This window comes from Podarcis vaucheri (assembly GCF_965113315.1).
Source record: "Podarcis vaucheri genome assembly, chromosome: 3".
Taxonomy (NCBI): Eukaryota; Metazoa; Chordata; class Lepidosauria; order Squamata; family Lacertidae; genus Podarcis; species Podarcis vaucheri.
The window spans coordinates 71,190,838-71,262,926 of record NC_138761.1 but is presented as its reverse complement, the minus strand read 5'-3'; the positions used below and the strand labels follow the sequence as shown (position 1 = coordinate 71,262,926).

Below are 72,089 nucleotides of genomic sequence, written 5' to 3'. Positions count from 1 at the left end.
GCTGGCCAACATGGGGGACACCACCCCAAGTGGGATGAGGGAGGTTGGTGGAGAGGGCCACCAGTGATCAAGAGAGTCAAGGTTCAAGTAGATTGTCAGAGAAGTACCCCCCCCCCCGGAATAAAAACTTCTAGTCAGGCACCTTCTAAACAGCCTTCACTGCAAGTGCCTCCTGTCACTCCTGCCAGGAAGATTCTTCTGGGGGAGGTGCCTTAGAGGAAGTCAGATGCTGTGCCGGCAGCTCCTGCCCCAAGAACCTGCAGAAGCCAGCATTGACAGGGACAAATCTCACAGGCTCAACCTATTTGAGGAAGCGCCCATTGGTTTGACTGGAGCAGAAATGCTTGTTGTTTGCCGCACGAAGGCTTGTGGCTGCCCCAGTTTTCAAAAGGAAGAGGTGGGGAACATAGCACCTGTTGGATCGATGTCTCAGCTCATGCTTAGCCATGCAGTTCCCCTGCATTGCCTTTAACCCTTGCCTTAAGAGCCTGCTGGATCCGACCAATAGCATCCTGTTTTCATAGGGGCCAACCAGGTGCAAGCAGCAGGCAGGATTTGAGCACAAGAGCACTCTCCTGTGGTTACCAGCATTGCTGCCTTGCCTATGTACCACTCAGATTTGTGCATTAAGGAGTTTGGCAAAAACAGAAACCCAGTTTTTTGTCTGGCAGCGAGGGCCAGGATACTCCCCCCCCATGCCATGTTGTGAGCCCCTGGGTTACAGATTTGCCAGATTACCTATGGACCTGAGCTCCTTCTTTCTCTGGAAAAACATACAGTTCTATATGAAGTCCTTGAGCACAGTGACGTCTGGTTAAAACTTTATTTCTCAGCCCAGCCCAGTAGATCGTTAAACTCATTGCTGTTACATACAGATATTTCCCAAGGGAGTTGAAAGCAAATCTAAAACAGATGATGAGCTTAGACGGTCCGCTTTGCCAAGGTCAGTGCATGGCTACAGGTTTAGTTTTCATTCTACAGCATGCCCAGCTGTGGCTTGACTAAACACTCTGTTGCTGTTAGGAGCCTGAAATCGCTCTCTTGGCTGGGCTGGAGCTCTTGTGCTCACAATATGATCCCATTTACAAGACTTCCTCAGAATGCAGAAGGTGATTAGTGCAGCAAAACCCTAGCCAGCTTCTGGAGCTCTTTTAATCCTTGACTGAATCAAACATTTAAATAGAGGAAATACACCATAATCGATATTTCCTGACTGGTCAGAGCTAGATATTTTATCTGCAGCTACAAAAGACTAACTTAGAAGTATCTCTTCTTATCTGCAGAAGAGAAAATGAGGTCCATGAATGTGAGAAGAGAAGCATGCCTTCCCAGCTTTTAAAATATCATCCAATTGCTTTGTTACTCATACAGGATGGTAGATCCTGTACTGATTAAACAAAATCAACAGAACTGAAAAGATGACTGACAAAGTTGCTTCTTATGATATGATATTTCCTGCACCAGAGTGCAGCTCCAACTGCCAAGCTGAAACTTGGAGAGATCTTACAATGGTGTAAAACCAGTGTCCATAGTGTGGGTTGGTCTTGAGAGCTACGAAATATAAAATTATGTCAACTAATGCCTTTACCACTAGCGAAGCTTCCAGTAGGTCATGATATCTTTGGTACAGATTATGGGCTGCATTCAATAATAATGGCTTTGTGCTAGAGCAGCTGTAGGGAACCTTTTCCCAATCCAAGGGCCATTTTCCCTTGTGGGAAACCCTTCTGGGGGCCACATCCCAATGGTAAGAGGAGCCAAGGGGGAAAGTGGGCAGAGCAATTGGTTGTGTTGCTTTGTGTAGCACGTTACGTCTCAACCACACAGCTCCATCCAGGCAAGCAAGAGGCATTTTCAAAGTCCAAGGACACAGACATATTAAGCCAAAGCACTCAGGAAGTATGGTTAGTGAGGGTTTGGTTTACAGAGAGACTCAAGGACTGGATAGATAATTCTGAAATGCTGAGGTTCTCTACCCTTGTGCTAAGGAACAGTAATTCTACTCTTGCAAGATGGGACAGTTTATTTTCACTAATTCCTTCCAGCCCCAGCCCCTATGTTCCTTAATAAGCTGCTCCTGGTGGCTGGGGAACTTTTGAACAGTATGAGTTCTGGTGCAGAGAAGTGCAGTAGATAGCAGGGTGTCAGCAAGAATTGAGTGTCACACCTTATGCGACTGAAGTGCCCTCCACCAGCATGGAACCATTTATGGGATACAACCCATAAATCCATCACTGGATACAATATTTCTGCTATTATATAATCTGTTCTTTGCTTGTCAGCAGCCAACAAGTAACACTCTGTTGATGCCACCACTGAAATACTTCTGCTTGTGTCACCAATTTGCAGAAATGGCTTTGGTATGGAAGAACTACATCCATCTGTTCTTCTTTATGGCCAGAGATAATTATATAACCCCAAGGCATTGCTTGATGGCACATGATGCAGCTATTTTGCAGAAGCTAAGCAAATCTTAGTGAGAGCTGGACCATAAAGAAGGCTGATCACCAAAGAATTGATGCTTTTGAATTATGGTGCTGGAGGAGACTCTTGAGAGTCCCATGGACTGCAAGAAGATCAAACCTATCCATTCTTAAGGAAATCAGCCCTGAGTGCTCACTGGAAGGACAGATCGTGAAGCTGAGGCTCCAATACTTTGGCCACCTCGTAAGAAGAGAAGACTCCCTGGAAAAGACCCTGATGTTGGCAAAGATTGAGGGCACAAGGAGAAGGGGACAACAGAGGATGAGATGGTTGGACAGTGTTCTCGAAGCTACCAGCATGAGTTTGACCAAACTGCGAGAGGTAGTGGAAGACAGGAGTGCCTGGCGTGCTCTGGTCCATGCGGACACAACTAAACAACAACAACAAGCAAATCTAAATTTGATCAGTTTCTGGGTGGAAGACTGCCTTGAACTCCCTTGGACACTGCCTTGTACTCCATGGAAGAAGGGAGGAGTATGAATTAAACAAATAAGTAGAATAAATTACATCTGAAAGAAGATAAATATGAACCAGGTCCTTCAGGATCTAGGGATAGTTATCACCTTTATGACCTAATATGAACAATCAACCAGTTGCTCTGTGTTTTGACATATATAAATTATTGTGGGTGGGGGAATTTAAAGAATAAAGAGAAAACCTGAAATGGGTAAATGGGTAGAATTCCTTTCTCCACGTGCATGGCTGAAAAATTCACTTTGCCTGTGTGCATCTTCCTTACAAACATCTGACTCAATTCAGTGGAAACCATAGCAATGGGTACCTGCGCCTCATTCATTAATTTGATATTTTGAGATCATCTGAGGGCAATTCTTGAAAATATGGGAAGGGTTATTATGATATTTCTAAGTCATTGACTTATATTTGTTTAAAAATCTCTCTCACTGAGTGGTTATACACACATATCATTGGAATTAACATTCTCACTCAAATTTGATAGTCCCCTTTTATATGGAATTTTCATTTGTATTCACAGAAATACTTAAATAAGTGCTCATGATGGCCACTCTATATCCTGGTAACTGGCAGCATTCATGGTCACTTGATTGTAGAAAATAATGTCTTGCTTCCACTGCCTTTTATCTTGCTTTTGCCTGGCCTTCCATTGAAATTGCTTGGAAACTGCCTAGAGCGCAGTCGGCTGGTTGTCCTGATTGATATCTTGCCTTTGTGTCTTCTTCCATGCTTGCTTTCATTTTACTCCTTTGCAGAAGCTTTGTAAGTGGAAAGAAGATAAAAAGCATTAAAAAGAATGGGGGGGAGCGTGAACCAGCCTTTGACCATCACCATGTTTGACAAAAGTATAAAAGAGATTCTTCTAATAAAGGACTGAGTAGATATTTGGCACATACGTTTTTATTTACTGGACCATGGGCTCCCCCTCCTCCTTAGGTAGCTTAATGCAAGTGATGTAAACACTGTTTTTTCATTCTAATCCACTGGCACTACTGTATAAGCAGGAGGCAGCTGCTTTTGGTTTGTGGGTCACGAAGGCAGTAGGGCAACCCGGGCTTAGCCCTACCAAGTGTAACAGCCAGCAATTATTTTCAAATTCTATCCAAAATCTCAAAGCCATACTCTTTTCTGTTCCATACATCCTTCCACAATCCATTTCCATGTAAAGAGCGTCCTGGATGCTTTCTGTCAGTCTTCCATTTTCTTGCCAATCAGTTCTCTGTACCACTCAGCTGAACTCAATCCAAAATTATTGCTCTGGACAGGATGTCCCATCTCTGTGTCTCTTGGCAGAAAACCCAATATTTACCATACTAAGGCAAGTGGCCATTTGCTCTGGCTGTGCAGTTTCCCCCTCCCTCTCATTATCACTATTTCAACCCAGACAAGATATCTGACGTTAAGTGGTCTGTTTGTTTGCTAGACTCTGGAGCTCTTCTGATCAAGCTCAGAGCAGTTTCCTTGGTCATATCCACACATCATTAACTAAGGCCCAGGAGTGTCAGCTGTTTGCTTATTTTCATTTTCATATTTGCTGAATGTTTATTTAACTGAACTGCCTATTTGTGTGAATGAGCATGCCTGGACCCTGGTCTTTGTACCGTAAGTCCGCAATTTATGTGCATTCAACTTTACACACTTGGCAAAATAATTAAAAACATTAACAAGAGGGCAGAAAAGGAGTGGGCATTCAGGGAAAAAAGACTTTAGCCATCCCACCCACCATTGCACCGATGTGTTTTGACATTATGCGGTTTTGGAATTATACACGATCCCCGGAACGTAACCTGGGCATAAATTGTGGACTTCTTGTACAATATTTTGTTTTTACTTGTACCATTTTTGTTTATTGGATGGAACTGTACCATTTTAGTCAACATAAGGGGTAGGGTCTTGTGTTGAGATGCTACTTAATTCACCAACCAAATCCCAGGAAGGCTAAGCAAGGCCCAGCCACCAGTGGCACTCATTGGCAAAGGTGCCTTTTAGAAGCTCCCATCCTCTGAAAAAGAAAGCATGGAAGTCAATGTTTAAAGTCAGTCTCTGTATTCGTAGATAATTGCCGCTGACACCATCTCTGCACCTGCGAGTATTGTCAAGATCATTTCCAGGTCAGATGCTGCTTCATTGTTTCCTGAAGTAAATGGAAGCTTGAATGGCTGAACAATCTGTGCATCACCCATGCTCTTTTATTTGCCTTGCATGTTGTCCTTTGAATTTCAAATTTAGATATCCCTTCTAATGAATGGCTATTTCGAACTATTTTCAAAAGCCACTGGATTTTGATTAACTAGCAAATGAGGATGGACTCGGTCTCCTGCTCTGGGCACATAGTTTTCAGTCTCCTTAGCAGTTAATTGAATGGGGAAATAATAGCATGCACACACTAACAGGCACCTCAGAGAGGAAGATGTCTGGCTGGCCACCGAGAGAATCTCACTGACATTAAATGTGCAAATGCAATCCAGAAAGGACTGAAATAGCATTGCTGTTCTCTGCCTCCTCCAGATCTGCCATTTCCTGTGCAGCTGCTGCTGCAATAGCTACATACGCCTCCGCTTTCTTTGTGCTGCCTCCTTCACCTTGCTCCTCCCAATGCACCATCTTAATTAAGGAGGGGAAAAGACAATGGGGGAAAGACAGGGCAGCTCATTGTTTTCTCCTGGAAACAAGTAGGCTCACTTATTTATTTATTTTGTCGCTCACTGCATTCAAAGCAACACTCTCCTGAAGCCAGCGGGTTGCATGAAATATAATGAAGGGCAAAGATGAGCAAAAGTAGACATCAGCATGGATTTTAATAGAGGGATACCTTTTATTCCTTTCTTTGATTTACCACCAATACATTTGTTTCCTGAGAAACACAAACATCAGGAGACAGAAGAATGAATTAGCATTGTGTGGAAATGCACTGCGCACAAATCTGGATCCAACCCATTATGTTGGCGTTGTAGAAACAGAAAAACGAAGCATACAACTATGTTTATTTGAGCATCGTTGAGTGAATGGCAAGATTTGTATTTTCTGTATTCCAATTGAGAAATTTGGAATGACAAGAAGAATTTAGATTTAGAAGTTATCACATGCATCCTTTAATGTCTCAAGAATATGTTAATAGTCAGAGTTTGGTGGCATTCACGAAACATTTCTTTATTTAATGAGGAGGGGGAGTTCCTTGTATGCCACCTTGAGCTCCTTGAGTGGAAAAGTGGGAAACAAACAAACAAACAAATTCTAAAGTGAACAAGAATTAAATGTTACTTAAATAATTTAGTAATTCAGAGCAACAACTATATCACTGCAGATTAGCATTCATAACACATGGAACAGGAGGAGGTGGAGGAAACAAGGATTAGACAAAAATATTCCGCAATTATTCGTGGGAAAACAGTTTCCATGCACTACCTTATATTTTCAGCATGTCTGCTTGAACCACTACCATTTCATTGAAGGAGTATTTAACACTACACCTTTCAATTAAAATGAACTACCAGAATAATGATCCAGCCACTCTCTAAAATTGTGTGGTTCTCTTTGGTTATTCATCTGCTGTTTACTATAATGGTGGCCTCAGTAAGCAGCAAAAAAGGCAGCCATTTTGAATTTTCCAAAATTCAGAAACAGTGGGTGTTGAGTGCTGTATAACATAACTGGTAGATTAATAAAATAAAAAAACTTTAATTGACTGATTGATGGTGGACAGTTTTAACCAGTTTGGCACATATGAATTAATGAAACTGAAAATTTAGGATATAAATGGAAGAGGGTGTGCTAGTTCTGACTTATTACTGTAAACACACACATTAAAGAGGACATTTACATTAAATAAAAGGTTGTCACATGCTTCCTTCAATGTCTCAAAACCACCCCAATACTGAGGTTTTAAAGATATGCACGTTTGTTTAAATACAATCAATCAATCAATTGGTAAAATGTCGTAAGAGTAAGCACCTAAAATTAAAAAATCCTAGCGATGTGGAAGAAGGATCTCTTTTACCTTAATTGGGGATTGGGCCTTTAAGGGTCACATATATTTTTCATGTAGCATAGAAAATGCTAGAAGAAACAATGTACCAGAAGTATAGGTAGCAGCTTTAACATTTATGCATTGTGAACTTAACATCTCTTAGTTTGGAATGTGCTGGGTCAGTATAAACAAGCCTTTCCACAGAATTCATTGAGAAGAGCAAAACTTACTTCAAAAGACATGGAGTTTATGTTCACCTTGCTTAAAGCAACTCCAGAAATCTCAAAAGGTTTTTTTAAAAAAAATAAATGCTTTGTGTCAACACTAGCTCGAGGCAAAGTGTTGACACGAAAGCCATTGAATATGGTGGCTTAACTACTTTTAGAAAGTTAGCATGCAGGATATGGAGTTATTCAGTTAGTTAAAAATAGAATCTTTTCATTCTCTGAGAAATGTATATCCATTGTTGATTTGGGATAATGTTCCCATTCTTAATCTAGGCACATCTGTACTTCACAAAAGGTGATTTGACATGTGCCCCATTCACAACTTAGATGGATATAGTTGTGTTATTTTCGTCATCACCAGCCAGTTGCATTCAGACCAATATGTATGCACTTTGCAGTGCAGCAGTGACACTTTACTGCCAACATTTAAGAGCAAGCCCTCAAGTTGCTGAGTCACTCAAGATCTAAAAAGAATAACCAAAAAGGATTGAATTCAGATGTCAAGAGCCCCCTTACCACAGAGTGCATGTAACCATTTGGTATGCTGATTGTCTGCATAACTTTGCCAAGTGGTAAGGAGAATTTTACCACAACCCTGATCAGAATGTTGATGAATGTGGATTGGAAGTGTAGAAGGATGACCCAGGCAATCAAATTATCGAATGCTTGCAGATACATGCAGCAAGCTACTACTTATTATTACTAGAAGCCTTGCTCAGGAATTCTAAGAAACCAAAAAAAAAGTCAGTGCAGTTTTGAAAGGTTCAGTCTGCCATCTTGATTCAAAATGGCATCCAATTGTATTCAAATACAGACAAAAACACTGTCCTTGATCTCAGGAACAGTCATGCAAAATTTGGTTATGATATCTTAAGAAGTATCCAAATGCATAATGAATAAGCAACTTTTGAAAATTCATAGCAGATTATTCTCATTCTCAACATCATCATGATTATTCTTTGGTTCATGTTAATGTATGGATTCATTGGTGTGCATTTAATTTTGGTTTCTGTTGAGCAATTAACTTTATTGTTTTATTATTTGACCCATTTTAACATCTGTATTTACTGAAGAAGCAAATTCAAAATATTTTCACCCAAAAAAAGTCTCTAAAAGTTTATTCCTTTCCAAAGGAAATGCAACTTATTTAAACCTCTAGCGCAAGACTAGGATTTGAATGCTTCAGTTCCATCCATAATAGCAAGCACACTGGAAGCAGGAAATTAAAAGTAACTGGCAGTGTGTTCAGGAACTTACAATTATAGCCAAAGCTGTTGGGAATCATTGAGAAGTCCTTCACTGACTCCTCAGATCAGGGACAGGGAACCTGTGGTCCTCCATAGGTTATTAGACTACAAATCACATCATCCCTGATGACTGGTTGTGCTGGCTAGGACTGACAGGAATTGGAATGCAGCAACCTCTGGAAGGTAATATGTATCACAGTCCTACCTTAGATCCAAAATAAGACTTGACTATGAATATTTGTATGCTAGAAACCAAATTACTCTGTACATTACAAAACCATATTGTGCTATATTGCAACTTTTTGGTTAAACATGCAACACAGAGCAGTTGGTCACTTTACAGAGACTTGGAATTTCTTCTGAGATGCCCACTGAACAGAAACCTCTTTCTAGACATGTCCTTCCATCAACACGGTCCTTTTATTCTTGCATTATACTGAGTAAGATAGTTGTGGAGGCCATTAGTGCCGTGTGAAAGATAACGCCTCGTTTTCCCTGAGGCAATGTCAGCTTGACCTTTAACTGAAGAGCACATCACTTCAGTCTACTCAAGGCCAGTACTAATCCTTGTTTAGCTGATGTCGTGCTGGAAAACCATTGCTTGGACCAGAGCTAGTGTTTGGGGAGTTCCCTTTCCTCGTGGATTGTAAACAAAGGCTACAAACAGGACTTAACCAACAGAAAGTTAGTGAGCAGTAGATAATTTTCCTTAAGCCTTCCCTTTAAACATTTGCTCATAGCTGTAGTGTTACAGAACTCTTAAGGAAATATATTTTTAAAGAAGAAAAGCTTTCTGGTATATATAGTATACCGTCAAAGAAGATGTGCTTGTACTTCGTCTTCAGTGATCTGTAATTACTCTTACAGTTCTTTAAGTAATCATTACCTTTTTACATTTTTGCTTTTCCACTAGCTTTTGTTTGTTTTATTTCATTCAAAATATTTTTGTGACACTCTTCAGTTAAAAACATCCAGGTCGCCTTACATTAGGTCATAAAACAGTAAAACATAAAAACTGAGTACAGTATGCATTAAAGCAATCACAGTTGAAATAAAAATACTGTAAGCCCCCCAGATTGGCTGGGGAAACCCAGACAAATGGGCAGGTATTCATCATCATCATGTCACATTAGAGATTAAATGGAAATATTAGCAATCCAGGGCAATCCGGAGCCCCAATCTGAGCTGCTGGAGGGAATGTGGTAGATATCCCCATCCACAGATCTCTGCCAGCCACTGCTGCTGGGAGAAGCACTACCACTGCAGAAGCCTCCACTGTGACCGCAGAAAGCATGGTGGAGTGAATGCTATCACCACTACCATTTCCACTGGTGGTAACTAGGGTGGATCCTGAAATGACATGTTACAGAGAGAAGCAGAGCTGACCAAGGATCCTCTGGAAGGCGGTTATTCGGTTTTGTTTTTCTTTTCATTGTGCATTTTCATTTTGTATTTTAAATTTGTGAGCTGCCCTGCAATCTTCAGATGAAGAGCAATATGCAAATTCAACAAAATAAATAAATGAATGAATCCTGTGCTGTTCCATTCCCCTGAGAGAAACCCAAAGCAACCAAATTATCAAGAATAGCTGTGTTATCTATCTATCTATCTATCTATCTATCTATCTATCATCATCTATCTAATTTATTTCCCACACTCCCAAAGTAGTCCAGGCTGGCAAAACATTTAAAACAATTCCAATACAAATGTGGAGATCAGCAATACTGTGTTACTGTACCATGTGCCGTAAAGAGAAGACCATCTCCATCAGAAATAAGGTTGGTCCAAGACATTGCCTCTACCCCACTGTACAATGTAAAGCTTTATACACCAACAGCTGAATTTCACTTCAGTGTTCATGATGGGGCAGCATTCTCTGCAGTGCTTGGGGGCAGTAGGCTTGCTTTGAGAGTGCACAGCTCTGTCCTCCCAACACCTTGTTGGCCACCACTCCCTGCTCCATCTTGCACCTGCTTGTTGTGCACTCAGACAAATAATGTAAGGCAACAACAGCATCATGCATTGCATGAGCAGAGCAATGAAGGCACACATGCAATGGCTGCGGAAGTCCATGGCTTGGGCCGACTCTCTCTCTTCTTGCTTGGTTAGTCAGGGGCCTTTCCGAAAAGCACTGGGGAAAGGTAATTTTTCAAGAAAGCAAGACACCTAACGCCAGTATCAAGAAGCACCACAGGAGGATAGGATAGAAATGGCTGATGGGACTGCTCCATGCTCTCCACCTGAGGCAGCCACCTCACTCTCTCTAATAGCAGAACCAGTCTAGATAGGCTTCGAAGGCATGAATGGTGGGCACATTTGCTTGCTACCATGAAGAGACCAAGGCAAATATGCAAGCATTGTTTTTCCTGTGGTACAATCAACAAGGGGAAATGGCATCAGAAAGGCCCCCTTCTTGGAAAAGTATCACATTTGGGACATAACAGTGGTTGTAATGATACCACCCTGAAACAGATGCACACACAAAAACACCACAGAGGTTTCCCTTCAAAAATTATCTTGTTAAAAAGAAGCTCATTTGTGAGGGATTGTCATTACTCTTACACCAGGTCTCCAATATATCTTCACATAATAATCGCAAATCACCAAAGACTAATGCAGCTTATTGTTTAGGCTGATATCACTTTAGCATCTTCTCTCTAACCTTAAATGTAACTATTAGTGCTATAGCTACATGCTTCTGTTCTCTCCTGTCTGTGCATGTAACATTGTTGAAACGCAATGTAACACTCTGGTAGACTTCCTTCTATGCAATGCAACAAGTAAAGGAACGATCGCAATGAAATCGATGGCAAAAACAGCTACTGAAAACAGACTGCATCACAATTATTATGGCATGTGTGTTTGTGCTGTTATTTTGCTTTTGCCTGACTATTAATAAGCCTAGCGAATTACCACAGTATATAATATCTTAACAATCTTTCCATCCAGGCTTGCTGCATTCTACACTATCAATAGTGTTGCAAATGAAATAGATATAGTTCTTAAATTATTAAAATATCTTCAAAATGCCACACTCACCAGATTACTTATTCATATTCCCATATCTCTGGGAGGTGCTTATTATGTAAATCTTAAAAACTGAGGGCTACTTTGTGAAAATCCTCAAGATACAATATTTGCACAAGCAAAGCTAAGACCACAGTTTAGTAAGGAACACATCGTTTGCAAGGCTTAGCAATGCAGAAGGAGAAGAGAGGGGATGTTTTCCAAAATCACTGTAAATTACAATGCAAGGGTCTTATTTTATATATAATAAGAGTCTTATTTTCTAAATATTGATGGTGGTGTGAGGAACGTTTCATTGCCCATGCGGGGAGGCTGAGCATTCTTGCCACTAACACCTTTTGCAAAAGAGGCTGAGTGGCATTTTGAGAAATCTGTAAATTAACACAAAATAATCTTTACAATGATGCCTTTACTATACCACTTTTGACTCTTAACAAAAAACAAAAAATCTGTTTTCAGCCTAGATTTTACATGCAACTGCATCTTGTGCAAACGACATCTTGTGCAAACGTCCGTAGTCTTGCCGAATGACCTAGTGCTTTATTTTTAAAGTCCGCTTATGTCAATGCTTTCTGTCCTGTGACCATGTTAGCCACCATTATTCCAGGGTGAGGTCAGTCTTTTTCTTTGCTCAGGCTGCCTGCCAGTTTCTTAACACCTGCCTTGAAAGTGACAGCTCTATGGGTGTCCTCATAAATTACAAATCATGTGCCCCTGTCCTGATGCCTTGGGACAAGCACAAAGTTAGAAACTGTCCTGTAACTTTAGAACTGTGGCTTCTGGATGGGACAGCTGAGAAGAAAACAGAGAGACAAATCAGCAGGGGGCCAGCTAAGTATCCCCCCACTGGCTGCCAGCTTGGGATGAGCGGACAGTTGGTAACACAAGTTGGGAACTCAGTGTGTTATGTATGTATATATAGACCGTTATGATGTTGTAAAACATTATGGAAATATGGTCTCCTTCTCCATAATTCACTTTGGAGCTACAGGAAGGCAGCCTCAGAATTCTGAGATAGGAAGAACAGAAGAATTTGAGCTTGGAGACCAGACTGCCCTAATTTTGGTATTGGACGTACTGCTGCCTCTAATCCCTGGAGTCTAGGCATGCAGGGTAGTTTGCCCCATGCTGCTTTGCATACTTGATACAAACCAGTGCAAGGGCTGTGCTTTCTGCACTGAACACAGAGTCTGGGAGTTGAGAACAAGAGAGTTCAATGAAAGTTGGCTCCAGCCATTTCCCAGCCACAACCTGCCTTTAGCCCACAGCATGGGATCCCATTCTTATTCTTATTCTTATTCTTATTCTTATTCTTATTCTTATTCTTATTCTTATTCTTATTCTTTTTTAAGGACAAAAAGGTCTTCACAGCACCAAGTCACATGTACATCTAGCCATGATCATCTGCCCATGCATCTGATATGGGTGGATGTATTCCCCGCCCCCCTCTGCTTTGGGCATAGCACAATGTGTGGACATGGGCACTCCATGTGGAGGTCTATAAAGATAAAGGTACCCCTGACCATGAGGTCCAGTCGCGGTCGACTCTGGGGTTGCACGCTCATCTCGCTCTATAGACCGAGGGAGCCGGCATTTGTCCACAGATAGCTTCCAGCTCATGTGGCCAGCATGACTAAGCCACTTTTGGCAAACCAGAGCAGTGCATGGAAATGCCATTTACCTTCCCGCCAGAGTGGTACGTATTATCTACTTGCACTTTGACGTGCTTTTGAACTGCTAGGTGGTCAAGAGCTGGGACCGAGCAATGGGAGCTCACCCCATCACGGGGATTCAAATCGCCAACCTTCTGATCAGCAAGCCCTAGGCTCTGTGGTTTAGACCACAGTGCCACCCACGTCCTGTGGAGGTCTATAATCAGGCCCAGTTCAGGGTGATCTTGCCAATTGTTGGGTTTCTTTTTAGGGAAAAGAAGCATGCAAATTGGACCTCAGCACTGTTGTCTGCAGATGGGGCACTCCTGGCTATACCACAATCTGCAGAGTGCCATCTGGTAGAGCCACAGAGAATCACCTACTCAGTTGTGGCACTGACCATGTAGAATGCTCTCCCGATTGAGATCAGGCAAGTGCCAACAATAGGACTTTTCTGCTACCTAGTGGAGATATATACTTTCAACCCAGCTTTCCTCAATATTATTAATATTGGTCATTGTGATAATGTTATTGATTTGTATTTATAATTCTTTTTATTGGATTGGTTATGTTTTGTTGCTGTGTGAACCATTTTGGTATTTCCATCAGTAAACAAAAAGTAGTATAGAAATATTTTAATGCCTAAGTAAATGAAAATGTCTCTGCATGGGGTGCCAATAGTCACACGTTGCCTTATGTGTGTTGTAAGGGCACCTGGTTGTCCATGTGCAAAAAGAATAGTCTGAGCTGGTAAGCATGTGGACCTAACCCGTATCTGCTGCTGGTGGTGGCTGGTTTGGCTCTGCTTCATTTGTCTCCTTTCTTCTATTGACATCTCCCCATCCTCCATCTTTCCCTCTTTCTTAAAAACTCTTTGTCACCATGTCATCAGGAAGGGGTGCTCTGTCATAGTATGCTGTTTAAGGTAAATATTTATTTGTTTTCCCAGTTACTTCACTTGATTACTGAGGTAGATCAGTCCTGGTTTCTTGTTCTTTTTAGAAAGGGATGCAGTCTAATACAGTTCTGGGACAGGAAGGGCTTTAACAGTCTTCCTGTTGGAGTTGGGACCTTGTCTGAGCTACAATGTCTTCCTCACCCTGGTGTGTTCCCGGCTTGGTTTTTCAGTTCTGAGTAACACCTTACCTAGATTATGATAACTATCTCTAGATTAGCTAGATTATGATAAACCATCTCATTTTTCCAACCCTGTCCACAGACTGCAGAAATGAGGTTGCATGCTTCATTAACATTCAGGAGGGGGGATACTGGTTACTGGTAGCAGAGGTTTACCAGTAAAGGTGTGGGCATCAGCATACATTTATACTGCTTTAAACAACAACAACAACAACAACAACAACAACAACAACAACAACAACACAGAAATCTTCCCAGTCACTTCTTAGTTAACAATGTTCTTATAATGGTCAGTGGAAACTGAAATTGTTCAAGCAGAGGAAGAACCAAAATATCTCTGGTCTCTCAGTTGGGCTGATGGATGTGAATTACATCATAGTCGCTACTAGAGTAGCCATTCCCTCACCTTTTTCTCTGTCTTCCTTCAAGTTTAACACAAGTTATTTTGTTTTCTATTTGGACATGCAATCCCTCCCCCTTGCAAAAGTTCATTCTGTAAAAAGTATATAGTTCATGCAACTACACCCATAGCTCTTCCCCCTCCCTCCTAGTTGGGGCTTGTCTTGCTTCAGTGTCTCTAAATCCTCCATCTGTCAAAGTTCATGAAAACATCAGATACCGTTACAGCATAAATTTGATGGTAGCTAGTTCTTAGAGGAAAATCTTGCCTTTCCTGTAGCCATTACATTAGACATGAGAAGAATGACAAGACAAGAACAAGCAGGACAGCTGTGAGCAATTTGCAGCATTTCATGCCCAGAGTAATACTGTCCTTGTAAATGATGAGCCAATTAAGGCTGGGGGGAAATCCCCAAGCAAACTTGTTTCTGTAAGTACAGATATCCTATTAAAGCGGTCATTCACCCAATTAATTGCAATAGTCTTCAGTACCTCTCCTCTTTCACACAAACTAGTAATTTGTCCTAATATATGACTTGTGTCGCCAGATGATCACACATTTCTCTTTGCAAAAGTTATGTGGACACATTGAGTCAAAGTTTTTGGAGCAGTCCAGAAGAATTCAGTAAGAAGAAATCCTTACTTCAGGACCTTTTCTGGCCAGTAGGCCAGATCATTATCTCCCTTACCACCTGCCGGCCACCTCACACCACTATAACATCAAGTGACACTATGCTTTGAAGCCCTGATTGTTGAGACTTCAAAGCACAGCACAGGGCTCCTTGAAAACCCTTTTACAAACACCCACAAAAGGCTCCATTTTTAGCCAATCAGAAGTCAATAATCTCCATCTGAGAGATGACCACACCTTTTAGAAGTTGGGCTATAATAGTGGGCAGATTTCTCCCTGACAGATGGGACCCATTCCCCACTTTGTGACTTTTTTGCTAAAACAGAATGGAGAAGGAGAGATACTGGGCAATCTTAAAGTGGCAGGTGATCACAGGGCAAGGTTGAGTAGTTATTACTTGGGAACAACTACTGATAATGAGTCCCTAGTGATGATACAGCTTTCTCCAACCCAATGTTTTGGATTACAGCTATCACCATCTCTGGCCATTGACCATTCTGGCTGGGGCTCAAGGGTGTTGGGGTCCAAAATATCTGGAGGACATCAGGTTGGGGAAGGTGATGAGGGATAAAAAGTAATCACAAACATGCATTTACAATTTTGCATTTCAATCTTGAAACTGGCTTTTGAACCTTGATGTTGATTTGGTCCCATCCATCAACTCACCCACTGAAACTTGAAATTGCACTGTTGCCCTGGTGTGTTATTGATAAGATTTAAGGTGCCCTGGCAGCATATGGAAATGAATAGGATGGGTAATGCAGGAATATGTTGTAATCTCAAATGCTGAAAGTAACTACAGTATTATTTCCAGTTGAAAAATAATAATAATCATGCTTTTAAATTTTAAAAAATTGTCATCTCTTTCTGATAACCTTGCCATCCTATTCTAAAATAGTTGATATGTGGGGGCAAAAAGTAAAGAATATAAAGATTTCTAATGAATGAGACAAAATACCAATGTGGCAATGCTAGTGTGCCCTTTTTATTTTTCTCCATTCCTGGAAAGATTTTGGGCAGCAGTCTTTGCACAATATTCAGAATGTATTGCCCAGTAAGTAGGAGGAGGCGTGGCAGGGTGATGTTACAAAGGCTGCCAACTAATATGATAGAGCGTTTGCAAATAAAGCCCTGTGAGGAACAGTTGAGGGAATGGGGGATGTTTAGCCTGGTAAAGAGGAAACTGGGAGGAGATATGATAACCATCTTTAAATATCTCAAGGGCTGTCACATGGATGATGGAGCAAGCTTGTTTTCTCCTGCTTTGGAGACTGCAACTCAAACCAATGGATTCACGAAAGGAGTTTCCAGTTAAATATCAGGAAGAACATTCTGACAGTAAGAGCTGCTCAGCAGTGGAAGAGAGTCCCACAAGAGATGGATTTTCCTTCCTTGCAGGTTTTTAAGCAGAGGTTGGATGGCCACCTGTCACGTATGATCTGGTTGAGATTTCTGTGTTGCAAGGGCTTGGACTAGATGACCGTCGGGATCCCTTCCAGCTCTACAACTTTATTTCTCTAGGCATGCATTTGTGGTCCAGGATCCACCTATCCAATTCTTCTGTTACAGTAATGTTTCTGCAGATAGTTTTATATAGCTGTTGAATGTGTTGACTGAATATTTTTTTAAAAAACTTTACATTTTCAAAAACAAAAAGTGGGGTCTGATTGGCTCTGATTCACTGTTCCAAAGAAGAATCAGTACTACAAATCTCTGTTCAGACATTCTCTACATAGTAAAGTGAAGCGCTTTAAATGGAGATGGCAAAGCAGATGTATTTATCCTTACTGAACAGGAGATATCGCTATGTCCATTTAAAGCCACAGTCCTTTGCATGCTGACCTGGGACTGTGAGTACTTCCATTGAACTCAGTGGAGCTGACACATGAGTAAACAAGTTTAGAATTCTGCAAGTCCAAAATGCTGCAGAAATGTATCTGTTTTACACATTTTTCTTTGAGAAACTATTTCCAATGACTGGACCAGCTCCTTTTCACCCATCTGGGTGGCCAAGAAAACAATAAATTTGATCCTTGCAGAGTGGCGGCTTTGGAATCTCATTACTGGGAGTAAAACACAGAATCAAATTGACTAAATCCTTTAGGAATTCCACAAGGCAGCAATTTTCCTTAATCGCTGCTCCATAACATTTTCAGTCCTTTGTTGTTACATTAATGTATAATACTCACCCCACCTCCAAATCTTTTCATATTGCTTCACATAGACAAGGAATATATTTTCCACTCATCACTGAATTAAATTTCTTCTAGGGGAAATAAGATATGAAGAACATGTATTTTAGCTATGTTACAACATAATTCAGTAGGGATTCTAGTCTGCCTCCCCACATGCTTACACATCAGGAAGTTTGAGTGAGAGAAAGAAATTAACATCAGTCGTGATCAAATTCTGCTTAGGTTTAATCATTCTGAAATATAAATACTACAAAATAATATAGTTGATGGAAAGTCACACAGAAACAAAATCATTGATGATTACAAGTCAAGAAGTCCTGCACTCAGTATTAAGAGTCTTCAATAAGGATATAATGGGGCTTGGGTTCCTATAAAAATTGTGAGTCAGTGCTGGATTTTGGGCATAAAACTCAATACTCTTCACTGTAAAACTTGATTGTACCTTGAAACCCATAAGGGTGGTACAAAGTTCAAGCTAGATATCATATTTTATGGAAATTTTTGAATGTCAACATGCATAGCCTATGATTTGCTTTTATGTTGGGTGTTGTTGTTTTTTGCATATTTGTATTTAGATTTTGAAAGATTCTTGTTATTACATTAACACCCATTTAAATGACAAGTAACCCATAACTGGTGCCTTCTATAGGTCAGCCTGGCATGCATTCAGTTCCTGGAATAGCCAGGCTAGCTTCCTGGGTAGGTAATGGCCCTTTAAGTATGGGCCATTGAGATAACAAAGCAAGGGGCCCTGTGCCAGATGGCAAATGGGTGGGTCCCCCTCCCTCAACCTTCTGGTAGTTAGAAAGAAATGCCAGAGCTGAAAGTTGAGTGATGTGAGCTAGAAGCTAGAAGCAGGCTGGGAAACCAGGGAGTCAGAGCCATGCTTGATTTCTGCTGAAATCCAAAGCTGTAGCTATGGGAGAAGCAAGAGGAAACAAAACCCTGGGTAAGTGCCTGGAGCCAGGGGCGAACGAAGGAGTCATGACACCCGTGGTTGGGCATTGCTACGTAGGACGCATGTGCGGCATCGCTACGTACGATGCATGCGCTGTATGTAGCGGTGCCGCACATGCGCTGTACATAGCAGTTTGCCGCCGGCACCGGGATCCTCTGCTCGTGGCTGCAGCTGCGAATGGAGGTTCTTCCACATGCGGCTGTGGTGGCACAATGGCTGCTCGCACCACTGTGAGCCCCCACGGGCTGCCTTCTTGTCACCCCCCCCCCCGGACATGGCACCTGGGCGCACCATCGCCCCCCATTGCTACGCCACTGCCTGGAGCCCCTGGAATTTCACACTGCTCAGAGATTGGGGTGGTGTGTAACAATATCTGTCCACTTTCCCCACAACATTCTCACCTATCAGATTACCCTCCACCCTTACTCATCTTTTTTGTGAACTAAAATCCACCAAAAGTTGTAAATACTCCTCACAGAGGTAATTGTTCCAGCTCCTTGGCCATTTTGGTTGCCTATTTCTTCACCTTTTCCAGCTCTGCAATATTGTTTTGGTCCAGAATTGTGCACAGTATTCTAAGTGTGTCACAGTGTAGACTTGTACAATGTCATTATTGATCAATCAATATCAATCAATGGCCTTCTTCACACTAGGTTTTGATTTTTATCTAGCTATCTACCACAACCTTGAGATCTCTCTCCTGATCAGTCAGCTTCAGTGCAGTCCCCATGATCATATTGGTGAAATTAGGATCTTTTGCCCTAGTGCATCACTTCACACTTGATTAACTTGAGTCACATTTGCCATTTTACTGCTATAAACAATAAGGCACAAACCTCCACTTATTCGCATTTAGATCAACTTAAAGTCAGAATGATATGAAGTCCTGTGGATCAAACTTGACTTTCAACTGAGATGCTTGGAAAGTAAAGTGTGAGAGGACAGAGTGGAACTGATACCTCTCTGTGGAGACCTTTGTAAGGGTCGTATTTCAGATCCCTGTCTGCCTCCATTAGATCCAGTTACTAGAATTACACTGCACTGTCTCTCCACCTTCCAGATGCACAACAAACACCTGTATGCATCCATGCTCCCATTTGAACAAGGTGGGAGTCAGTGATCTACATGCATCCAAGGAAAATCCTATACTGTATATAACTGCAAATTTATTGGTTGGATTATTAGGTAGCGAAAACAGCACTATCTGTGCACATGAAGAAAGTAACTGCATGTCTGGGGGATGATCAAAGTCTGCGGAAGCTTGAAAAATCTGTAGTAGGAGCTTAAGGGAGAGGGAAGCCCCCGAACAGCCCAGTAGGGACTGAGTATGCTCAGTGGCCATGGAATGCTGACTCACGGTTGGAGGTGGGGTTGGGAATGCAAAACCAGCATGAGATAAAATGCAATGAAAAGGGAATGGCTGGCTGGAACTCTGAGCAGCAGCATTCCATTCTGCAATATTTTGTTGCAAATCCCACTTTTATTTATTAATTCTAAAGGCTCTAATTATGGTTTCAGCTGGCTGGACAAAATTTGTGACTCATAAAAGCAAAACGCACACACAAAAATCATAATGTTTCCCAAAATCCCCCCATCAATTCCTAAGACAAATGCGATTTAACATATTGGTTAGATGGTGATGATTTTTTTAAAAGAATGAATGTTATTTTCCAATGAACATAGCATGCAGTTAATAAAAAATGATCTAGTTCTCAATTGCTTTTGAAATACAGAGTAGAATGTAATGGTCCTCCATTCTCCCTCTGGTCTTTGACATCTAATGATCACTGAAAGGGGATTGTGAGAATTTAAACACCTCAGCGATTCACATAGCTGTGAGTCCTTGAGGGCAAGGAGTCCTGATTAGTAGCAGCTAGCATTTAATTCAGCTAATAAAAAAGTTATGTGAAGCTATGAGTGAAATTTATAATGTTTGGCAGGGAACAAGCAGTTCATGAGACTGGTAATTGAATACAAAACCTTTTGCCTATAAGTCACTGGCTGGAATGAGCCCCAGGTCAGTAGTTGCCAAAAGTCACTGCCCTTGAAGGCTGTTCCCTAGCTGAGATTAAATAGCTTGGTGGTCTCATTTTAGGCATAGGAATAAGAAGTTTCCATAATTCAATGGCAGTCATAGCAGTGATTCCGAAATTTAAGTAGGCACAAAGGATCCAAGCCCTGGTCATGCAATTACTCACATGTAGGCATAGAGAAGAAAATCAGTTCAATAAGTGCACCTACTGTACCTAATTCACACTTTCTGAAACAATACAACAACCAAAACAAAGGCATAATGGAATCATAAAATCGCAGAATTGGAAGGGACCACACTGGATATCTAGTCCAATCCCCTGCAATGCCAGGTTCTTTTGCCTAAGTTGGCACTCAAAACCACAACCCTGAGATTAAGAGTCTCATGCTATATTCACTAAGCTATCCCAGGTCCAAAATTCATACATCCCTGAATTTTGCAATGCTGCATTCTAGTCAAGAAATGTGTACAAAAATGTGTATACTTGGGAGACATGAGTCCATGTGGCTAAGAGACTGTTCTGCAATTCAGAAAGTCCCTGGTTTGAATCTCACCTCTGCCATGATCTTGCTAGGTCGCCTTAAGCAAGCCTCTCTATCTTAGTCCCTTCCCATAATAATATTCACGTCTTCCACTCCGAAGTAACATATAGTTGTACTTCCCAAACAAACAGTCTTTTTCCTCCATTCAGATTGCAGCACTTTTCCATTTTATTATTCTTCTAAAAGGCAACTGACTAGTTTCATTCCAAATCCACTCTGAACAGGTTGCTGTCCTTTGCACACTTACTTGAAAGTAAGTCTCTCTTTCACAAACAGGCAGAGAACACACATCACTCCCCTCAGATACATGTGCGCATGCGTGCACACACACACAGAGGCAGAGATCTCACATCCCTTCTCTCCACCTTTCTTTTACAAGCAGGCACAAAACGCACATCTTTCCCCCTCTTTCTCACAAACACATACAAAACAAACATCCCTCATCACAGACACACATACATACATATACCCACTTTCTCTCCCACACATGCGTGTGCCCACACAGACAACTTAAGACTTCTCTCCACCTCTCTCTCTTGTGCACACACGTTTTTTGCTTCTTTTCTGTGACCCCTTCTGCACACACTCCAGTTTGTCAAAATCCTTCTTAAACTGTGGTGCCCCAAACTGGATATGGTCGTCCAAGTGGAGTCCAACCAAGACAGGATAGAATGGGACTATTATTAGAGCCTTCATAGGAGCATAGGAAGCTGCCTAATACTGAGTCAAATCGTTGATCCATCTAGCTCAGTAGTGTCTACACTGACTGAGAGTGGCTCCCCAGAATTTCAGAGAGAAGTGTTACCTCGCCCTATTTAAAGATGCCAGTAAAAGAGCTTGAGACCTGCATGCAAAGCAGATGTTCTGTCACTGAGCTACCTTACCTCCTTCTCCTCCCTCCCTTCTTCTTCTTCTTTTATTTTTGGCTCAATTGTGCCACATTTCACTCATTCACCATGGATCTCTTGCTAGTTTCTGCTGCTGCTTTTTTTAATATCAAAGCTAAACCCAGCTATGTGTTTTCCCAGAACAGACTGCTTCACAGTTTTGTCTACACATAGATCTATTTTCCCTCCATTCCCATATTTCTTGTGCAGCGTGCCATATTTATTGCATTATGTATGGGATACATGCCTGTAAAATGGTTCACATCTAGTGTTGTTTTGCAAGGGAGGAGGGACTGAGTCCACAATTCCCAGAAAGAGGAAGTGTGCATATGCATTTACCATATGTGAAGAGATTCACATCAGGACAACAAGGGACAAAAGTGCCATAAAATGAAACTCTGGACAGCATGTTGCTGGATCTACAAAAGAGAATCTAATGGATCTGAAGGTTTGTTAAAGAAGGAGAATAGTACAATGCACTTTCCTCCCAAAAGATGTGGGGAGGGGAGTCTGGATGGGACAGAGGGTTGGAGTTTGAGACTGATTCTCTGGTGTCAAGATCCATATCCATCAAGGAATGACTGCCTGCCTGTTTCGAATGCCAAGATTCATGTTGCCAAATCATCTCGTACACATTTGCAGCCCCCAGTAACTGGGTACATGCAAACGTTCTGTTTTTTCCTTAAAATGGCAGGTGTTAATATTGGAAGAAATAATTAATCCTCCCCTCCTCACTCCACCCCCCACAGCCTCCAACTGGCCCGTTTTCCTGGCTCAAAGGCATGGTGAGCTAAATTCCCAAGATTCCCCACAACATAACAGCAATGCTTTAGAGAGTTTCTGCAGCTTGTTATGAGGGATGCCGTGCGTGGTTAGCGGAGGGTATATTTTCATTTAGTCTGGTGGCTTGGCACACTTGTTTGATAAACAGAAGCCTAAATACAAAAGAGTGGTGGTTTGTTGTTGTTGTTGTTTATCGTGCTCAGAATGGTGAAAACCACCAATCAATTAGTATCCCTGATGCCCACCCTCTTGTTAAAAGGGAGGATCCCAAGAAGCAATGCCAAACTCTGGCCCATCCCACCCTAAGCACTTGGAATTGTTTGCTGGTGAAACATGACAAGTATGCAAATCATGAGGTTTCGCCTTTTATGTTTACATTTGTGCATTTTTTCCCTCCCCCTCTGGCTATTTCTGATGAGAGGCAGATTAGTGGAGCTGTCTATAATTTGATCTCATTGACAGAAGCGCTTTTCAGCCCTAGTCCCAAGATCCAATCGACACAGCAGGCCCTGTAGTATATACCTATATGGTATTTTAAGTGCTGGTAAATATTTTCAAGAGGAAAATTGCTGCTAAAAATAAGCATGAGGGCATTACAGTGATCATAGTAATAATGCCCGAATGAAAGGGTTAGCTTATGACATGTGACATGTTCAATTACTTATTTGGATCCCATAAGCAGTTCAGTTAGGCTATTCTAAACAGCTACAGATTCCATTACATAATTTTAAAACAATGTCCCTCCATTTGTGTATGACTTGTGTTGAGCTCAAGTTTTCTGGCTCTCTTTTCTGACTACTTGTTTAGCTCTTTCCCATTCTTTTTTTAAAAAACAAAACAAAAAAACTCATTTTCTCATGTTTCCTTTACAGCGGTTTCCAGTCTGAATTTTGATCCATGCAAGCAAATTCTTCCACCTATGCGGAGCTGATCTTTCCAGACAGTGGATCAAAAGTTAAAATGGTCTCACTGAGTTGCTAAAGGGCTGGTGCTTAAGAAGACAGGGGTCTGTGACCTATAGCATGCAAGGCGAAAGTGGAGGGGGCTTAGAATTACATGATTCTAAGAATGCAAGGCAAAACTCTTATAAAGAAAGCTTAGTAGAATGAATCCTTCTCTTGAAAACTGCTTGAAGTTCTGAACCTGCATTGATCGACTATTAGACAGAAGCAGGCTTTCACATGAAATACTTAAATGCCATTTCCCACACCTTGGTCTGCATGATGGCAACACACAGATGTACACTATATGTTCATAAGCTAATGTTTACATGCTCTTGGTAATGCCACATTAACTCTTTGAGGAAAGGGCTGTAGGCTGTAGGAGACCCTGTAGGTAAAATCTCTAGTGAGAAAGCCTAGCTGTCTTCCTCTCTATAGCTAAAAGGAAAATGTGGTTGACAATGCTATCTCCAGTACCATGTGTATGCTCTAAAACAGTGGAATATGTGGCCTTCAGATCATTGCAATTGAATAAATAGATGCCTATAAAAAGCACACCCTTATTTTTAAGTCCATGTCGTAGAACTTCATAGATGATAATTGCAGATTATCCCTTTCTTAAAAATGTAAGAAGAGTCCAATCTGTTCCCACAAGTCCTAAACCAGGCTATTGGTGCTGTCAGAACTGACAACACCAATCATCTATTATTTGGTATTATAAATGTGGTCCTAATCCAGTAAAAGGAGCCACTGGCACTGCCCCAGGTGCTAAATTCAGAAGCACAGCAAGGAAAACCTTGTAAAATCCCAGTGCAGAAATGACTTTCCACACTAGTTGGGTGTAGCTGGATTCTGTACTAGATTAGGAAACTGTGGCCATCAGCATAATTTCATATGAGTGGGGAGGAGGGAAAAGATTGTGGAAATGGGATTGGAGAGAGAGAGAGATGGGTTTGCCAGTCTTGGTTCTGGCTGAAGGTCACCACTAGCTTCAGCATAGCCCATGGCCAGCATTTGGTCCTCAGCACATTCCCTGGATTAATGTTGCTCCCCATCTCTGTACTGGAATCTGGTGGAACTTTTTCCAGGCTTCCTTTGGTACTGCTCCCTATGAACTTCATCCCTGGAGCATTGGAAGAGAAATCAAACCCTCTCTTCTGGACTTGATCCTACTAAAATTCAATCCCAGTTGACCCTCCTCCAGTTTAGAGATTAATGGAGAAATTTGGTTAGGTTCACATGAAGTATTAGCACTTCCCAAAATAATACATGTGAATTGAAACACAGCCACCCTTCAAAATTCGCACTTCTTTGTGATGCAGTTCTTCAGCCAAGTGAAGTGTGCAAAAATGCATATACTGGGGTAATGTGTGCATAGAAGTGCATATATTGATGAAAATAACACACAAAAATCCATTATATTAGGGGAAACTGCTTTGCAAAAATGAGTATATTACACTGAAATGCTGGTGAATTTTCATGAGGGCTTCTTAAAAATGTATACAAGCTAATGTGGAAATGTGGTGAACAGAACCAAAGACTGAGAAACAAAAATGTACAATTCATCCCCAGCTCCTGGCAAGATTACCTACACCCCAGCCATTTCAGAATTGTCATTTAATCTATAGCATCTGCTACACTATTGCTGCAAAACTAATGAATAATAGCCCTGGTTATGTGCCAGTAAACACTGCATACTTTAGGTTTGAGGTTTTTGGGTTTTTTAATGTTCTACCAATTGTAAGATCTTAAGATTTTAGCCTTCTATAAAGGTATTTAAAATTCAGCTATATAGCTCTGCAATTTGCTTGCACTTTAACTCATTGATCAGCAAATTGGATACACAATGAAAAGCCTTCCATAGCACTCAAGAACGGAAAATGTAAAGAGCGGGAGATGAAAGCAGCACAAGGTTTTATTCTTTAGATAACACAACAATGTACTTATATCCCGCCTTTACTCCAAGGAGCTCCAGGTGGAGTGCATGGTTCTCTCCTTTCTCATTTTAGCCTTACAAAAACTCTGTAAGGTAAGTTAGGCTGACAGACAGTGGCTGGCCCAAGGACTCCCAGTGAGCTTCTTGGATGAGCAGAGTTTTGAACCCTGGTCTCCCAGGTGTACTAGTCTGACAGTCTAATCACTGTACCCACTTTTTTCAAAAAGACAACTCACAGGCCAATGCCAAGCCAATTTAAATGTTTAATCCCATCAACACCTATGAGACCACAATGGCAGGTATCCAAATTTTGCAGTCTAACTGACTGGGTGAATGTAAGAAATTGCATCCATGCTAGTTCAGTGACTCCTATGCACTGAGTCATAGGAAAGGCACACTCATGTTTAGAAGTCCCTAGATTTTTGCAAAACCTTTGGCACTTCTCTAGCATTGGTGTCCTGCCCTGGAAAGCTCTGCTTTGGCTCTTCAGTAATCATTTTGCTATGGAGAGGAACTGGTCATGGGAGAAGCAAGAATGGGGCAAAATATAACAGTACTACATAAACGTAGCAGGAGAAAGTGGAGAGCAGGTGAACTATGCTAGAGCCTTTGGCAAGCTAGCGCCCTTCAGATGAGTTCACACTTGGGGGAGTCATCACTTGATGACTGCAATGGCACCACAGATTAAATTGCATGAAAGAGATTTTTAATATCACTTGATACACAATGTGTTTCGAAAGTTTCACTTGATACACAATGAGTTTCAAAAGAGTTTCAATCACGCAATTGTGAGTCACTGAATGTTGAGGAATTATGTCCATGAGGAATAAAATTATGTCCATCAAGACTGACCCACCTGTTGCAGTCGCTGCATGGAAACCACAGGGCAGCTGTTATGATGGGACAACCCCTTTGTGTAAAGGCAACTCACCAAATAGACTGGACATTTTTTTCCATCATTGTTTTTTGAATGCTTATAAGAGCAGGGTAAAAAACCCTGCTTTAATACCAATGGTTTGCTCCATAATAACTACTAACAGAACAATCCAGCCTTTGCCAACCTGGTGCCCTTCTAGCATTCTGGACAACATGCGCTGACAGGGACTGATGCGCGTTGCAGTTCCCCACATCTAGAGGGCAGCAGGTTGGCAAAGGCTGGATCAATGGATCAAATTTGTATTCCCACCCTTCCTCCACTGAGCACCTGGAAGTGGATATGGGTTGTACAGAAGTCCTCATAAGAAGCATGCTCACCAAGCCTGTAATGTGTCTGTCCCCCACCCAATGTCCTAACTGAGTGATATGATAAATCTACCCAGGGAAGTGTTCAAGAAAGCCGGATGAAGATCCATTTTCAATTACATCAGGTGGCTTGCGAGGATAATTCCTGATTTGAGCAAGGATGGTCAGGCAGAAGACTGACCATTTGGAAGACATTGTTTCATGGACTGATCTTCAGTGCACAGTTTGTTAATAAAACCCAACAAAACATCCCATCAGAACCAATTTAAGAAATAATTTTATTTATACTAGTCATGCTTCATTGACCTAAGGTAAGAGCTTGTATAATGAAGTGTGATTCTGATCCCCTAGTCTGAATTTAAAGTTACTAAAATGTCGTATGCCCATAAGGCATCTGTGGAATTTCTACAAGCTACTGCCAACCACCATGCCTTTTCCGAGAGCACTAGCATGTGATCAAATTGTCATAAATTGTCCAGTACCTATTTCTCCCAATGTTTTTTTTGTTGGTTTTTTTGCCATGAAAATGAAGTCTATCCTGTTGGTGTGTTTGTCTGCCTGCCTGCCTGCCTGCCTGCCTGCCTGATATTGCAGAGGGTGGGAGAGAAATCATAGTCCATATATCAATTCAGCATAAAGTTATCATCCCTATGTAGATTACCAGTGTGACCATGTGGAGGGAATGCCAGGATCATGTCAACTGTCCCTACCACAGGCATCCATCACCAGATAGTTTGCGCAGTTATCTGATCTTCTGAACAGAGGCTGCAGAAGCACATACACAGAGAGACTCTATCCATGTGATCTGTACCTTGTACCTCACCCCAGTCCAATGAAATGGCCCGCCTACTCGAATTTCACTGTAAATTTTAAGGGTATGGCCAAGCTTAAATTAATCATTCTTAGGTTCTTTTGATTTCAAAAGGAGCACATGCTCAGATCCTTCTGCTGAAATGAATTGGATTTCCAAGTGCTTACCATTGAGTGGATCTTGCTTATTGTTGTATTCTATATATATATTTACATAAACTGCATAGAAATAGCTTTAAATGTGGTTATTTGGTTTTTTTCAAGCAGAGTGGCTGCTAAGCAACACATCAAGAGAATACATTTTATGAAGTGGATGTAAGAAAACAAGAAAAGTCCTGCTGAAACAGACCAATGCTTCATCTGCCACAACACTGGAAGCCTGTAAATGGGACTGAGTGTTGCCAGAATCTGGCACTCAGTTTTTAAAGAAAACATGGTCCTCTGGATATTGCTGGTTCTATGGGTCCCATAATCTCTCGTCATTCCCTGTTCTGCCTGACACTGTTGGGAGCTGAAGTCCAACACACTTGGGAGACCACATGTTTCTCACCACTCATTTAATAGCCATCACCTAGTGGCCATTTCCACACATTGTGGTAGCAAGTTCCCTAAGGAAGGGATTCCTTATAGAAGCATGTTTCCTGTAGACATCTTGGACAGGGATACAGAATCATAGAATTGTAGAGTTGGACGGGACCCTGAGGATCATCTAGTCCAACCCCCTGCAATGCAGACCTATGCAGCTGTCCCATACAGGGATCGAACCTGCAACCTTGGGGTTATCAGCACCACACTCTAACCAACTGAGCTATCCAGGCACTTCATGCATTTATTTGTGTGTTCGTGGGTGCATGTGTTTAATGTGTAGTTCCTAGTATGCTTTGGGGGACTCTGGGTACATGCAGAATGGATGTGTCCCAAGCTCACTTTCGTCAAATTCCAACCTTCCTTGTCAACGGCAGCCCACTCACCTCTCCTCCTTTTCCACCAGCTGCTGCTGCAGATGCATAGGTTTGTTTGTGGTTCGTGGCACACATGCAAAAAGTATCTCTCAATACCAAAATACCAAAGTAATCCTTAATGCTGGAATCAGCACTTTGGGGGGGGGGGTCCCACTGCCACCTCCTCCTTGCCCTAATGGTTCCCCCAGTGCCAGTTTCACTATCTTTCTTCCTTTCTTCAAAAGACTTCAAGGTCCATTGATTAATCTTGTTTGCCTCCCTGTCATACACCTTGTTTCCAAGTATGGTCACTATGAGGGAGCTGTCACTTGGAGACTTTGTAGGAAATTGATGGCAGACAGGGAAGGGCAAAAAGACGGGACAGATGGCTCTGTCACCACCACCGGCTCGACGCTATGAAAGAAGTCCTGTGTCTCCGCAAATGCCACTCTGTTCCATATACTCACTCTCTCCTCAGTCCGATTGCCTCACCGACAGCTGCCTATTTTTAAAGAAGGCTCCTTTTATTGTGTTCTTTTTTTAAAGGCAAAGTTAAGAGATCAATTTTTAAGCTGGCAATTAATCCCTTCTCTAGACTCAGCCCATACAAGTAGGGCGTTAACACGACCAGGCTAAAGAAAGCAATTCCCAGTAGACTCCAAAGGCTCTCTACCCTTGACCTCCCCAAACACCCGCCTCAGATCTTTGAAACATGTTTCTCCCAGCTGAACTGTGGTGCAATATCCCTCCTCTGCAAGCTGATCTACGAGCTGCTTCGTAAACATCTGAAGGTGCCTCCTTTTTGCCAGTCAGGCCAGGGAGGCAGGCCCAGAAGTTAGTTGTGTTCTCATCAGCTCCAAAATCCAGTGTTTTGACATTCCATTTAATTGGTGGAGTTATGCCAGGGGAGGATTTACAAAAGGCTACAAGCTTTGGTCAATCAATTGTTTAGATCCATCAGTTAAGGATGACTAAAAATGGGTCACCAATTGACTGAGTAATCATTATAGTCTGAACATTCATTGACTGACTGATTGATTGATTGATTGATTGATTGATTGATTGGATTGATTGATTGTCTGATTGTCCTGCATGTATATTTTGCCTTTCTTCCATCATGAAACCCAAGGAGGCCTACATATGGTTCCCAGGCAGGGTCTCCCCTCCAAGTGCTGACCAGAGACTGATCTACTTAAAACCTACCAGGTAGCAATGTACCATATGGTAGGACTCTAGAACAGGGTTTGCTAACCTTTTTGGACCAGTGAGCACATTCTGAATTTTGATAAAGTGTGGACACAAAATGACTGCTGTAGCAGTATAACATAACATAATGGGGTGCTGTGGGGGGCATGGAATAACATAAAAATAGAGAGTCCCATCATTCTTGCTTTTCCCCCACCCATCCTTGGACAACTTCATGTTTGTCATCAGTTTCCTACAAAGTCTCCAAGTGACATTTCCTTCATAGTGACCATACAGGTGTATGACAGGGAGGCAAACAAAATTAATCAGTGGGCCTTGAAGACTTTTATATGAAGGAAGATAAGCTGGTGCTTCTGGGAGCTGCAGTCCCCAAACATCTGGAGGACCCCAAACTGGCAAGACTGCGCTATGTCAATTTTAAAAGTAGGTTGTGTTCTTTTCCCCATACATTTTCAGTGATGAATCATGTGGAGAGGGATTAAACATCAGCATCTGAGAATTAGCATATTCCCCAGAAGTGGATTTCACTATGATTCTTACCCATGCTACTCTAATGGGAACCACAAGAGAAATGCAGATATTGAAAACTGTTTCCTGTGTTAACAGTGATAAGGATCTACTCAGAAGTAAACCTCACTGAGTTTGATGGGAGTTACTGCTTGGTAAGCATGCATAGGACTGCAGCCTGGATTTTGATTTCACCCGCACTTAATTATCAATAGCATTATAATTCTGCCAGAGAAAAGCCATGCTGAATTAAGATCCTGTGCTCCTTGATTATTTTCTGGTCTTCATCCAGATCAAAACAGCTGAAGTCTAAAGAGGCACCAGTAGCAGCACTTCAGTGAGACAAATGGCGCACACTGACAGCATCTCACTTTATTCTTTTAGTAGCATCACATCTGCTTTCGCTTTCCCAGTGAAAAGCCGAGCGCTAAGTACTGGTTGTAAGCAGAGGCGATTTAGCTTATCGCTCGAATTAAGCTGTGTGAAATTACATGTGTTCCGTTTATGCTCAAAAAGCAGGTGGAAAGAGGTCGTTAAAGAGCCACCCTTTAACTTTACGACAAGATGAAACCTAAAGCAGTGAGCAAAACATGTTGAGGTGATATACAATGGGGACAGTTAACAGGGAGCTCATGTGGCTACTGTGCACAAGGCCCTGCCTAATTTTGTTTGTTTATGTGGCCTGGTCTGAATAATGCCAATTGCTTACCTGTCACCTGAAGCATTCCTCATCAGTATATCTGGCAGTCCAGCAGGCCATGGCAGACGTTTTCTTACCATGAGCACTGCACTGAAATGTATGTCTCAGATGACCAGAGGGTGTAACCAGGTAAGTTTGTGTCAGCAAAAACAATGGCAAGAATCATGGACTAGAATGGACTCCAGTCTGTGAACGATCATGCCGTAAAAAATGTTATAAGCAGGGCTTCTTTTCAGCCAGAACTCACCGGAAATCAGTTCCAGCAACTCTCAGAATGGCACCATTGCCATTATAAGAGAATCAGATTCATGGTGAGTTCTGGCGCCTCTTTTTCTATAAAAAGATTCTTTGTTGTTTCAGACAATGAATTATCCATGAGCACCAGTGGTAGCTGGTCCTTTAAGCCCATCTAGCCCACAGCCAGCTCTCATCTGGCTGCCTCCTTCCTTACTGCAGCCAGGGGATGGATTGGACTGTCAGCCTCCGCCTCCTTAGTCTAAGGGTTGCCTTTGTAGGACTCATCAGCAGGGAGGAGGATGGGGACAAGACCACATGCATTCTGGGAAAATAAAATGGCAGCTATTACGAGAGGCTGAAGAAATCAGCATTATCGTTCCTGCCACCGCTGAGGTAGTACAATCAGATAGAAACATAGGCAGCTGCCTTATACCGAGCAGACCATTGGCCCATCTAGTCAGCACTGGCAGGCAGAAGCTCTTTGACATTTCAGGAGGGAATATTTCCAAGCAGTAACTGGAGATGCTAGGGGTTGAACCTGGGGCATTTTGCATAGAAAGCAAATACTCTGTCACAGTGCTATGTTGTTGTTGTTGTTTAGTCATTTAGTCATGTCTGACTCTTCGTGACTCCATGGACCAGAGCACGCCAGGCACTTCTGTCTTCCACTGCCTCCCGCAGTTTGGTCAAACTCATGCTGGTAGCTTCGAGAACAGTATCCAACCATCTCGTCCTTTGTCGTCCCCTTCTCCTTGTGCCCTCCATCTTTCCCAACATCAGGGTCTTTTCCAAGGAGTCTTTTCTTCTCATGAGGTGGCCAAAGTATTGGAGCCTCAGCTTCACGATCTGTCCTTCCAGTGAGCACTCAGAGCTGACTCTCAAGAGTCTCCTCCAGCACCATAATTCAAAAGCATCAATTCTTCGGCGATCAGCCTTCTTTATGGTCCAGCTCTCACCTCCATACATCACTACTGGGAAAACCATAGCTTTAACTATACGGACCTTTGTTTGCAAGGTGATGTCTCTGCTTTTAAAGATGCTGTCTAGGTTTGTCATTGCTTTTCTCCCAAGAAGCAGACGTCTTTTAATTTCGTGGCTGCTGTCACCATCTGCAGTGATCTCACAGTGCTATAGTCCCCACCTTACATCCAGTAGGTTTGACTGGATTTCTACTCATTCGATCTTCTCAAAATCACTGCATTCCCAGACTTTCCCCTCCCTCAGTCTGGATTTTTTCATGCCTTCTCCTTTTCAGAGCACCCTGGTATGAGACAATCTGAATTAAAGGAAGGGAAAGTGTTGGGAGGCAGCAATTTGGAAGAGAACCTCAAATGGACAGAGTGGAGAATTGATGGAGATGCTGGAAGCTTATTATCCATGTTATATGACAGTATGGCTGAACCCCATGTCTCTTGTTACATGCAATAGGGTTAGTGCAGCTACATTTTGGGGGCAACCATTTGGGGTTTTTTATAAGTAGCAACATCTTTTAGACATTGATGTTTACATGAGACAGACAGAAAAAATAAGGCAAATTTCTTTATGGCAACAAGAGGAAAAACTGGAACATACTTTCCTAGAAATCCTTTGAACGGCTGGTGAAAGTGAGATACATTTGGTTGGCAGGAGAAAATGTGGACCGAATCCAAAGTCATTTTAGAATGCTTTCTCTCTTCTTAGCTTCTACAGTTCTTATTATAAAGTTGCTGGAAGATGATAGCTATGACCACTAATTCTTTGCCTTGCATTTTCGAACATTGCTGTGAAATGTATATGAAGAGAAGGATGGATGGATAGATGGTCCTATATAATGAACTCCGGACACAGCTCTAACTCCCCAAAACAAGCTCCCACATTCTTCTTTCCTATTCTGATTCTATCCCCACCCTAAGTGTACTTTCCCCCTGATTCTCTACAATGGCAGCTTCCACAAAGGTGTAAAAATCCCTGCACATGTCAGAATGAAACATTGTCCTCAGCATGCAAGTTCAAGGCCAAATTCAATATTCCCAAGAGACCTATTTAACTCTCCTAACTAACAGAAAGTAAATGCATGAGACTACAAACAAGAGCAAAGGAATGACAGGTGAGAGAGAGATGTTCACCCATCCACCATCGGCTATGATTCCTCTCAAAATCACCTTCCTGGTTTTTAAAGGACAAACATTCATCAGGGAAAGTATGGTGCTGTTGCATATGCCAGGGGATGCTGTTGTTCAATCTCAGCTGCTGGGAGGGGATTGTCTTTTGAGCTCCTGCTGCAGTGACTCATAAGTGGAGTTTGGTGTGCTTTGAGAGGTATGACAGAGGTGTATATAATTATTCAAGGTGCCAAACGTACTGCTTTGCTTTCCCTTGGAACACATTAGCAAGGCCGAGAGGCGGGTCTTATTATATGGGCAGCCCAGGACTTCCATGGACACTGCCCAGGCTTGTGCCCCAGGGAAGTCACTTTGGTGCTGCTAATGCAGCAAAAACAACACAGGAGGAAGCAGTGGTGAGTTGCCAATCCCTGCAGCCACAGCAGACTCTGTGATTCTCCAGCAGTTTGATTTCACCCCTGGAGGCGCATTACATTGTCTTTCAAGACATTTGGATGTCAGCAGTGCCTCAGGAGAATGTGGATAGAGAGAAGCTTTTCTCCCTCGTAATACCAGAACTCCGAGTCATCCACTGAAATGGGAATTTGGAAGATTTGGGGCAGACAAAAGGATGTACTTCTTCACAGAGTGCATCAGTGATTGAATTTGCTACAAGATGTAGCAAAGGCCACATACTCAGGTGGCTTTGAAAGGGCTTTAAAGAAACGCATGGAAGAAAAGGCTATCGATGACTACTAGCTATGGTGGCTGTGCACTGCATCCAGTACCCAAGGTGATATGCCCCCGAATAACACTTGTTTGGGGAGCACAAGTGGCAAAATGTTATTGCGTCCTTGTCGTGCTTCTGGCCTTCCAGGGGCATCTGGCCCTGTGAGAGCTGCATGCTGGACCAGATGAGTCTTTGCTCTCATACAGCATGACTCTTTGTATGAATGTGAAACCTCAGTAGGACCATCAACCGAAAACAAACACTTGCTAGATCTGGGGTGCCTTCTTAGGTTTTCTGCTCTGGCAACCATCCGTCCAACTACAGCAGACATCAAGTTCCAAAGCAAAGAATAGTTAGCTCTCCTCTATGCCTCCAATTGCAGAGTGACCAGGCTCAGTCCCAGCATAGTCTTGAACTAGGGAGATAAAAAAGACTCTCTTTTTTCTTCTGAAAATATAACATCGTCAGAGTTAAAATACATTGACTACAAAAGGACACACTTATGCTCTTTTCTTGGCAATCCTGCAGGGCTTTCCCACCAGTGCAGATTTCTTCTATAAACGCAGCCATAGTTTTTCCTTCTTTTTATGTCTGACTTATTTGGATGCTAAATGGTATGTGGAACTGACTCTGATTCTCTTTTACAGAATTTAAATTTATCTTGTGACTTCTGCACCTTTTGACTAGAGTAATGAAATATGCTAAGATGTATGGGCAGAAAGGGGGAATCAAGCATCATTTCGTTGTACCTGGTGTGCTCCATTGCACTTGAGTAGCATGTGTTAAATAATTCTCATGAGGTAAGGGGAAATGATGTCACACACAGCCTTTTCGGATCACTGGGTGCCATGCCTGCTCTCTGTTACTGCCACTGTGGTTTTGTTTAGTACACTCTGGAGGTACTCATATGCCTGTAAATTTCATCTGCATAGGTCAAAGCTGCAGAATTATGGCCATTTTTAGAATCTCCATTAGAGTGAATAGGAAACATTCATTTTATACAGAGTGAATTGGGATCCAGAGCACACATCCAATCAGAAAGAACCCAGGGCAGCTCAGAACAGATTAGATTTTGAAGGAGGAGGAGATACAGATAAATGCTCATCCCAAGATTGATTTGCCAGTTTCACTGCCCCTTCGCATCAACAGAGCTTCACTTTTACCTTCACCTGCTGTTCCAGAGCAAGAGAAATACATTGGAAAGGAAAATCATCTCTTGCTGCAGCAAAGGTTCTGTACTCTACAAAGCCTGCAGCTGCCTAGTGGTAAAGCCGGCTCTCGCTGCAGTGCTCTGTGATTTGTTTTCAGAGCCATAGCAATAGCTATTAGCCAACACTCAGGACCAGTTATAAGAAACATCAATAATGTCAGCCAAAAGAGATACGTGAGTAGCTGCTGTATATAGATGACATTTGTGTCTCTAACATACAGTCAAAGATGCATGGTCATGTCAAACTGAATGAGCTCATTTGGTTTTGACAAGGATTCCACGCAGGGAAGATGGATGTGATAATGGGCAAATCGTCACTAAAATGTAGATTTTTATTAATCGCTGCACAGATTTCCACAATGACTTAATAATAAGGATTTCACATGGAAAATAATCAAAGCTGTAAACAAAAACATGCATATAAAATGTGATTGTGCATAGATCTTTGCTAGTTGAAATAAATAGATGGCTTAAGTGCTGCCTAATGGATTTGAATGACTGGAGCCGCTGTTAGTATTTTCTGAAATTTATGTTAGCCAATGCAGACTGGCTCTTTCCCAACTTGAATTCTCCAAGGGTTTTGGACTCCAACTCCCATCAGTCGCAGCCATCAGGACCAATGGTCTGGGCTGATGGTGCAGACAACACTGAGCTAAACTAGACTGGCTAAGTGACTTTGTGTAAGGCAGCTTCTGCTGTTCCTGTCATTGCCCCTGAAAGTGTATCTGAAGAAGTGTGCATGCACACGAAAGCTCATACCAAGAACTAACTTAGTTGGTCTTTAAGGTGCTACTGGAAGGAATTTTTTTATTTTTACCCTGAAAGTTAGTCACCCTTGCCACAGTCTTCATTGCCTTGGGCTCCTTTGGGAAGCACAGCAGGATATAAATTGAATAGTGAGTTTTTAAAAACTAGACATCAAAACAAAAGGGAGCGCAGGTAGTGTTTCTTACACTGCTGAGCAAATAGAGAAACTGCACACAGGGCTGACATTCAGTCTCAAAGCCCCTTGTCCTTTTTCTGGGTTTTCCAAAGGGCCTTCCCTTTGTTGGAGAGAAGTGTGTGGTGTTGCAGTTTGGGCTGCCTAATTTTAACCTCTAACGTGGCTCGCTCAGCCACCAAGATCTAAATCCAGGCCAGAAATAGGAGGCAAAGCGATGGTCATGTGCTTGACAAGGAGCTGGGCTGCATGCCAAAACACATTTGAGATGGATGGAATTTCTTGCCCCTGTGAAAATGCAGTGCTAAATCTTCCTCCGTCTCTCCTCCTCTTTATACACAAGTGGATCTCTCTAGTGCACTGAACTGTCATCCGAAACTAACAAGGAGGATGTGTCTCCCAGCAATCTGAGCTTCGGTCGAAAGTTCATGACTTATCCAGCCCTATGACAACTTGGACCAAGATTGCTGGAATGGTTAGAAAAATATCTCAGTGTAATTCACCTTGCTGTGTTATTTCACTAATAACGTCTGAAAATTCAAGGAATGCATCCTTAACATTCCCTTACATCCTCAGTGTATGAAGATGATACTTTTTCACAGTATGGATAGTCTGTTAAGCCTAATGGTTCATGGATTTTCCTTTTTTTAATGTATGTTTGTGCCTCCAGATTTATCAATTACCAACTCTTATTTGGCTACTCCTTTGTGAAACTAGATCATTCTTCTTTCTCCTAAAGTTTTCCTTTTAGATTTTTGCGTCAGAAAGCTATTTCTGGACCTCAACCAGAAGTCAAATGCTTCACATTTTGACTCTCCACTTTATGCTGTCATTAGCCTATCAATATTTTATTTGCCACAGTGTGTGTGTGTTTTTTCCAGGCTTGAACCAAATCCAGAGCCCTGAAGCACACATGGAGCAACAGAGTAAATGGGCTTCCACACTTTCTTCAATGAAGAAAACTGGTGAGCATCATATGTACACTGGAGCCTCTCATACATACAGCAAACCACAGTTATCAAGGCACTGCTATTGCTGCTGCTGTTGCTGCTGTTACACTTCATTATTGCTGAAGCACTTCTGCCATGTTAGGCAACACTGTCTGTTCAGCAAACTTTGAAAGATTCTGTGGCATCTCTGACCCACCAGACTCCTCAATATATTGTGTCCTGGAATATTATTGAGGTGTGTCTATTTTCCAGTCTGCAAGACTGTCACCCATCTGAACACTGATGCCCACCTGTCGTTATTGCTCCATCTGTATCCCTAACTGCTGTGGAGGCTGTGGGAATGTTATGCTAAGCCTGCTTGTATGGGGGCCATTTTCACTGCAGTCCATTCCAGCCCAAGTGAAGCACCCGTTAAATTGTGTGCTGACGTTTTGGGTGGGTGGGAGCAGAGGAGTAGCCGGGGGGGGAGAGAGAGAGAGACAGATCTAGTAAAACAATAGAAATACTTAACTAATTTACCAATCGCTTCTGTTCTGCCCCCCCCCTAACAAAAGGCCTACCCGCCCCAAACAAAAATCCTGGCTACGCCCATGGGTGGGAGTGCTCAGCTGGTGCTTGACTGCATCCCACCCACCCTGACTGCTGTACAGAGTCATAGCACCCAGCTGTAAGCAGAGCACAGAACTGTCTGAATTTGCTTATTTCTAAGAATGTCGTAGGACAGAAACAAAAGTAGCACCGAATGTTGGAGATGTGGGTGGGGGAGAAGAATCCTTTTAATGTGGAATCTACTGTATGCTGTTGGACATCGTTCCCAGTGATGTTGGAGCACCATTATAATGTGTTTACAGGACATGTTTTTCTCTCCCCTATACAAAGAGGGAAATCGGAGTTTCAGCTGTGACATCAGACTTGCTTCCTGCGACAGTAATCTATGCTTCTTGTTGAAAGAAACGTGAAAGCTTGCTACTGGCCCGCAGGAATGTGTGGACCGTGTGGTGTTTGCAAGGAGCGGGAAGGCGAGAGGCTGAAGTATGGCTTGGCAAGAGCATCCTGGAAACAGGCTGGGGGAATACTGAAAGACATGCATGTGTCTCTGTGTATGGGGGAGCCAGAGATTCACAAAGAGCAGTGGGAAGAGGAAGGAACAGGAAAATGCTTCCACAGCTAGCAACCTTCTCTAGAACAGACAGCACAACCTGAAACCAACACCTGTTGTGCTGTTCCACCACCACCACCATGCCTCTCCTTGAAAAGGCTCCCTATGAAAGAACCTGCCCTTTGGGCTTAAAAGACTTCCCCCATCCCTGACTTAATAGTATGCTCATCAAGGTTAGGGAATCCTTATAATTCAGGTGTCTCTGTCTGCTTATGAAGCACCCAACAAATTAAAAAGATCCTTTTCTCACTGATAAACTTAGAGAGGGAGCACAAAGGCTTTGTCATTAAAGACACAAGTTTGACTTCAACTATATGTGAGTGTGGCACAGGATGGGGGCGGGGAGAGAACCCTGCTGTAAACTGGTTGTGGAACAGTTTATCATACTTTTAAAATATATTTCCTCACTTTCTCCTCCAAGACCACCTCATTTACAGCAATCAACAAAAATGGAACTGGTGATGCTTACATCTCACTTATAGGGAGAACTCATCTTGGGACTGGATGAGAAAAGTGACTGACGTGGAGCAGATGCCATATTTCAGTCTCTCAGCCAACACACACACCCCATAAATAAGAACCGCAGCAGACTTTCAAGCAGTTTTATATTGAAGTACAGAACAGATGTATTGTAGCATATGTGCTTGTAATAAATATTATCTGTGTGGATTAATATGAACCGGTTAACTATTCAATGCATAGTTCTTATTAAAAGCACATAATCACTTGGTGCAAAGAGCAGATTTAATTTCACATCTTTTTTCTCCCATTGAAAAACTGAATAAATTAATTATCTAGAATACTGCAGGGATATTAAAGCCCTCAACATTCTTCTCCATGGCACCTTAAATGTGTATTCAATTTCAAGCCATGTAGTGGTCTCAGTTAATAATAGGGAATAGCCATAAGCCCTGTTCATTCAACCACCCAGCTGCCAGTTCCCTTCCTTTGTGATGGAGGATTGAGATTCACCTCTCTTTCTTCTCCCTAGCAACTCAAGGAACAAGGAATGTGAGGGCTTCTCTCTTACACCTCTGAAGGCCTGGTCTGCATATTCTCTTTCTCTTTTCAAAGAAGCAACCTAAATCGGGATGTCTGCATGTAGTTCTCATGTCATACGTGGTACTACATGCTGGAAGGGAGACCATGTGACTGTGTCTCCACCACTGGAAGTGAGTCAGTAGCCAAGCGATTGGTATTATTGGTTGGTTGGTTGGTTGGTTGGTTGGTTGGTTGGTTAGGTTGTATAGCCCACTTCTCCCTCAAGGAGCTCCAGGTTCTCTTCCACCCTTTGTTTTATTATTATAACCCTGTGAGATTGGTACGGTGAAGGGATAGTGACTGGTCTAAGGTCACCCAGTGAGTGTTGCTCGCACACTGGGGATTTGAACCTGGTTCTCAGTGCTGACTCCAGGTTTTGGGAGGGAGACTTTGGAAAGATGCTCTCAGTGACTCTCCTCCTTGCATGCATTTACTTCCTCTTCCTTTATTTCCTTCCTTCCTTCCCATTCATTGGACCTGTGGGTCCAACCTGTGCAACCACAGGAAAGTGAGAGGCAAACAAAGAAAGCTACTTCGCTTTCTCACTCTTGCCATTGCCATTGCCATTGCCCAGGTGACATGAAATCTCCATCTGTGGTATTAGGTATGTCTATGGTGGCTCAGTTACACAGTCACGGCTTGGAGTTGCACTCAGTTCTAGGGATCTTAGGAATCAAAGCCTTCAACTGCTATTATTTTGCTTTGATTGAAGGTGGGAGCATTCAAACATTCAACCTAGGAAAGCTTTCCTACTTGATGCTGCTGATAACATAGGCCTGGTCTTCCTTATTCTCATCTTAATGGGACTTACTTCTGAGTAGACATGTAAAGCATTGTGCTGTACAAGTCTGCAGTATCTATCTTGCATTTTTTCAACTAATTCCATTGATTACTTACGTTTCCCATTGTATTCTCCATGCAAGATGTTACTTTATTTTCCTTGTGTGCATCCATTCTCTGGTTAAGATTGTATTTCTTTCTGCTTCACATGTTCATGCTGTTTCTCTTATTTCTCCTTAGTTATGGAATTCGTTGCCAGCTGATTCTGTTAATTGATTCTCTTTCCTTGGTTAAAAATGTTTCAGATAATTACCCAGCAGTGGGTCAGGATGTTTTGCCACTTTATCTCAATGACTAGTTAGCTTCAAAATCTTACCCATTAAGCTGCAGTCCTTTGCACATTTACTTGGGAGTAAACCCACTGAACTCAGTAGGAATTCCATTATTGTAAATAAAAATGCGTTGGGCTGAGCTGTGATGACACTGATGCACACATGCTGTTGCTTATGGCTACTGGCAAGTGCATTTCGATTACTCAAAATTTCTATGAGCAAATGTGTTTCTCTTACAGATGCTTGAGGGTATTTTAATGCTTCTGCAGTCTAAGCCCAAGAAAGTCACAAGCAGAAGTTAAATAGCTGCCTCTTCTGAGGCTGCTTTGTCTTTGCCTCATTTGTCAGCTAACCGAGGAGGATTCCCCTAGCATGGAGGAAATCCTGGGTGTTTTAGAAATGGCATACTCAGTTTACATTGCATTCTGTCAACATAGCTGATGTGGCTGCAGGACAGAGGAACATGGCTGGGGTAATATTGCATTCTGGCAATCTGTGTCTGTGAGAAATGCAATCTCTGTGTCACCCAGTAAGCCTTCTCTGTTTTGTGCAAAGATCCAAATGCCTCCTATTTATTTATTTAAAGACTTCGTAGGTCAAATCTGACACCTTTAATTGTGCCGAAAAAAGCAAAAGGAAGCCAGTGCAGTATTGGTGCAATGTGCTCTGAAAACCCCATCCATTAGGAGTAAGATCAACACATTGTGCAGCTTCGGGCAGGCCGGGTCGTCCTCTTACATACCTGCTGGGATTGAGAAGGCATCTGAGCCTCACCTGAATCTCATAGCTCTGCTGTAGCTGCCTCTGATTAGATATCATTTGACTCGGGGGGGGGGATTAGCATCACACATCATGTGCATGGAAATTGCCGAACCAATTAACCAACTTACAAGGATTACTGTTAATAGCACCAGTTTTCCTATAACTTGATTTTTAATTTGCTTTCTGTTGCCACCCTGGAACTTTTCTTTAGTAGTGCCACTTTGTTTTGTACGATTCTTTGCAAATGAAAGAAAACAACTTTTCTGCTTGTATATCTTGATAATATAATTTTGGTTACTGAGGACAAACAAGATTGTACAAAAACAAGATTGGGTGCAGGCCTGGCCAGGACATACAGTAGGCATCCTGACTGTGACAAACGTGACCTGTGTGCTTGCTTGCTTGCTTGCTTGCTTGATTGATTGATTAACAGCCGTTGGGAACTTCAAGGTCCCTGCTCTCCTTTCTTATGGTCTTTGTACTGGACCTGGAGACTCCAATAGAAAGCATTCCATGTCAAGAAGGAGGGCAAGTTGGCACTCTATCAAATGACAGGGCAGGAGTTACACAGAGCAGGCCCTTTTTATTGGTGGTGCCCATTGTATGCCTCGCTCTTCCCAAACCTGCTCTCTTTTGGCCTGTATTTTGGAGCTTTATAATTTAGGAAGACTGTGGAAGAACTGGTTGACAAGTCTTATCAGTTGCTGATGTATGAGTGGATTTTATTTGCTGCTGTTCTGTGTTTCTGGTGCACCAGTGTATACACCAGCGTAATAGAGTTGGCCAGGATGCCAGAAGGGATACACTTTACGAGTTTTCTCCATTATCTGCACAGCAGGGGGTGTTCAGTCAACAGTGCAAAGGCTGAGCTGAAGCATTTCCTTCTGGTTACCTGCTTTCAGCAATAGGGGTCACTTTTGGTAGTACCCAATTGGTTAGCTGTCAGATTCTACAGCTCCCTATTGGTGGCTCTTAGGTAATTCACAAAATACAGAGTCCATTCATAAAGCACAATATTCATTCATAAAGCAGTAACATGCCATATTTTTTCCATCTATAAGACGCCCCCTATTTTTGTAGCAACAACCAATCGCCAGTCCACCCTTGGCACTATCGGTATAAAAGATGCCCCCTTATTTTTTACATTATTTTTTAGGGGGAAAGACCTAGTCTTATACTCGGAAAAAGACGATAAATCTCCATTGCTACATACTGGGTGTATATTTCAGCGGTTGAACGTACAAGTTTATGGCCATGCTGCAGGTAGTGCTTATGTGACTGTGAATAAAAGGTGGCTGGGCTCATTGTGAGTAGAACAATTGGATTTCAAAGATATCATTTAAGAGCAATTATATTGGAACTTTTTAAAGGAAGAAATTTGCAATTTGGAACTGTAGCGGGGAGGCATAAACAGGAAGTCTGCCTTCCGCTTTTGTAGACAGAACAAAGCAAAGAGGCTGCAAGCTAGAGTCTTGGAGAGCCGACTGGAAAGGATTAAAATCCCAATTTCTAAATTAGAAAACTCCCCCCTGGAAGCAGGAGAAGGGGGGGAGAAGTTTTGGACTTTTTATACCTGCGAGTGAGAGGGAAGGAAATTAAAACTCCACTGCTCAGACCCTGGGAACGGGCTGCAAATAGACAATAAGGCTGCCGTATTTGGAATGCGCTCTGACTGTTAGCTGTCAAAAGAGAGATACATTCTGCTTCACTGTTTCTAACTGTCCTTCTGACTCTTAAGGGGGAGAAAAAGTAACGGAAAATTGAAACTAAATTTCTTTTTTGAGCTACGTTTCAAAAGGAGTTATTTTGGATAATTATAAGTACAGATTGCAACTGTTTCCCCCTAGAGGCAGTAGTGGAAACTGTTGTAAGAGCCGGGCCAGGGGAATTTTCCATTAGATAGATAAAACTGTCTGACTGTGGGATTGACCTTGGACTTTTTGAGTGTTATGGCAAATGGGAAAGAAAAAGTAGATTTATCAACAACGAGCTCTGGGAAGCCTTGGCAGCGAAGAGCGTCAGCATCTGGTCCTTCTGTACCATCTGCAGCTGTGCCAACTCAATCTAAACAAAGAGGAATGTCTTCAGAAGAGGCTTTAGCGGCGGTGCTGGGTAAAATAAATGAATCTTTGGAAAAACTCAGCAGGAAAGTAGATGAGACAAACATAAAAGTTGATGCATCTAATGCGAAGGTGGGTGCCGCAAATGCCAAAATTGACATTAATACAGAAAGTATAAATAGTCTGGGACAAAAGGTGAATATTAATATAGAAGCAATACAGAAATTGATACAGGAGTCTGCCTCGACCCGTCAAATTGCAGAGGAAGCAAAGGGAAAAGTGGAAGTTGTTGAAGCCAAAGTAACACAACTGGAAACAAAGAGAGTTCCAGATATTCAGAGACAGGTTGAGGATCACAGGCTGATTCTTTCTATGGTTGAGCTTAAGGAAAAACAGACGAACTTGAGGATTAGAGGTGTACCTGAATTGGAGAAAAATACTTTCATAGAATTTCTCACGCAGGAATTTGCAGAGTTTTGGAAGCTGGACTTGGAACAAGAAGGAGTGAAAATTGTGAGTGCCTTCAGGCTTGGAAGAGGAGGGAAGAAGAATAGAGTAAGAGACTGTTTGATTACCCTCCGATCCAAAGAGGAGAGAGATAAAATTTTGGGCTGGCATTTTCAGAAGCCTTTGGGAATATTGCAGTCAAGAGTGGAAATATTTAAAGATATCCCGAAATATCTTTTGGACCTTAGGGCCAATTACAGAGATTTGGTTGCTCTGCTGAGAAGGAACAGTATCATCTTTAGGTGGGAATTTCCTCAAGGTCTATCCTTCAGTTTTAAAGGAAGAAAAATAAAAATAAGATCAGTTGAAGATAAAGACAAATTGTTGAGTACCCACGAAGAGGATCTACAGAAGGGACTTGGAAAAGAACCAGGAGTACCGGACAGAAGATCACCAGACAGAGTACTAGAGCAAGGAGTACTGGACAAAAGATCACCTATACTGGACTTAGCAAAGTTAAATTTTGGGTTGGACTTCCCAGCGCCAGCACCACCGTCAGAACAAGAAGAAGCACTGGGCGCAGTTGGAGGTGACTTAAAGTAATTACATTATGGCACTGCAAATATTAAGCTGGAATATTAATGGGATGAATTCCCCTGAGAAGAGACGAAGAGTCTTTCATGTATTAAAAAAGGAACAATTGGACTTGATTTGCTTACAAGAAACACATGTGATAAGGCTACATAGGAAATACTGGTAAATAAAAGATTGGGACAAGAATTTATTTCATCAGACAAAGTTTAAAAAAGAGGAGTAGTACTTTATGCAAAGGAGAGCCTATCACCGAAATTTCTTTTTAAAGATGATCAAGGAAGATTTGTAGCAATTGAAATCCAATCGCAACGAGAGAAGTTTTTGATATTAGGTATTTATGCACCAAACAAGGGAAAATCAGAATTCTTTAAGAAGCTACATGAGACTCGGATGGACTATATGGATTATAATATAATCTTGATGGGGGATATGAATGGTGTAGTGGATAAATATGGATAAAGCACAGAGACAGGTAGTTACTAAGGATGGCAGACTGCCAAAGACTTTCTTTGATATGACTGACAATATGGACTAAGTTGACATTTGGAGAATTAAAAACCCCTTGGGAAGAGAGGGAACCTTCTTCTCCGAGGCCAAAATGACATGGACAAGAATTGACCAAATTTGGGTAACTAGAGGACTGGCTCCAAAAACTAGAAAGGTAGAAATATGCCCGAAAACCTGCTCCAACCATAATGCTGTAAAGATGGAATTGAAACTAACACCAACTGGCTCCTTCAGATGGAGGATGAATGACATATTGTTTAGGAACGAAGAAGTGACTAAGAAGGCCCAAAAAACTCTGAGAGACTATTTTGAGATAAATATGAATACCACTGTAGAAAAAAGAGTAATTTGGGACGCAAGCAAAGCGGTTATGAGAGGGTTTCTGATACAACAGAATGCGATTCAAAAGAGAGTCCAAAATGAGAAAAAAGATAAAATATTGGAGAAAATAAAGGAAGGAGAGAAGAAACTAAGAGTGAAACCAAAGTCGCAGGAGATTTTGAAAGAGATAAAGTTATACCAAGTACAATATATGAAAATGATTAACCAGTAAATAGAATGGAAAATTAAACAGATGAGACAAAAGACATTTGAATCGGCAAACAAATGTGGAAAACTGCTGGCTTGGCAAATGAAAAAAAGACAAAAACTTAACACCATTACAAATTTGGAAGTAGAAGGGGAAAATATACAGAATCCAGTGGAGATTAGAAAGTGTTTTCAGAGGTATTTTAAACTATATACACAGGAAACTCAGAAACAAATGGACATTGAGTGTTTTCTGAAAACAAATGGATTACAAAAAAATCTCTCAAGAAAATAAGCTAATGTTGAACTATAAAATAACGGAGCAAGAGATAGAAGGGGCCATCGAGAATATGTAATTGGGTAAATCTCCAGGTCCGGATGGACTAACTTCAAGATACTATAGATCCCTGAAAGAATGGATAATACAGCTATTAAAAGAAGTTTGTAATGGAATATTGGAAGGGAAAAAGGCGCCAGAGTCGTGGAAGGAAGCTTACATTACACTTATACCGAAAGTAGAGTCTGAGAAGACACAGCTTAAGAACTACCGCCCCATATCTTTGCTTAATGTGGATTACAAAATTTTTGCAGATATTTTGGCTAAAAGATTAAAAAAGGTACTAGTAGAAAAAATCCATAAAGACCAAGCCGGTTTTCTCCCAGGCAGACACTTGTCTGACAATATAATATTGGAATATAATTAGCATTCTAGAAAAGTTACAAGTGAGTATTAATACTAAAGCAGTTTTGATTTTTGTGGACGCGGAGAAAGCCTTTGATAATATTTCTTGGAGTTTTATGAAGAAAAATCTACAGGGGATGGGAGTTGGTCAAGGTTTTGAAAATGGTATAGGTGCAATTTATTCAGAACAAAAGGCTAAATTAATTGTGAACAATGTAGTGACGGAAGAATTTAAGATAGAGAAAGGAACACGACAAGGTTGCCCAATCTCTCCATTGCTTTTTATATCGGTCCTGGAAGTTCTTTTAAACATGATTAGGAGGGACCAAACAGTTAAAGGTATACAAGTTGGAGCTAAACAGTACAAACTGAAAGCATTTGCTGATGATCTGGTATTGACATTACAGGAGCCAGAATCTAGTACCAAAAGAGTACTGGAACTGATCAAAGAATTTGGACAAGTGGCGGGATTTAAGTTGAATAAGATGAAAACTAAAGTTTTAGAGAAAAGTTTAACAGTGACGGAGAGAGAAAGGTTTCAGAAGGAGACAGGATTAACATTGGTTAAGAAAGTGAAATACCTAGGGGTTAACATGACTGCTAAGAATGTTAATCTGTTTAAGGATAACTATGAAAAATGTTGGACGGAAGTGAAAAAGGATCTAGAAATATGGTCAAATCTGAAGTTATCATTGCTGTGATAAAGATGAATGTATTGTCAAGGATGTTGTTTTTGTTTCAAACATTGCAAATATCGGATAAAATGGAGTGTTTCAAGAAGTGGCAGAGAGATATCTCTAGATTTGTCTGGCAGTGCAAGAAACCTCGAATAAAATTTAAGATATTAACTGATGCTAAGGAAAGAGGTGGATTTGCCCTGCCAGACTTAAAACTTTATTATGAATCAGCTGCTTTTTGCTGGCTGAAAGAATGGATGCTTTTTGAGAACACTGATGTGTTGGACTTAGAAGGCTTTAATAATGTCTTTGGGTGGCATGCATATCTGTGGTATGATAAGGTCAAAGCACATAAAGCGTTTAAAAACCATATTGTCAGAAAAGCACTGTTTAATGTTTGGATAAGATATAAGGATTTGCTTGAGAATAAAACCCCAAGGTGGTTGTCACCAATGGAAGTGAAGGCTCAGAAAAAGCTCAATATGGAGGCTAAATGGCCGAAATATTGGGAAATTTTGGAACAAGAGGGAGACAGATTAAAACTGCAGAGATTTGAAAAATTAAAAAATAGAGTGCGAGATTGGCTTCATTATTATCAGATAATGGAGGCATATAATTTGGATAAAAAAATTGGCTTCCAGGTGGAAAAATCAAAATTGGAAACAGATCTGTTAGATTCCAAAACTAAGAATTTGTCAAGAATGTATAATTTGCTGTTGAAATGGAATACTCAGGATGAAACGGTAAAATCTGTTATGATTAAATGGGCACAAGTTGTCGGACATAACATTATGATGGCTGACTAGGAACAGTTATGGACCACAGGTATGAAGTTCACGGCATGTAATGCCTTAAGAGAAAATATAATGAAAATGATATACAGGTGGTACATGACACCAGTCAAGCTTGCGAAAATTTATCACTTGCCCGATAATAAATGCTGGAAATGTAAAGAAACTGAAGGTACATTCTTTCACCTTTGGTGGACATGCCCAAGGATTAAGGCTTTCTGGGAGATGATCTACAACGAAATGAAAAAGGTATTTAAATATACCTTTCTGAAGAAACCAGAGGCCTTTCTCCTGGGCATGGTCAGCCAATTGGTGCCAAAGAAGGACAGAACTTTTTATGTATGCAACAACAGCAGCAAGAATACTTATTGCAAAGTATTGGAAGACACAAGATCTACCCACTCTGGAAGAATGGCAGATGAAGGTGATAGACTATATGGAACTGGCGGAAATGACTGGCAGAATCCGAGACCAGGGAGAAGAGTTGGTAGAGGAAGATTGGAAGAAATTTAAAGACTATTTACAGAAACATTGTAAAATTAATGAATGTTAGAATGATGTTGGAATGAATCTAGGTGATTTTAGCAAAAATGTATCAAATAGACTGTTAATTAGTGAAAAGAGGGAAAGTAAATTTATATCAAGATCAAGATAAATTTTCAGGATAAAAATTTTGAAGAGAGGGAAAGGATTTGCTGAAATGGATAATTGACTTAGAATACAAAAAAGGGAGGTGTGAGGAGGTCAGGGAAACAAGCAAATGAAAGATAAGCTATGGGAAGGTTCGATTTGCTTTTTTCTCTTTTTTCTTTTTTCTTTTGTTTTTAATTGTCTCTATTTTTTATTGTGATGTGTTGGTTTTGTTATTGTTTAATTTGGTGTTTTTTCTTTTGTCTTTTTGTAAACTTAAAACTTTAATAAATACTATTTTTTTAAAAACACACAAATTGGGCCCCACTGGCCAGCCGAGTCTAATAGTTGCTGGGCCTAAGTTGCCCTGCCCTTGCATGAAGTCTTGGGTTTACAATTTTGGGAGAGGGGAGACTGCCCGCTGGGGAGCAGGAGGGCTGGCGAGGCCCCCTAGATTAAGAGACCCTAGGCTTCAGCCTACTTAGCCTATACATAAATCCAGCACTGGCTGCAGTGTCAGTCAGGGGTATCCTTGGCAAAATGCAGTCCAGTGGGTTCATAGGTGAATAGCTGTTCCTCTTCCTCCCCCTCCTCCTAGTTAGATGGCAGGTGGTGGCAGCTGCTGCCATCACCAGTCATGGCCATGCAAGTGAGTGGCAATGCCTGTTAAGAGTACCAGCTGCTGCTGCCAGCACAGCTGCCTACAGAGACAGGGCAATCAGTGGTCATGGCTGCTATTCCTTGCCAGCCACTACAAGGGTCACTGGTTGCAAGGAGTAGGGATAGAAGAATTTTGTCAATTTTGGTTCTTTCCATTTCTCATTTTTCCAGTTCCGTTCTCCACATTTTGCAGAAATCTGTGAGTTTGTTTCTTTTAATCCTCATGAAAATTCATCACATCACCATTTTTGTATGAACTTCTCTTATTGAACACATGGTCATATGCAGTTTTGACCCATGTACACATTTTTGCAAGCAATTTTCACTGATCCAATGCAATTTTGTATGTTCTTTCCCCTAATATATTCATTTTAAGCACACTTACAACATATAATTTTTTTTAAACATATAAATTTTTGACTGGAGAACTGCATTGCAAAATTTGGATAAGTGCAAATTGTGCAGGATAGCTGTGCTTTGGTGGGGGGGGGGGTTAGATTGTAGGTCTGTGGGTAGGGACTGTCTTGTTTCTATAGCATGTAAGCCACTTTGGGAGCCTTTTTGGCTGAACAGCAGGGTGCAAATGCTCTAAATAAAGAAAGACTGTTTCAGAAAGTGTGAATCTGATAGATTTGGCTTTAAATGCATACCATATTGAATTTCTCCTCCATCCCTAACAAGGAGCATCCATCCCCGATGCTACCTGTACACCTCTCTCTCTCTCTCTCTCTCTCTCACACACACACACACACATACACACACACACACAGTGTCTGCTGCTACTCCTAGCAGCAAGTTGCTGCTCGCTCACCCACCTGGGGCAGATGGCAAGCAGAAGTAGCAGCTATTCACTGCCCTGGGCACAAGGAGAAGGGGACGACAGAGGACGAGATGGTTGGACAGTGTCCTCGAAGCTACCAGCATGAGTTTGACCAAACTGCAGGAGGCAGTGGAAGACAGGAGTACCTGGCGTGCTCTGGTCCATGGGGTCGCGAAGAGTCGGACACGACTAAACGACTAAATATAATGAACGAGTCTCTGCCACAGCAGAGATGTGGTGTGGAAGGAAGCAATATTCCCCCCAGGAGGCAAATCTTGCCGCTGAACGGAATCCTCCAGATATTCAGCTCGTGTTCGTTGCTTTCTCTCAAATACTCCGCTCTAGTACATGCAGCTTAAAGAATCAGAATTGCAGAGTTCTATTAATCGATTCCTGCGTCCTGGCCGCATTCCCTCCTCATAGTCTGCTTTTATATATGCGTTTATTATTTTTAGACTGCAAGTTAGGGACTGCCTGCTTTGACTGCACGTGGTGCGCTCTGTGGACCTTTCGGTCTGAAGAAACAAGCAACATTTGGACCAGTTTTTCTTCCGCGGCATCAATCGCCCTTCTTCCTGCCCATATTACCTGCTTGCCTGCAGTCTCCCCTGGGTTCCCCCCACCGCACACACAATGCAAAGCACGTGCACGGAGGGGCGGGATCTACCGTCGCTCTGGCGATGGGCTCCGAACGCACCAGGTGCCCCCCACCCCCGGCACAGGAAAAGGCGCGACGTCTGTCCGGGCAGCGGCGGCGGCTCGAGGGAGGCCTGTCACAGAGCAACCGGGCAGAGGGGCGCGCGTGCGCGCTGGGCGCTTTCCCATTGGCCCGCGGCCGCCCCGCCCCCGCCTGACGCGGAGCGTGCGGTTTAAATGCTTCCCGGCTGGCGCCCGCCGCGCCTGTTCCTCGTGGGCGCGTGGACTGGCGCTGCGCTGGCTGGCGGCGGCGGGGCAGGGCCAGGCTCCCTTCCTCCCGCGAGCTTCCTTCCCCGCCCCTTCCTTGCTCGAGGGGCGGGCGGCCCGATCGGAAAAACCCCCTATGCAGCCGCCGGGCCAGAACTGACGCTCCGCTGCCGGAGTCGCGGCTGCCTTTCGCCATGAGCTGCCTGGATGTGATGTACCAGGTCTATGGTCCTCCCCAGCCGTACTTCGCAGCCGCCTATAGCCCTTACCACCAGGTAAGTGGCCGGGGCGGAGGGTGGGTGGGGGAGGCGGGGAAGCCCCGGGCACCGTCGAGGAGGTGCCACTGGCCTGGCATATACTCTGGCATGGCTCAGTTGGTAGAGCATGAGACTCTTAATCTCAGGCTCGTGAGTTCGAGCCCCACATTGGCCGAAAGATTTCTGCATTGCAGGGGCTGGACTAGATGATCCTCGGGGTCCCCTCCAGTTCTATAATTCTAGCTCGAGCTTGGCACAATAATGCGTCGCGGGTGACTTATGAGCGCAGCCGGAGGAATCTGGGGGGGGGGGTGCGAATGGAATCCTGGGGCTCAACTTCTTGTATCGCTCCATTTCCCGCCCCACTCCTATTCGCTGGATGAATAATAGAATTGTAGAGTTGAGAGTCTCAATGGAGCGCCAGGGTCATCTAGTCCAACCCCTTGCAGTGCAGGAATCTCAGTTTAGGTCATACATGACAGGTGGCCATCCAACCTCTGCTTAAAGCCTTTCCAATGAAGGAGAATCCACCACCTCTCGTGGCAGCCCGTTCCACAGTCGAACAGCTCTTACCGTCAGAAAATTCTTGGGCTGAAACGCAAATGGACCGCGGTCCCCTCGACTTCTGGGGGAATTGAATTAGCAAATGGTTCCGTTTTAGTCAGGCTTGTGGTGATTTTATTTTGGTTTTCTTTGCAAACGTGTTCATGTTCGGGATAGGAAGTGCTCTCGAGATGGCGGGTGGGGATGTTTCGCAGCGAGCTCAGCCTGCCCGCCAATTGGAATTAGAACTATATTACCCATGGACACCAAAGGTATTTAAACTTGTTTTCAGGAATGGGAGAACGACTGTAATGGTTAGAAGTGTTAATGAGATTGTAACAGGAGTTGGAACAATAGTTCAGCCACTAATTCCAGAGGTGGCTTTTGGAATTCCATTTTTACCTCGTTCTTCGCAGGCTGTGCAGTAACGCTGGCCTTCCTTGCGAAGATGTCGTAAGCTAACAAGCGTGGATTGCTTTGGACTCGGAATACGTTGTATAAATGCAAACTATCCCAAATGATTATTTTATTTTTAGAAACCTTCCTGCAATTTCGTTCTCTCTGGCCATTGCAATTTTCAGTGAGCTTTTCTCTTTTTTTCGGTTAATTTCCTAAGCTAAGCAGGCGGGACGCGTTCTGCAGCTTTTTGTAAGAAAGTTCAGAACTCTGGACTCGGAAGTAGCAAGATGTTTCAGCCCTGTTCGTTTGCATGCAAAAGGCGCGGCGATAAATCCGAGACCGGCGCCTTCACTTGCCCCTCGGTTCGTTGTTGCAAATAAGAGAAGCAATTCGTTTTCATTTCCGTCGCTAGAGCAACCTTCCTTGAATCAAGGAAATCTGAATTGTATTGCGTCGGTAGCTAACGTGCCTCTTTAACAAATGTGAGTGGATTGTTGTTGTTGTTTTGAGTGTTGTTTGTTTGTTTTGCTTGAAATAAATTCTGGTTCTTGAAGAGTTCAGATAAAAATAAGATATCATTAAGTGGGAAAAAAAACTGACAAAATGCGGAAATATTGCCTTCCATTTAAAGCCCGTCTTGGACAGCAAAAGAAATTCAAAATTGTTTCATTGTGTCGGGCGGAATAGAAATTTAGTTTGCAAGGAAAACTGAAACTCGGCATTAAAGGAAGAGACAGCAGGCGACATTGAGTCCGACACTCTTTCTGTATTTCATGACCGTCTTAAACGGAACAGGCCCAACAATCCTAGCCGTTTGCTTCCAAATGAATGTGGTTGATAACGCGAAGTTAGGCTCTGCAGGACGCAGCCGGCGGCTAAGTCAATTTAGTTCACTTTGAAATCCTTAGGAACGTCGATTCAGGTTCCGCCATAAAACGAATGAATGTCAGGTAATAGTTCCACGAGTTGCTTCCTTCCTTCCTTCCGAGATAACGTCCCAAGCGTAGCCCTCGCTATTCTTTCCTCTTCCCACCGATGTATGGAGAATAATGCTTGTAATTCTTAATTTGTCAGGCTCCTTCTCAGATAGTTCTGCAAGGCCGGTCAGAATAGGGTCCCTTGAGAAAGGACCCAGTTCCCTATGCCGACTCCCTGCTGTGGCGGCACCTGGCTTCTGAAGCACCTTGATTATTAGTAGGATTTGGAGATCGCGGTACCTAATTTTCTTTTCCCGAGACTGTATTAAAAATGGGACATTTCTGATGACCCGTCTGGGGAGACGGACAGGAGTGACTTGTCCAAGCCGATGCGCCTGATGCTTTGCCACAGTAACGAAGCAAAGAGAAGGAAAGCTTCCTGCCCCGAGGACCTTACAATTGTGCATTCCAGGCGAGGAGGTGCAGCTCGAGGAAATGGGAAGGTCACTCAGCAGAGGAAGAGTCCCGTTTGGTTTGTCGGTCAGAGTGAGGAGCGGGAGATGCCGCTCTCAGGGCCCTCCGTGGTGGTGAAAATGGAGCGAATGAAAAATAATTTGCTGGGCTTTCTGGGTGCCGGTCCCTCCCTCCAATATCTGCTGCTTGGAGTGGGAGGCCGGTCAGCGCAGGGATTGAGGCAGGCGTGGGTCAGAATACGCTCCCAAATCGCTCCAGCATAAGGAGAGGCCCACCGCTGGATCAGGCCCACCGCGCTATGTCGCACCGTGCCCAACCAGATCCTCTGGGAAGCCCCCCAAGCAGGCCAGGAGGGCAGGAGTCCTTCCCTCCTCCTGCTGCCCCCCCCCAAGACTCGTATTATTCGCAGACACAACAGACCTCTGGCCGTGCAAGTAGCCCTTGTGGCCAGTAGCCACTGACTGACGGCTCCGCGAATGCATCTATCGCCCTTTTAAAGCCGCTCTGCTCCTGAGATGGCCACGTCGTAGCATAATTAAATCGCAGAAATCTAGAGAGCGGCGAGCCTGGCTGCTTTGCCTCCCGCCCCCTCCAACGTCTTCTTACTCTCCCTCCAGGACTTTTGCGCTGTGTCCGAATCCAATTATTCATTTTGCATTTTGATGGCCCTTGACGGAGGCGGCGGCAACAGCAGCAGCAGCTGCAGACACGCTAACCGCGGCAAAGCAAACGTGGAGAACATTTAGCAGGCCTTAGAGATCTCTCTCTCTCTCTCTCTCTCTCTCTCTCAAAGAACCCAGTGAAAAATAATCTGGTCCCGTCGGAAATGCCTCTCTCTCTCTCCCCGTGCCAAGCGGGCGCTGTTCTTCCCAAACCGAGTTCGAGTCCTGGCAGTTGCTTTCCCGCCGCCTCTTGCTTCTACTAGCACTAAGCTCAGAAAAGTCTTCCCAGTGTAGACCACATGTTTAAAACAACATCTTCCTCGCGCCCACTTCGTGGGACTCGCCGTTTCTCGGGTTTTTAGTTTTCCTTCATTTGGTTTTGAAAAGGTTGACGCTCCAGGGACCCTTCACTAAGAGTAATTTCACGCGAATAACCAGGTTCAGGGCGATCTCTGGCCTGCCATTCCGGTCTCTTAGAATCAACAGGGCTTTTTGCTGTTGGCATAGTTTTATTTTGTTTAAGAAACCAAAATACACGAACATCTTCTGGATTTGGATCCGCATTGTGTCCCATTCAGACATTGTTAAAGCGCAGCGCTTTCATGCGCGAGGTAGTTTGTGGTTTTTTTTTTATTTTACGATTCCTCCTGGTGTTTTCCCTTGAATTTGGACACTTGGTGTCCCCTCTTATCTTTAAGAAGGAATGGGATTCTCCGCCTGCTCCAGCTGCCTCGGGCTAGCTTGGAAGCGGGATGCCGCGGACATCTTCTCTCCTGCCTGCGGACGTCGGCCGTTGCCTGGTCCATTTCCACCTCGGTCTTGCTTTTGTTTCCCCGCTCCTCTTGCAAAATACGGATCGGAGCGAGCAGGAGCGGTGCCTTCGCTTCTGTCCGGCCTGAGCGGCTGCTTTCCGAGGGCCCTTCTCCGCGGCGCGTCGGCCTCGACTAGTCAGGCACGTCGCCAAATTTTCCGCCGGCGCTGCGTGCTGCGAGGAAGCGCGCTAGCCAAACAGAGAAACCCGGAGCGCGTTGCTTCTTGCTGCTCTCCGCTGGCCGCAGCCCTCCAAGCCCAAGGAACTGGGTCAGTTTGCTTGGATTCAAAGTGTACGCTTTGAGTAGGAAGAGAGAGCTTTTTCCCTCCAGAGAAAGGGACGGGGCAGCTTGCTGCGATCCAGCAGCTCCTTCAGCCAGAACCGTTGGAGCAAAGCTTCTCCTGCCTGAAAGGTTTGTGGATCGGGAGATTGTAAAACCTGACTGAGGCGCAAACCACAGTGTCCCAAATCTGCCCACTGATGAAAGGCAAAGCTTGCCTTCTCAGGAATCCGTGCTTTTCAGTGTTGTGTTCACATGTGCCTTCTACCCACCCCTTGTTCACCAGGCCTCCACCTGAGCGTATAAAAGAGCCAGAGTAGGTCAGACACCTGCAGACAGTTTAGACGTGTAGAGTGTTGGTTTCCCGTCGCATCCCCAGCTTTTTTATTTTTTTAAATAGCCCAGCAGCCCTTTGGCAAAGCAATAGCAGTGAGAGTTTTTGTAGCCAAAGATACTTTCAGTCTAGGATAACAATAAATCATACCACCAGTCATTGATCAAAGTGCTAAATTGTATTTGTCTGTTATGGCGTGCATGGTTCTCTCTTTCTCAGTACAGTGGTACCTCAGGTTACATAAACTTCAGGTTACAGACTCCACTAACCCAGAAATAGTACCTCGGGTTAAGAACTTTGCTTCAGGATGAGAACAGAAATCGTGCTCCGGTGGCGCAGCAGCAGCAGGAGGCCTCATTAGCTAAAGTGGTGCTTCAGTTTAAGAACAGTTTCAGGTTAAGAACGGACACCTGGAACGAATTAAGTACTTAACCTGAGGTACCACTGTGTTCTTCTCCCAACAACCCTGTGAGATAGCTGAGCATCTAAGAGACTGTGACTGGCTCAGGGAGCTTCATGGCTGAGTGGAGATTTGAGCCCTGGTCTCTCAAGTCCTAGTCCAGCCCTCTAAGCACTACACCACACTGGCTCTGAATTTCATTACACACATTTTTAAAAGTTATGTATGTCTATCAGTCCACCAGCCCAATGTATGCATGCTTTCCTCCTCCAGACCTCATTCCCTTCTGATGAGGGGCTCCTACATGGGTGGGTTTGTAGAAAAGACTGGGGATTGTTGCATTTCATTTATTTATACACAAAAACTGGGGTTGAGGGGCAGAACTTTTCTGCTGCCTCATTGTCCTCGAAATGCAACTGTTTGGCAGGGGAGCCACTGGCACATTTCCGATGGGCAGGCATGTGTGCACGGACCTTGATTGCCTTTTGCTCTCTTCCACAGAAACTAGCCTTTTACTCGAAGATGCAGGAAGCCGCGGAGAGCGCCAGCACAAGCGGCAGCAGTGCCAGCAGCTCCTTCTCCAGCCACACTGCCTCTGCCAGCATCAAAGAGGAAGAGTGCAGCCCGGAGAAAGAGCGCCCCCCGGAGGCTGAAGTCATCAATTCCAGATGCGTCTTGTTCACCTATTTCCAAGGGGACATCAGTGCTGTGGTGGATGAGCACTTCAGCCGAGCCCTCAGCCAGCCCAGCAGCTATTCGCCCAGCAGCTCCAGCACGAAGGCTGCCATGAGGAGCTCCAGCTCTTGGAGGGGTGAGCTGATAAGCCTCTTGGCCCTGCAGGACCCTTGCTGCCTGGTCTGTCTGCGCCTGCACTAGGAAACTCTTTGAATCTGGCTTAACTACTGGTGCCTTCCCAGCAGGGAACTAGGGAGCTTGGGAGAATTAGCACACGATGTTGTGCCACTATAGCCATAAGGTGTGGTAGCTGTTGTTGAAAGCCAGGCAGCTCAGGGAGCAGCAGTGACCTGGATACAGACTTTGAATGGGATCTAATGCTTTGAAGCAAGGGGCATTTGGTACAACCTTAGGTGTGCTGCTCACCTGTGAATAGATGTGTTCAGCATAACCCACAGAGTTCTATGTCTGCAGTGGGGAAAGTGTGGAGTGGCTGGGGCAGAATTATATCGCATGTGTGCAAACATAATGGCTGACACATTTTCTCCAGGGATATCTGTTTATAATCACCTATAAATTAGGAAGGGAGCCAAGACAATAAAGATTGTGTACACAGTACCAGCTTAAAACACAGCTAGGTCCTTCTTTTTCCCAATCTGGATCAAAGCTGGGGCTTTTTGAGGGGGGGGAAGAGATGCATCAAAACAATGTACTTCATAAGCAATGGCAGGATATATATGGCTAACATCGTGGGTATACCACTTTCCAAACTAGGAGTGGGAACACACTGGATGCATAGTAAACAGAAGTGTGTACACAGCCTAAGACTATATCATTGATTTGGCCTTATGTGACTTAGTCCCAGGATAAGGGTACATAGGATCACAGCTTTAATGGTCTGTAGTAGCTACTCCAATAAATGAATCCAGGAATAATCGTATTCACCAAGGCTGTAATCCTGTAGGCTCACTTGGGAGTTAGTGACACATAAGTTGCAAGCAACTCAATGGGCCTTATTGATGAATAAATGGCAGCCTGCAAGAATCCACAAACAAACTTTAATTGGAAGCAATGAGGGCATATATTTCATCTTTTGTGCCTTGCTTCCAAAACAGTGGGGGAAGGAAGCAATGAGCCACAAAAACATTATTATCAGATTCCCAACACTAGATGCATTGAATGCTCTGAGTAAAGGACATGGGCTAGCTCAGATTAGGCTCTTATAAACCCTATTGATCTTAATAGAACAGTTAAGTGTGTGAAACCTATATGAAGCCTCCATATACAGACACAGTATATCACTGAAACTATTTGCAGGGGGGACGGGGGACTCTTTGCCTTCTTGCTCTGCTTGTGGCCTTCTGACAGCAAGCATCTGGTCAGCCACTGTGTGAAGAGAGATGCTGAACAAGAAGGCTGTGTTTGATCCTGCAGGGCACTTCTGTAGTTAGTAAAAATACAAAGAGGCAAAACCAGCTGCTTCCCTGCCCATGGGGGTCAATGGAAGTTGGAGGACCAGGTACCTATAGCTATATCTGCTGGAGTACCCTCATCTATACATCTCTTAAAGGCACAGGAGCCCCATGTTCGGTGCTGTTTGACAGTGCAACCCTACTCAGAAGGAAGCCCCACTGAGTTCAGTGAGGTTTACTTCCTGGATTACAGCCTAAATCTTTTCTACTGCAAAAGGTGGGTTGTGTATGATGTGTTTTGAATTGTCCTGTAGGTCCATGAACTTCTATGCATATGAATAAAAGGGAATTCTATTATAGAATTCTATTCTATATAGAAGAGAATATAGGAGAGGTAGAACTTTTAAAGAAAAACAGGCCAGGGGTGCATCCACACTGGAATTTGTTTTGGGATGGGTTCTCTCCCTGCATGCAATTTTTTTCTGAAGTTGCCATGTCACCTTTGACATGCCAGTCCATGCTTTATTCAATTTAATCTAGATCTAACCTTTCCATTTGCCTTTAAGTATTTTCTTTTTTCTTTTAAAAAAGTGCCGATTGCCAGCATCACATTTATCTCAATAACCTTCTTGCAAACTAAACCCTGTCTGGCAATGCAATGGTAGCTAGTAGAGCACCTGTTTTGGCTGCAGAAGGTCAAATCCCCAGGTCGGGCTGCAAATGTCCCTCGTCTGAATTGAGAGTCTCTCCCAATCATTGTGGACGATTCTGATCTAGCTGGACCAAAAGTTCGCCTCAATCCAAGGCAGCTGCCTGTGAAAGGTGATGTTTCTCTTACTAAGTTCTCCAAGCTGATACATTTCTGCTCACACATATTGGATCAAAAAGTGTGTAGTTTTGAAAGCGCAAGTTTAATCCAGTTTAAAATTTTAACCTTACCTCTTTATACATTTGCAAAGTTTGCAATAATAATAATAATAATAATAATAATAATAATAATAATAATAATAAAGTTCCACTTTCTGGAATTTACAGGGCCAAACTCTTCACAGGGAGGGGAGAAATGAATTTACCCCCTTTCCTGCCAAACCAAAAATCCCTGACGAGGGGAACTCAGCTGCCGGAATTTCAGAAAGACAAAACAAATGGCCCAGCAAGGTCTCCCCGGAGCAGCTGCCGGGCCGAGAAGGGCAGAGGACTGCCCTGCCCTTTGTGGCCCCCAAGAGGCCGTTGTCAAGAAAATCTCGGCAGTCCCTCGGGGAGCGCAACTGGGGGAAGGGAGAAACAAGCTGGGGCGTCTGCGCCCGGGCGATCGAGACCAGCATGCCGGAGGCTTGGGCCGCGCCAGCGCCGTGAGCCGCCGCTTGAGCTGCAGCAATTAGCAGCGGATTCCGTTTCTCTTTCGGCGGCGAAAAGCGGCGCTTGTTAATTCCTGCATATCAAGCAGCTGTTAAAGGAACAGGGGGAGGAGAAGGATGGTGATTTGGGGGTTATTGGGTTTTTAAAAAACAACCTGAACACGAAAAAACAAGACTTATTGCAGGAGGACACGTGGCTGGGTTGCTCTCTAACAATTTACATACAGATCAGTAACATTATTATAACACTAGTTACCGGTAGGTAGCCGTGTTGGTCTGCTGTAGTCGAAACAAAATTTTAAAAATCCTTCCAGTAGCAGCTTAGAGACCAACTAAGTTTGTTATTGGTATGAGCTTTCATGAAGAAGTGTGCATGCACACGAAAGCTCATACCAATAACAAACTTAGTTGGTCTCTAAGGTGCTACTGAAAGGAATTTTATTATTATAACAATACAGTATATTTATTTATACCCCGTATTTCCCCCTGACCAGGGACTCAAGACGGTTTACAGATAAAAATAAGAACAGTTCAAAACATGGGAAGGAGGCGCCAAGCATTTAAAAAAACAACCAATTAAACATTGGTGTAATTAAAAGAGAGAGAGAGAGAGCGCTTGCAAAACTATCCATTTTCACCCTGGAAGCAGCTCTTCTGAACTCCATGGGGGTTTACTTCCAGGCAGAGAGATCACAGGATCGTAGTATCAACTTTTTAAAAAAAAGGGATCTTGCATGGGACTGGTTAATTTCGGGATTAATATTCTTCTCTCTAAAGAGCGATCGGGAGGCGACAGGTCGCAGCAAGAGACAGTCCCCTTTGACCAACAGACACCCCGGCCCCGTAACGGCCGCCGACATGGGGCAGGGGACATAGGGCGCGGGAAAACGCATGGAGGCAAATAGGGAAGAGCGTCTTAATTCAATGGGGAAAGGAAACGAATCCGGCAACGCAGAAGGCGAGGGAGAGGCCGGATGGGGAGAGAGGCTGGGGTTTTCCAGGTGCGCAAATCGCACATTTAAGAACGGGGTTTTCTTTCCAAGGCTCTAAGAAACGAAAAATCCAATCTGCCCGATAAAGGCAAAGGAAAAGCCCCCAAACAACACTTTTGAGAAGAAACTCAACGGGATGCAGTACTATTTACTTCTGAATAAAAAGACGTGGGATGCAAAATGTAGCCGCCTCATCGCCAAACCTGTTAGGCTACTTGGAAGAGCAAATATTTTTTTTGTCCCCCCAAATATTACTTAATGCTTTTTAAGTCCGGGTTCCTGGCGTTGTAGAAATAAGGCGACCCTGAAGCAAAAATATAGTAAGTAAGTGATTTTAAATAGTTGTAGGAATGCTTTTGCAGCAACGGGTGTTCCTGTCTGGAATCCTCTGGAATTATGGCACGTAGCTTACCGGAGGAGAAATCCCATCGAATTCGCAGACTCTGGAGTAAATGCTAGTGTAGAATTGCACGGGCTAACGGCACAATTATGTGTACTTTCACTCTGAAGGAATTGTTCAGCAATGAAAGGTACCCCATAAAATGTGCGCTTAGGACAGCCTCCTTAAATTCAAGTACTTAACAAGCCGGAGTCACAGACTGGGGGTCTCATTCCCTCTCCATTCGATTCCAAGGTGTTTGGTTTAATATGGATAATGGGGCCTCCCCTCGCCTTTTCCCACCTTTTTGGCTTTTTTGGCTAGGCCGGATGATGCCAAGCAACGACTTCTGGGAGAGAGAAAAAGTTGGATTTTAGACCACGCATTCACTCTCGATTCATGACTCTTGCTGGGTTTTTAATCATTTTTATAAGCGGACAGGGTAATGAACAGTAATAACTAATTGCTATCTTAGTTATTACTAATTAGTGTGATAACTAATTGCTTTCTTTTTAGAAAGAGGCAAATCTTTAAAATTGGCAATTAATTCTCAACTACCATCACCTTTTTATTTTTATTTTCTTTTAAAAAATGGTGCCTGTATTCTGAAATACTGCACCGCAGTATATGGCATTTTGTAGTGAAGAAAGAGATGGCTGGGGTATTTCTAGATACACTTGGTAATGCTCTCTAAAAATCAAGACAGAGTATGCAGCTACCCCCCAATCAATACAAACCTGAAGTTCTGCCCCCCGTAACAAAAGCCTGCCCCCCCTAACAAAAATCCTGGCTACGTCCATGTATGACACACTTGGATATCAAAGCACAGTCACAGCAGCCAGGAAACAAGCTACTGAAAAGGAGAAATCTCGAAATTCAGCAATATTTGTCTAAACGCGGACATCACCATTCCAGAGATGTTTTCGCAGAAGTCGCAAAGTCAGGCCGCAGCCCCATATCTGGGAGCGACCCTCACTGAATTACTTCCGAGTAGCCATTCTTTGCAGACATCACTTTCTCGAAGTAAACATGCTTCCACTGGGTTCCAACTTCTGTTTCCCCGGCTAGTTAGAATCATGAAGGAGCTGTAGAGTTGGAAGGGGCCACGAGGGTCATCTAATCCACCCCCTGCAATGTATGACTCTTTTGCCCAACGTGGGGCTCGAACCCACGATCCCGAGACTCTCATGCTCCCACCCCACTTTGCTCGAGGGTTTTCCAGATCGGGAGTGCAAATTCGCTTGTTTAGTGCGCTTCTGCATCGCCCTTCAGCAATGCGCAAAAACTGGGGCAGAAATCTCCCTTGGAAAACTTGCAAAATCTCGAACCTTAGCCTCATGGGGAGCAGCGGTGCGGTCAAGGGCAAGACTTCGGTTCAGAGACCCAGCAAGGGGTCCCGGTCAGCGGGATGAGCAGACGGGTCCGCGGACGCAGCAGGTCTGCTTTCCCCACTTTGGGAAGTAAGTTTAGCGAAGTGATAGACAGGTTACCCTCTGGAAGAGCTCCGCCGCCATTAAGTCCAGCTTGGGTCCCATGCTGTTGCTGGACTACAACTCCCATCATCCCTAGTTAGAAGGACCGGTGGCCAAGGGATGATGGGAGTTGTAGTCCAGCACCACCTGGGAACCCAATCCCAGGGACAGCTTATTCCTTTCCGCTCGGCCCCGATCCCCACTCAAATGCCTCCTGGCGACTTGAAGGGCTGACAGAGAGAAAGGAGTCCATGGCAGACTCTGTGACTCTAAAGGGCGCTTCTATGGGACCGCAGCAGCCCTCCAAAATCAGCGGCTTACAGGACGCAGCGTGTCACCTCGGCCACAGACACTCATAATTCTGCCAGCAGTTAAGGGACACGATCCGATGTACGTTTTTTCTTAAAGAAGTTCCGCGACTTTCCTGCGTACTCGAATATTTTGCAGGGTAGCCCTGGTAGGAAAGCACTTGCTCTGATCAGCGATTGCTTTGGTCGCGATTTGAACGCCCGAGGAGCCACTAAGGGTTGTTTTGGATACACACAGGATGCCGTTGTCTCGAGCTGCAGCCTGATCTTAGCCATGCTTCTTCAGAAACATGTCCACGGGGCTTGCTTCCGAGGAAGCGCGCAGGATTGCAGGCGCAAAGCGTCTTCCCGCCCTGTTTAAAAATAAAATAGATGAGAACCATGCCTATAATCAGTGGCGTAGCGTGGGGGGTGCAGGGGGGGGCGGCCGCACCGGGCGCAACATCTGGGGGTTAGGGTTAGGGGGCGCAAATCCACGGGTTAGGGGGCGCAAATTACTTGCCTTGCCCCGGGTGCTGACAACCCACGCTACGCCACTGCCTATAACGAAGTATAGTTAAGCTGCAAGGGTATTATTTGAGAGAAATCTGCAAGCTCCCTCATGACCTTACTGTGAATGCAGATCTTCCATGTTGAGACTTGATCATGAGAAATCTAAACCCCCGCTTACTCTCTTAGCTCTCAAGGTGTCCTTGGTTAAAGCCAGCGGTTATCCTGCAACCTGATGGGATCCTTGTGGTGGCTGCATGAGATGCCCCCCCCCATGGTGTGTGTAGAATGTAATTTAGATTTTATCACTATGGGATTCTGTGAGAATAATCCCAAGGATAATCTCTTGAGATCAGATGTTGTTAGGGTTCTGTTATCTGCCTCAAGGTTCATTGACAGCTGAGATTGTCTGTTGCTCCGTGGGAATCAAATTGCTTATGAGCTATTGAGAATCATGGGTTGCTCACGGTGTGGATCTCTTCTGGAATCAAGGGTTCAGTGCACTCTCTCTCTAAAAAGATTCACCAGGGTGGAGTTAAGTTTCTGGAGGACTAGAGACATTTTTATTTTATTTTTTGAAAGATGCCAATAATACTTCTTAGTTAGGAAAGTGCAGAATATATTTCCTTTTGACACAAGACACCAAACAACTCATCTGTGCTCATGTCATATTATTCAACCAATCTTCTTAATGCCGGACAGAATACAAAAGTAAACTCATGTTACAATTCAGCCAATTTCAATAAAGATATATACATGGATGTAAAGGATGGAGTTAAGTAACAATGGAACATAAAAAGCAAGCTATGATCATTCCGTTTCAGTTCTGAATGAATTGCCACAGAAAATGGGATGTATCCATCCTCAGTCCTAATCACTGTAGACCCATTGAGATCAGTGGACATGATGACTAACTTAAATCAATAGATTGTCAGCTTGCGTCTTGCATTTCACTGCAATTTAATGCCAAACTTTACTCTCCCCGTCCCTTTACTCCTATGTGTATCTGCCAAATAGAACTGCATTTCATGTACCTGACAACATGGACTAAGATCCACACAAACTTTTGCCATAATAAATTGGTTAGTTTTTAACGTGCTTCTAGGGTCTTGGTTGGACATTCTAGCCAATGTGGATTTTAATGCTTATTTTGTATTTTGACATAGGCTTTACATGATGCAAGGGTAAAAATCAACATTAGGGTTCCTTCTAAGACTTTCAATCGCATACCAGCAAATTCAGGTTGTGCAATTAAAGCTGATTCTGAGCTTTTGTGAAACAAACCCACTTCCCCACAATATCTGACTTTTTACACTAAGGAAATGGGCAGGGAAATGCACTCTGTGAGATAACAGTGGCTTGATGCAACATCATCCAATCTCACCACAGAAAAGTCAAGGCGAATGCTCATCAAGCAGCTGATGTGGCCTAATCTCTCCACAAACAAATCAGGTTGAAAGCTGGTTAATCAGGTCATCTGGAAGCTCATCCAGACTTCTTTTTGTGCCACATTTCTAGACACAGGTCCATGCTTTAAAACTTCTTGTCCCTCCCCAGCGCTTTCCCCACAAAAACATGTTCTTTCCCGCTGAATTGGACCAAACAGCAATCCACAGAAAACCTGAATTGCTGTTTGTCCCAATTCAGCATTAAAGAGCAGGTTTCCCCAAGGTAAGTAGTGGGAGGAGGGAGTGCTTGAACACAGAGCTTTAAAATGAGGACCTGTTCCTAGAAAGTGTGGAGCAAAAGGATGAGTGTGGATGAGCCCTTAGTCATGGTTACAGCTGACCAATTGAAATTGCCTATTAAAAGCATCACTGGTAAAAATGGCATTGGCCTTTATAATTCAAGGGACTCTTTTTGGGGGGAGAGCACCCTTCTATTCTTGATGTGAATCAGAAAAAGAGGTTGATGGCCAGGGTGAAAGTCCAGGAGAGGGGCTAATCTGAAGACCCTTTTGGCGAAACAATTTGCCTTGGAAAAAGGATACAGGAAGGATGCTTATCTAGAAAGCACATGCATTATTAGTAGGAGTCCTTGTGGTTAACGGAATGGATGGACATCACACCTTTCTGATGCGGCTCTGATGTCCTTCTCCACCTTCCTTTGTTCAGATGGATCATTCCCCATGAGCCAACGCAGCTTCCCACCTTCCTTCTGGAACAGCACGTACCAGCCCTCTTCAGTGCCTGCGTCTCTGGGCAGCCCACTGTCAGCCACTGCCCACAGCGAACTGCCCTTTGCCACAGCGGACCCTTACTCTCCAGGCTCGCTGCACAGTCACCTCCACCAGGGGCCCCCGGAGCCCTGGCACCCTGCCCACCACCACCATCACCACCACCACCCTTACATTGGAACACAGAGCTCAGCCTACCCTCGACCCACCGCTGTGCACGAGGTCTACGGCCCTCACTTTGACCCTCGCTACGGCTCCCTGCTGGTGCCCGCTGCTTCTGTGCGCCCCCACCGCCTCACGCCCGCCTCAGTGCCCACGCCCGTCAGCCCTCCCTGCGAGCTGGGCAAGAGTGAGCCTGCCACTTCAGCGTGGACAACGCCAGCACCTTTCGCCAGTCCTGCAGGGGAAATGGCACAGAGTTTAGGCCTCAATGTGGACACAGGTAAGGCCTGGCAGGTGTAGATTTCTGTTTCTGTCCACCCACCCTTTTCTCACATCCTGAATACTGTGTGTGTGTGTGTGTGTGTGTTCGTCATCCGTAAGGTCCCCTTGCTCTACCCCAAATAAATGCAAATAGCAGAATAAACAGTAATAGAATACAATTCCTGCCCTCAGCCCTTCTCCTAGAGGGGCCACTTCCAGCTTTTGAGGTCCTTAGCCATAATAAAAAAAATTAAAATGGTGACACATGAAAACAAAGTAAGGCACAAAACAGAAACAGAGTGAGACATAAAACTGAGTTATTTATTTCTAAACTTAACAGGTGCTTTTCTTGCCTTCCTGTAAAAAAATAATAATAATAAAAATGCTGTAATTATCAAGAAAAAAAATCTAGCTTTCGTACAATGATATTAAGTGTAGTGTATCCATGCAAACACTCTTGCCCCGTAGCTGAATGGTGATAGTTCTGTAGCTGCTTCAACACATCATAGGTGGGCTCACTTGAAGCCACGGATACAGGCAAACTGAGAAAAATAGGTAATATGATTGTGATATTAGGAAACACACCGGAGAGCCCAAGTTCAAGTATTCCTTGATGCAACTTATTATTCAGCCCTCAGTGTCCACAAGTTATCCACATCTATCTTAGGGAGTATGTTCACAAAATGAACATAACCTTTCCTCAAGAAACTTTCAGTTTTTAACAAATTCTTGATAGAGAATATGTTTTCTTATTAGAGGAGATGTCTACTATGTGTTTTCCATGAAATACAGATATTACTATTTTAATTTTTAGTTTAGTGGGTGTGCAAACTTAGGTAACATCTCTCTCTCTCTTTCTCTGTGTTTGTCTCTCTCTTTCTTTCCCTCTCTAAGGAAAGAATTCTGGATTCTACAATTCAAAAGACTAAGGGTGAAACCAATTATCCCTGTAGGGACCTAGTTGTAAATAAAACTGGTCACATCTCTTGTGAGTCTCTGTTGCATTTATTCCCCAAGCAGGGATGACTCCAAGGGGTAGCAACAATGGATCCAGGTGCTCCCCCTCCAAATGTTTCCCACTTCCCCCTTTGCTCCCCTAATGTGTATTTTTATGAAGTTGCTCCTGTCCTTGAGCTCTGTAGTATAATTTTCTAAATTGTCACCATCCTCTTAATAAGCCTGTAGGGTGAGCTCTTTGTGTTTGTGAGGGCTCATCATGGCAACCCATTGTTAATGCCTAGTTTATAGTCAAGTCACCTCTCTGTTTAGAAAATGTTTGATTCAATTCCAAGTGCCCATTTTTACAGATGTGGAACTAAAGGTGAGGGACAGTGCCAAAAGCGGATTTCCACCAGGATTCCCTAAATTCTCTTGTGAAGCTATCCATTTGAACTTGGGTTTTCCTTTTATTTCGAGAGTGTGTTGCTATGCTTTTAGATAGGTTACCTAGCCTTTCAAGAAAATGGTGGTGGTTGTCTTTTCCCACCCCTGCCACATCCTTATATATTTATACCCCTCCCCCTTTTCTGTTTTATTTTATTTCCATTTTCTCTTTCTCTTTCTCTCTCTCTTTTCTCTGTTCTCAGGTTTACAGCCTCAGGATAAAAGCAAGGACCTCTATTGGTTTTAGACCTGCCCTTCCACCTTTTCTTCTTCCCCTCTAGTCAGATCTCTGCCTAAGTAGGACTGGTGGTGACAGAGCTGAATCGAGTCGATTTGTAACAGCTTCTGATCTTGGTTTACAGCTCGCCGTTATTCCTTCTGTGGTGGATCCCTCCTGAGCTGAACTGCTGATTCTAAAGCGTTCCCAGCCACCCCAAAACTCCATCTTCTTTGTCCCCCTCCATCTTTCAGTATCTCGTGTCACATTTCAAGGACAAGAACACGGGCAATTCAGTGGGAGTTAAAAGCTGCTTAGACTTCAACTTTCAACCAACAGGACCTAAGATGATGATGGGGTGATGATGGGGTTTGGCACCCTCATCCATGAACAGTGGCCAGGCCATTCTAAAGAATCAAGAGAAACAAAGAAGGACGTTGAAATTGCTGACTTTAGGAAGCAAAAAGTGTTTGCTGCTGGCACGATGGCATGGGCTTTTCTTTTTGACTGACATTTTAAAAAAACAAAACACCTCCACAGTCCTTTTTCAAAGCAGCATGAGAAGATATTCAGACATTGTAAATGGGATTGTTGTCCTTTCCACTGTAGAAACAAAGAAAGGAATTCTAAACTCCTAGGCACGTTTGGGATTTTTTTTTCATTTTTTTTAATGGAGAGACCTTTCAGTCTTCAGCATGGTGATGAGTGGCAAGTGACTAGCACAGGCCACCTGCCCTCCCGGCTTACACAAATGCAGCTGTTCAAGAGACAACTGTTCGAATTCTAGAAACTTGACAACTAAGGTGGCACTTCTCCGAGTTTGGCACAACAATTGCATTGGATAATGCATCCATCCATATGTGTATATATAAGGTTTTTATACAAGGAACGTTTTATGTTGAAAGAAGAGACCCTTCAAAAAAGAAAAGAAAAGAAAAGGCCCCACAAGTAACAACTGGAGAAAATTGGGGTGGGGGAGTAATTGGATAGACAAAGGGCCCCATTTAATATGAATGCTCACTGTATGTATCTTTCTAGTGGTCAGTGACTGGGTCTCTCTTCTCTTCTTTTTTGAAGGGACATATATGAGATGTTTATTTGTAGGAAAGTTGAATTAAAGATGTCTCCTTTCACCATCTGATTGTATGAGTTTTGCAAGCAAAACAGACTGGAGATTTGGTGTGCCCAGAACCTGAATGTGTTCAACAGTCAACATTCTCCATGTTCAACTGAGAAGAAACATCCCCGAGGTTAATGTTTTACAAGGGTTTTGTTGGTGTGGGTAATGTTAAAAATACAAGAGCCCCGCTGGATCAGATCAAAGGCTTATCTAGTCCAGCATCCTGTTTTTGCATAGTGGGCAAGCATAGAAAATCCAAGAGCAGGGCATGAAGGCAGTAGTGCTGTGGTCCAGAAACATTATTCTGCTGTCATGCAGGTATGTTGTCTCCAATCCTAGATGTTGCCTATAGCTACTATGGTCAGTAGCCAGTGATATCCTTAACCTCCATGTTTTATTTGAAGCCAGCTAAAGTGGAGGTGCTTGACACACCCTGTCACAGCAAATTCCACAATTTAACTATACAGTGTGTAAAAGAAGTATTTAAAGTGTCTGCTCTGAATTTTCAACTGATCAGTTTCCTTGGATGACCCCAGATACCTGCAGAGGAGAAAAGCATCACTCTCTCCACATCATGTGTAGTTTTGCAAACCTCTATCATGTCCTCTCTCACTCATCTTCTCCCCTCTAAGTTCAAATGCCCCAAAGATGGAAAACTGCCTTATACCACTTCAGGTCCATCTCACTCAATATTGTCTGCACACTGACTAGCAGCAGCTCTCCAGGGTTTCAGGCAGAAATCTTTCCCAAACTTACTTGGAAAAGGAGTTACGATATTGGCAGTTTTGATTCCTTTAGCATGGAATTCAACCTTTTCACAGATGTGACACACAGGGTCAGCATTTCATTTGACTGTCTCCCACAATGCCAAGATCTCTTTCCTGGTCGGTCATCACCAGCTGAGCCCCCCCAGCAGTGTGTATGTGAAATTAGGATTTTTTGGGGGGGGCAATATCCATCACTTAAACTGCAATCCTATACACACTTACCTGCTACTAGGTCTCCCTGTACACAGTGGGACTTAACTTCAAGTAAATATGCATAGATTTGCACAGCCAATATGTTTTGCTGGAGTGGGTCAAAATATTCACCCCAGGCAAGCGGTAAAACAAATAAATTCTGGGGCAGCTCGCTATGGTAGATGACAATGAAAAATTTCCAGCTGTTGTCTGCTTCCAAGCCCTAACCATATTTAGAAAGAAATGAGATTGGGCTACAAACTAAACAAATTTACTAAAGAGTAAAAGGTAAAGGACCCCTGGACAGTTAAGACCAGTCAAAGGCGACTACGGGGTTGTGGCGCTCATCTCACTTTCAGGCCAAGGGAGCCAGTGTTTGTCCACAGACAGCTTTCTGGGTCATGTGGCCAGCATGACTAAACCACTTCTGGTGCAATGGAACAATGTGACAGAAACAGGAGTGCATGGAAACACCGTTTACCTTCCTGCCACAGCAGTACCTATTTATCTACTTGCACTGGCGTGCTTTTGAACTGCTAGGTTGGCAGGACCTGGGACAGAGCAACGGGAGCTCACTTCATTGCGGGGATTCAAACCGCTGACCTTCCAGTCAGCAAGCCCAAGAGGCTCAGTGGTTCAGACCACAGCGCCACCCGCATCCCCACTGAAAACATGTGCTGGACTGCACTGTCAGTGGGCAAGATTCTGCCAAACCTATTCCACCAGCCTGCTTTCCATCTGCATCATGTGTGGCTATCCCAGAGAGGCAGGGGTGCTGAGCTCTATTCTGGCTGGCTAGTTACTTTTGCATATTGCGTGTTACTCTTAGGATCAAAGGGGGTAGTGAACTTGGCAGGACGAGGCTTCCTTTTCTCCCCACGTTTGCATTCTCTTGTGAGGATGGAGGATGGCTTGACCTCTTAGCCTGCCAGTCACCCCCAGAGAATGGCCTTCCCACTCTGCTCTCCCATCGCCTGTCTTCTCTCGCAAGGAGCAACAGCTGAGGGGAAGGTTGTGCTCCAGTTTGCTTCAGATCTTTCTACATCTAATTGTAAATGCTGCAGCTGTTCCAAGGTCAGTGTTTATAGCAGCACGTCTATATGGTGGCTTCTCATTAGAACAGAGGGCACTGCCAGCAATACAGAAAGGTCAGGAAAAGTTTCTCCCCCAGGCCACTAAAGTTTGGATCTTATCTTTAGCTTTCCCTTAGGGCTATAATTCAGCCAGATTTATGGACATGGAACAAGTCCTATCAAAATTGGGGGCAGCCCTGGTTGCTAATGTTTCAGGCAGACTTGGCAGGGGATTCTGCTTATCGAGAGAGGACGGCCATTTAGAGCTTTGCAAGTGTAGGAAATGATATATGGCCTAATCATTTTATCTAGATAAGTGTTTGATGCTCCTTCTTAGCTAACGTCAGTTAAGAGTCACTTTAAATGTCACAAATATTCCTCTAGGTTACACTTCAGTGTAGCGGGAAAGTGTGCCAGCTTGAGTGTAGAGCATGACATCTCAACTGTGCATGTAAATTGTGCTATGTGCTCATGTGGTATATGCACAATGAGAGGTACGCCACAAAATATTCTGAATCTGTTGTTAAAATGCCTGAGGCTCAGGTTTCCTTGACAAAATTTCTCCACCCAACTTTTTAATTGAAAAGAATGAATGAATGAATGAATGAATGAATGAATGAATGAATGAACGAACAAACAAATGAATGAATAATATTTATATAGTGCATTTCAAGTGCTCAAAACAAGTCAGTAATGGTTGCAGTAGTCCGGGGGGGGGGGAGGCTAGCATTATTCTTTAGAAAGTTTTATATACTTCACAATTAAAAACCCATTTCTAACCAGTTTACAAATATTAATTTAAATTATTAATTAAAAAATAGCAATAAAAGCATAATTTAAAAACAGTAGACATAATAAAATTATCAAAATATAGATAAAACCAAACATACATAATAAAATTGCATGTCTGGGTTGACACATCTAAACAAGAGAGTTTGTAAAAGTTGCCAAAAACAGTACAATGAAGGTGCCTGACTAACATCAACATCCCTATATTGCAGAAGGGAGGAGAGAGGCTGGGAGGGAGATGGCTTGCTTCAAGCCACTTAGTTGAGCTGTGGTTTGAATCAGGGGCTCCTTAGTTCCCAGCCACTATGCGATACATCACTGTATTCACTATAAATATGTGTTGTTGAAACAAAACAAAATAACCACCACCTTTGAGTTTAAGTGCATTGCACTGGAAGATCCAGTGTTCTCTCTCGGGAAAATATGGTGGGACAGACAGAAGGAAATCTCCATTTGAGGCAGGGAAGCAGCTCCCAGTCCCTGTTTTATTTTTGGAGGTGGAATTTTAACAAGAGTTTGCTTCCCAAGAATCTTTCTTAGCACTGATGCGGCTGAAAGAATATAACAGATGACAACTTCAGTTTGTATTTGGGTCCCTCTGCTGCTAGAACTGTTTAAACTACCTCTTTTAGCACCAGATCCTCATTTCTTTTTGCCACAGGCTTGTTCAGATGAGCTTTTGCTGCAGGGTGAAGCTGTTTCCTAGCAATCCTTGTGCGCACAAACATCATCCCCTAGGAGTGAGAGTTGCCTGTCCCTGGGGAACCTTGTCTGCACTGCCATCATCTTACATGGCAGAGGAGTTGCCTTGCCATGGACGTAGCCAGGAGGGGAAGAAAGGGGCAGCTCCGCCCGCCCCCCCAATAAATAAAAATACAATGGTACCTCGGGTTACAGACACTTCAGGTTACAGACTCTGCTAACCTCAGGTTAAGAACATTGCTTCAGAATGAGAACGGAAATCACACAGCAGCGGCAGCGGGAGGCCCCCATTAGCTAAAGTGGTGCCTCAGGTTAAGAACAGTTTCAGGTTAAGAACGGACCTCCAGAACGAATTAAGTTCTTAACCACTGTACAGAGCAAACTGAGGTTCTGCCCCCCCTAAAAATCCTGGCTATGCCCATGTGCCTTGCTCTCTTGCTTTCCCCTTGCAATTCTGTTTGGATCTGTGCTAATATCTGGTAAGGGTTTAAAGCAGGCATGCACAGCATGTGACCTATTACGCTGAATGCAGTTCACCAGAAAGTGGCCTACTAGGCTCCTAGGCCAGCACCTCTTGCTTTTGAAGACCCAAGCAAGCACCAAACTTGGGAGCTTTCTAAGGCAATGATGATGAACACT

The 72,089-nt window shown here is 43.3% G+C and overlaps 1 protein-coding gene across 5 annotated transcripts; it reads left to right on the top strand.

Moving 5' to 3' along the window:
- The first annotated feature begins 50,442 nt into the window (after nt 1-50,442).
- VGLL2 (vestigial like family member 2) lies at nt 50,443-67,336 on the top strand. 5 transcript variants are annotated; one of them, XR_014217808.1, is made up of 5 exons: nt 50,495-50,721; nt 56,025-56,334; nt 64,723-65,226; nt 66,102-66,195; nt 66,794-67,336. XR_014217808.1 is itself a non-coding variant. In XM_082216166.1 (5 exons), the coding sequence occupies exons 1-4, from the start codon at nt 50,641-50,643 to the stop codon at nt 66,134-66,136; spliced, it is 930 nt and encodes a 309-aa protein (XP_082072292.1). In that variant the 5' UTR covers nt 50,495-50,640; the 3' UTR covers nt 66,137-66,138; nt 66,953-67,336. The 5 variants fall into 5 exon arrangements, 4 of the variants coding, with proteins under 4 accessions (XP_082072293.1, XP_082072292.1, XP_082072291.1 ...); XM_082216166.1 differs by having other exon boundaries at nt 66,102-66,138; nt 66,953-67,336; XM_082216165.1 differs by having other exon boundaries at nt 66,102-66,138.
- Nucleotides 67,337-72,089: the final 4,753 nt, after the last annotated feature.

Coding starts and splice junctions, on each gene's coding strand:
- VGLL2 (XM_082216167.1), top strand. CDS start 50,641: ATGAGCTGCCTGGATGTGATGTACCAGGTCTATGGTCCTCCCCAGCCG. Junction 50,722..56,024: donor CCTATAGCCCTTACCACCAG/GTAAGTGGCCGG, acceptor TCTCTTCCACAG/AAACTAGCCTTTTACTCGAA. Junction 56,335..64,722: donor GAGCTCCAGCTCTTGGAGGG/GTGAGCTGATAA, acceptor TCCTTTGTTCAG/ATGGATCATTCCCCATGAGC.